This window comes from Puntigrus tetrazona, chromosome 1 (genome assembly GCF_018831695.1).
Source record: "Puntigrus tetrazona isolate hp1 chromosome 1, ASM1883169v1, whole genome shotgun sequence".
In the NCBI taxonomy this organism is placed as follows: domain Eukaryota; kingdom Metazoa; phylum Chordata; class Actinopteri; order Cypriniformes; family Cyprinidae; genus Puntigrus; species Puntigrus tetrazona.
The window spans coordinates 24,205,505-24,266,452 of record NC_056699.1 but is presented as its reverse complement, the minus strand read 5'-3'; the positions used below and the strand labels follow the sequence as shown (position 1 = coordinate 24,266,452).

The 60,948-nt window shown below is 38.3% G+C and overlaps 6 protein-coding genes across 6 annotated transcripts; 3 read left to right on the top strand and 3 right to left on the bottom strand.

The window, feature by feature from the left end:
* Positions 1-617: 617 nt before the first annotated feature.
* Positions 618-15,100, bottom strand: pdcd11 (programmed cell death 11). Its single transcript, XM_043252535.1, has 36 exons — positions 14,959-15,100; positions 14,623-14,753; positions 14,388-14,522; positions 13,806-13,973; positions 13,555-13,716; positions 12,875-12,983; positions 12,285-12,460; positions 11,985-12,092; positions 11,505-11,714; positions 11,295-11,419; positions 11,150-11,210; positions 10,916-11,062; positions 10,191-10,442; positions 9,925-10,050; positions 9,635-9,826; positions 9,095-9,265; positions 8,796-9,000; positions 8,573-8,713; positions 8,027-8,142; positions 7,479-7,942; positions 6,964-7,026; positions 6,758-6,842; positions 6,586-6,675; positions 5,720-5,825; positions 5,356-5,533; positions 5,178-5,234; positions 4,493-4,615; positions 4,278-4,400; positions 3,992-4,174; positions 3,774-3,891; positions 3,542-3,655; positions 2,983-3,080; positions 2,740-2,857; positions 2,500-2,666; positions 2,214-2,354; positions 618-849 (listed from the first exon to the last, which is right to left on the bottom strand). The coding sequence occupies exons 4-34, from the start codon at positions 13,950-13,952 to the stop codon at positions 2,559-2,561; spliced, it is 4,476 nt and encodes a 1,491-aa protein (XP_043108470.1). The 5' UTR covers positions 13,953-13,973; positions 14,388-14,522; positions 14,623-14,753; positions 14,959-15,100; the 3' UTR covers positions 618-849; positions 2,214-2,354; positions 2,500-2,558.
* Positions 15,101-15,213: 113 nt separating this feature from the next.
* On the top strand, positions 15,214-16,148 carry atp5md (ATP synthase membrane subunit k). The gene is made up of 4 exons (XM_043239814.1): positions 15,214-15,279; positions 15,661-15,758; positions 15,864-15,959; positions 16,042-16,148. The coding sequence occupies exons 2-3, from the start codon at positions 15,672-15,674 to the stop codon at positions 15,951-15,953; spliced, it is 177 nt and encodes a 58-aa protein (XP_043095749.1). The 5' UTR covers positions 15,214-15,279; positions 15,661-15,671; the 3' UTR covers positions 15,954-15,959; positions 16,042-16,148.
* A 6-nt stretch (positions 16,149-16,154) lies between these two features.
* Positions 16,155-23,759, bottom strand: taf5 (TAF5 RNA polymerase II, TATA box binding protein (TBP)-associated factor). Its single transcript, XM_043239787.1, has 11 exons — positions 23,339-23,759; positions 22,292-22,517; positions 21,859-22,174; positions 20,715-20,878; positions 20,201-20,336; positions 20,010-20,130; positions 19,760-19,889; positions 19,415-19,579; positions 18,533-18,710; positions 17,477-17,654; positions 16,155-16,810 (listed from the first exon to the last, which is right to left on the bottom strand). Exons 1-11 carry the CDS (start codon positions 23,724-23,726, stop codon positions 16,593-16,595), a joined length of 2,220 nt encoding a protein of 739 aa, XP_043095722.1. The 5' UTR covers positions 23,727-23,759; the 3' UTR covers positions 16,155-16,592.
* A 689-nt stretch (positions 23,760-24,448) lies between these two features.
* Positions 24,449-44,330, top strand: gsk3bb (glycogen synthase kinase 3 beta, genome duplicate b). Its single transcript, XM_043239800.1, has 11 exons — positions 24,449-25,650; positions 30,183-30,376; positions 30,492-30,575; positions 36,307-36,417; positions 36,732-36,862; positions 38,260-38,366; positions 39,090-39,187; positions 40,105-40,200; positions 40,315-40,501; positions 41,340-41,435; positions 41,511-44,330. The coding sequence occupies exons 1-11, from the start codon at positions 25,563-25,565 to the stop codon at positions 41,576-41,578; spliced, it is 1,260 nt and encodes a 419-aa protein (XP_043095735.1). The 5' UTR covers positions 24,449-25,562; the 3' UTR covers positions 41,579-44,330.
* A 676-nt stretch (positions 44,331-45,006) lies between these two features.
* Positions 45,007-47,859, top strand: si:dkeyp-80c12.8 (uncharacterized protein LOC107963954 homolog). Its single transcript, XM_043232803.1, has 3 exons — positions 45,007-46,468; positions 46,731-46,856; positions 46,925-47,859. Exons 1-3 carry the CDS (start codon positions 46,423-46,425, stop codon positions 47,026-47,028), a joined length of 276 nt encoding a protein of 91 aa, XP_043088738.1. The 5' UTR covers positions 45,007-46,422; the 3' UTR covers positions 47,029-47,859.
* Positions 47,860-48,446: 587 nt separating this feature from the next.
* msx1b (muscle segment homeobox 1b) lies at positions 48,447-50,642 on the bottom strand. The gene is made up of 2 exons (XM_043246758.1): positions 50,240-50,642; positions 48,447-49,342 (listed from the first exon to the last, which is right to left on the bottom strand). The coding sequence occupies exons 1-2, from the start codon at positions 50,592-50,594 to the stop codon at positions 48,939-48,941; spliced, it is 759 nt and encodes a 252-aa protein (XP_043102693.1). The 5' UTR covers positions 50,595-50,642; the 3' UTR covers positions 48,447-48,938.
* Between the last annotated feature and the right edge of the window lie 10,306 nt (positions 50,643-60,948).

Here is a 60,948-nt window from a genome sequence, read left to right as displayed (position 1 = left end):
CACTAAAAATACAAATATCTTATAACGATATTAATATTTTTACTCTCACCTTTAGGCAATTTAATGCCTTGCTGAATAATAATTTAAAAACAGAAAACGTGACGACTAACCTTTGAACAAATTTAGTCAGTCTGCCCACCCTTAAGACAAAATATACATCCCTGCATGCCTTCTAACATCCACACATAAATCACACGACTGCACATGATGCTTACTTTAATCTTGTCTGACTTGGCATAAATGTCGGCTAGCTGCTGATACACAGGAAGAGGTTCACAGTACTGGATGGCCCGTTCAAAGACTTTCTGCAAGCTTTCTTGTGTCCCGTACATGTTCTCCAGATTTAGCATGGCCACCCACACGTTCATCTTCTCCTGCTCCTCTCTAAAAAAACAAACAAACCGGTTAACTTATGACAAAAGCGAGATCTTATTCAGACTCAGTGTGAAACTGACACACACACACACACACACCAATAACCCACTGATCAACAGCGTGTCATTTATTAGCAACTAGTTTCAAACAATGACTATTTTCAAACATGTCTCCTGCAGCAGCATGCGAGTCGCACTGGATTTAATCTCAACAGCGTTTTCACCTGAAGGAGATGGTTTTGAGGGCTTTCTAGCCGACGGCGCGCGCCTGCTCGATCTGCGTGGCCTGCAGGTGGAAAGCCATGTACTGCAGCCAGATGAGGGAGCTGTTTGGGGATGACAGGAGCAGGCGCTCAAACGCCACGGTGCTGTCTGGACGCGTGGAGGTGTCCATGAGCTCCGCCTCCAGCTTGCTGAGCTGCTGCTCCGCGTTCTGCTCCTCCTGCTTCAGCTCTTTACGGGTCTTTTTCACCGCCTGGAGAGAAAGTGGAGCCGTTTACTGTGCACTTGCAGACTATGAATCATAAAAAGTGCATTTGTTTTTGAGCATGTTTTAGAAGAAAATGCGGTAACACCTTTATTTTAAAAAGGTGCACATATTAAAGAGTAATTACCTAGCAAGTGCTTAGTAGTAGCCATTGTACTTACATAAAACAAAATGTACTTACCATGCAAGTAAGTTATGGAACAGTTTGTAATTACACAGATGTAATAGGCTGGTACTGTTACACATTTGTAACCGAAAATTTGTTACACGTTTACTTGCCGTTTACCCAAAAGATTGCCGCATACGTGCTTAAATACATATAATGTCTAATTAAACTAAAACTACAGAATATTACACAGGCATAAACTACTTAAATTGTATCAAGATTGTACTTAAGTGTAAGTAGCTGTGTAGCAGACTCTGTCTGTTACATGTGTGTAACAGTAGCTGCTTGTTACATTTACATAATTACAATCTTTTCCATAACTTAGTTACATAATAGGTACATTTTATTTCATGTAAGAACAATGGCTACGACCAAGTACCTAATTAGGTAATTACTCTATATTAAGACACCTTAAAATAAAGTGTTACCGGAAATGCTATTTTAGTCAGATGTAACTTTGCAATTATTTAACTCCTTCCATGCCAGCATTTTTTTTTTTTTTTTTTTAAAGTTGCCAGCCACTGCCAGCATTTTTCAAAATAAAGAACTGAGCCTTTGCTTTTAAACAACAAACAACTATTATATTATATATTTGTGTGTTCATGTTGTATCACCACTTGAATCCAGATAGGTGTCATCAGAACTACAACATTTAGTCAAAAATATGAGAACATTTTAAATCAAACGTAGTGCATTTTTAAGCAAACTACATTCAGATATCATATTCCTTCACCTGTAAATAAATTGTAATTGTGTCTGTTTGTTCTGTTTATCGATTGCAAACACGTATACATTCACTGACTAAACTACTTCATCCCATTCAGATTTAAAATGCATGATCTATATATGGTGTGTGTGTATATAAATGGTTAAATATAATTTTTTTAAATTTAATCATCACAGGTATTACTGTGAATATTTTTCTTCAATTCCAAATTGAACCATTCAAATTACATTTCTCTAGATCTATTTGATGAACAAAAACTCATTCATATTTTGCATGATCTGAAGGCAAGTCAATTTTTAACAAATGTAAATTTTTGACATTGAAGTCCCTATAAATTCTACATCAAATTGTTTCAGTAAGTGCAGGTTTCATTGAAATTTCTGGAAATACTGGAAAAATATTTGTTCGACAGGAGTAACGCCGGGAGTAACGCAGTTTTTGATGCATGCGAGATCTCACCTTGTTCACTTCCTGCTCATCCTCACTGGAATCATGGGTGTCGTCTACAGCGGCTACAGGTGTTAACGAGCACAGTGTGGATTCCCATGGGAAGCCAAAAGAAACCTGCAGCCGTTCTGGTTCCACTGCCTTCTGCTTACCCTAAACAACCAGATGACAACTGTTACGCATCAGAGAAGCAGCTGCACACCCATGTTAAACTAGAATATTTGGGGAAAAAAAAAAAAAAAAAAAAAAAAAAAAAAAAAAAAAAATCAAGCTGATCTGGAGATAGAAGATGCATCACCTTTACTTGTTCTTGATTTTTACACAACTGCTTTTTGTCCTCCTCTCTGAAGAACACTTCTACACCACTGTCATTATCCTCCGTTTTAGTTTTCTTTTTAATGTTTCCTTCTTTTCTGTGTTTTTTTTCTTTTTAATCGTCTGTCCATCTGTCTCATTCTCTTGTTGCTGGAGAGATTGAACACACGGTCAAATCAATTGTCTTCGAAACTCAATCAAACCAAAACACACACACACTTACCTGGCTCCCAGGATTAACCTGCTTCATGTCGGGGGCTTCCTCGTCATGTTCTTGCTTTTTCTGTTTAACTTTTTTCTTTTTAATCGTCTGTCCATCTGTCTCATCGTCTTGTTGCTGGAGAGATTGAACACATGATCAAATCAACCGCCTTCGGAGCTATCAGTTAAACACAAAAAAAAATCACACACACACACACACACACACACACACACACACACACACACACACACACACACACACTGGCTATCGGAATTCTTGGGGGCTTCCTCGTCATGTTCTTGCTTTTTCTGTGGGACCTTTTTCTTTTTAATTGTCTGTCCATTTGTCTCATTGTCTTGTTGCTAGAAAGATTGAACGCATGATCGAATAGTCTTCGAAACTCAGTAAAAAAAAAAAAAAAAAAAAAAAAAAAAACCAAAACACACACACACCTGGCTCCCAGAATTAACCTGCTTCATGTCGGGGGCTTCCTCGTCATGTTGCTTTTTCTGTGGGACCTTTTTCTTTTTAATTGTCTGTACATTTGACTCGTCTTGTTGCTGGAGAGATTGAACACATGATCAAACCAATCGTCTTCAGAACTATCAGTTGAACACAAAAATCACACACACACACACCTGGCTATCGGAATTCTTGGGGGCTTCCTCGTCATGTTCTTGCTTTTCTGTGGGACCTTTTTCTTTTTAATTGTCTGTCCATTTGTCTCATCGTCTTGTTGCTAGAAATATTGAACATGATCATCTTCGAAACTATCAGTAAAAAAAAAAAAAAAAAAAAAAAAAAAAAAAACACACACACTTACCTGGCTCCCAGGATTAACCTGCTTCATGTTGGTGGCTTCCTCGTCATGTTCTTGCTTTTTCTGTGGGACCTTTTTCTTTTTAATCGTCTGTCCATCTGTCTCATCGTCTTGTTGCTAGAAAGATTGAACACATGATCGAATCATCTTCGAAACTATCAGTAAAAAAAAAATCGGTTCATTTGAAAAAAAAAAAAAACTATCAGTAAAAAAACCAAAAAACACACACACTTACCTGGCTCCCAGGATTAACCTGCTTCATGTCAGGGGCTTCCTCATCATGTTCTTGCTTTTCCTGTGTAACTTTTTTCTTTTTAATCGTCTGTCCATCTGTCTCATCGTCTTGTTGCTGGAGAGATTGAACACATGATCAAACCAATCGTCTTCAGAACTATCAGTTAAAACACAAAAATCACACACACACACACACACACACACACACACACACACTGGCTATCGGAATTAACCTGCTTCCTCTTGGTGGCTTTCTCGTCACCTTTTTGCGCCTGCTCTTTCTTCAGCTCTCGCTCTCTTATCTGACGCAGTGGAAGCTCGAGGGATTCTGGGAGGATATCTGGTTCACCAGTGTCCTTTGTCAGCAGCGAAAGCTTCACGTGCTCGTCCTTGGTGTTCACACTGATTTTGGGAGCAACTGTTTTTAGTCGTATAGCACCACAAATAGATACATTTAAATGTATTGTTATAAGCTGGTCATTGTGCACATGTAGACATACATTACCTGAGAACCTTGGCTGTCACCAAAAAATTCACAGGAATGTTTTCGGAAAGCGGTTTTTCATTCTCCACAAAGTATTTTGTAGCTTTCCGTAAAACAACTCTTCCTGTGACAGCCCTTGATAGCCTTCACGCAAGAAAAAATATTTTAGTTCAACTTGAAAATGGTTTCTTAAAAAAAAAAAAAATAAAAAGTGAAGCACAATCAACATGTTTTACCTCACGAAGATGCCTACATTCACAAAAGATGTCACATAACCCCGGACAATCTGGCCACTCTTTACATCCAAAATTGACTGAATTTCTGGATCTGTAATATTCTTATTGTGGTCTCTGTACAATCTGCAGAAAGGAGAGAAATTTGAGTTAAAAAAATTCAAAATGTAATAAAAAACCAAAAAAATAAAGAAATAAACTACATTTATATTCATGCAATATATAGTAAATATAGTTTAAATATCATGTTTGGCCTCACTTTTTAAAAACTTTTTTTCAAATGTACCATGAAAAAAAATAGTACAAAATAAGCCCACCCCCCAAATAAATACAAATAATAATATTCAATATAAATAAAATAATGCAACATTTTGAAAAGTAGATACAATGACGATTATTTCTGAGATTAAGTGCATTAAACACTTTAAAATTTGTCAGCATTAATGTATTAACCAACATGAATGCACAATGAACATTATATTTATTACCCAATTGTAATTAACATTAGCAAAGATGAATAAATACAGTTGATCGCTGTTTGTTCACTTTTTATTTCACAGTATAACAGTTATACATATAAATAAAAGTATAAGCATTGTAAATGAAAAAAAACTATATAAATAAATACATTCATGGCAATTTACAACCCAGTTTGGTCTAATTTTGAAAATGATGATTAATTATGTACCTGGAAGGACGCAGCGAAGCATTGAAGTATACGCCTTTCATCTCAATAATGTAGCACCTGGATAAAAGACATGCGCGCACATAAACAAACTTGACATTTTAAGATTTTAAATGCTTCTACGCAAGAAAAATCCTTTCAGTCATTCTTCATAAACAATTTCAACTAGGCCATGACTCACCGGACTAGTTGGCCCAGCTTGTAGGGCTCTAGCGGGTTTGCTGTGAACTCATCAGAGAGATCCGTTACACTGACCAAACCCCTATTCCCGAATGGTAGTTGGAGAAACATTCCCATGTGAGGCACAATTTTCCAAATCTTCGCCATGGTGATCATCCCTGGCTCCAGCTTGTATGTCCCTAAAGCAACGGCACAAACAGGAAACGCTAAAGAGACTCGAGGGACGACCGCCACGTGCGTCACGATGGCAGGAGCGACATCAAGAGCTGCGGCGCTCAGGGATTAGGTGTAATGAGGACAAAATATGAACTAAGAGCGCCGCGCTTCAAAATGATTATAATTACAGATGAAACTACGACAATTACCTATGAGTGACAAAGAAAGACGAAAGGGCTTGCTGGTACCAAGACGAACAACCTTTGCAGAAATGGTCTGTCCCACTTTAAAAAGCGTGTGCGGGTGTTGAGCATGCTGTGGGAAAAACAATCGGAAAACATTATAGCTCGTTTATTCTGAAGTTAATTTGCAAAACATAAAATTAACTTTCAATTAAGTAGCGTGTTCATTAAATAGAAATTAAATACTTTTTCTAAGCAAAACACTACTGTAACACTGTATAAGTATACTTTTTAAATACTGCAGACAAATAGGGGATAAATGATCTGATTTCAAGATTTGAGTTATTTTTGCTTTAAATAAGGTCTTCGTGATATAAAATTTTTAAATCATATGAAATAATTATTTTCACCAAAGGCAATATCACAAAAGCCAATAATAGCTTAAAAAAAATAATCCCAAAACCCTCAAACTCTCTGAAGACAAGCAGCCATTAAAAGGACTGTTGTCAGCCATTAAATAAGAAACTAATTACAAGCAATTGCACAAAAATAACTACAGTAGAACAAATTTAAAAACACTGCATACTACACATACATATATATACACACATACATACATCTCTCTCTCTCTCTCTACATATATTTATTATATTTCTACTTATTAAAATCCCAAAACTGATTCAAGCAAGAGCAGTGAGAGATTTTAAACATGAATGCCAGCAGGAATATTAAAGGTCACTTTAAAAAGGAACACCCACACATGAACATGTAACCATGACAGAGATGATAGCATAAAATCTCTGCCGGTTAACAAATTTCTACCAGCTAATCATGTGTATTGGGATATCGCCCACCCCTATAAACAAAGAAAGCAACATTGTACAGGGACTTACGCTTGGTTTCTTAATCATGGACAACAGATCGACAGTTCCCATGACGTTGGGCTTCACATGAACATCTAAGCATTGTAATTCTTTGTCGAACTGAGGAGAAGGCAAAAAATTACTTCAACAGCTCATGCAGTTTAATCTTACATTTTCTTTACCTTAAACTGTAAAAAGCTACCTTTGATGCAAAGCATATAACGTCATCTCCAGGTTTGAAGTTTAATTTCTCAATTTTCACATTTCTTCCTTTAGAACCGGTTATGCTGAAGGAGTGAAGAAGAAAAAAAAAGTGCCATAAAACAATGAATAGAAAAATGTTTAGAGCAGTTGATCCCATATGCTGCTTGTTCACATTCATGAAGGGAGAACTGTAGAAATGCATACCTGGGCAGTAGAGAGAGTACAGGGATAGAAACACTAAAGTCGGGATGAGAGAATGGCAGGAACCTGTTGAAAGAGAATATTTTATTTTAAACTTATTGGAAAAATTAATTTCTATTTATGTGAATTAAAAATAATAATATATAATATATATATATATATATATATATATATATATATATATATATATATATATATATATTTTTTTTTTTTTTTAACTTATATTGCACATATGTAGGTCAGAATTTTTTTTTTTTCTCAGGAGCATGCCCCAAGCATTTCAACCTCTCTCTGTTTTAATAGTAAGGTCCCAAAATAAACAAAAAGACTCTGCATAGTCCTGATCTTGATGTGTTCAAATTGGAGCAATGAAAAAAAAAAAAAAAAAAACCTTAAAAATGTTTGCCTCTGGGGTAGCACTAATTGAAAGCTTTGTTTGTGGGGTTTATACATAGCTCCATGCAAATGCTGAGACAAAGTAGATTCTGTGATGGTCAACTTAACACGGCTATATTTACTTGCGAGTGTGAACTGAGCGTGCTCCAATCACTCTGGCTTTGACCTCGCTCCCGATCTTCAGGGTCGATGTTGGGAAGCTGCCGACTGCAGGCGACTCACTGATCTGAGATACATGGACACTTCCTGTGGTCCCGGACGGCAGCGTCACAGTCACTTCCATGGGCTTCACCTTCTTTACCTTCACTGTCATCAATTCCCTAACACCTGTGCTCGTAGATCTGCCCTTCCGCTCGTTCTCTTTCTGATACTCGGCAAGAGGAAGTCCTCCCAACGCCTCACAGCTGGGCTCCTCCACGGTCACATCCAGAGAGGAACCCACAATAAACTTCTTTGAATTTAAGACGTCATTTATGTGAAGGTGAGTGGAAATGATGGTCAGGTGACCGGTGTCGCCCAATGAGACGACAGCAAAGTCTTTGTCGGTGAACTGGATAGTGGCAGACAGTTTGGAGCCTTTTTCCAACTGAAGACAAACAGAAGGCATGAACTTTAACAGGACTGAACTAATTAGATGCTGTGGATTTTCAAGGCTCTGTGTTGGACGTACCTTTTTCTTTGTCGCTCCGGTCAGCTCTGGAAGCAGAGTCACATGGACCTCGGACTTGAAAAGGTCAACATGGAGAACCAGTGCAGTGAGCTTGCAGCCTGGACTCACATTCACACCTGAAACATTCACACAAATCAAGTCAGATGAGAACTAGAACGATGGTACATGTCTAAAGTATCATTTAAACAGGAAACGGTTCTTCCTGGAATCGAATGATCCAAGGCCTTTAGCTACAATGTCGGTATTGCACTGCTGAAATGTCTTTAAAGGTCTTCCTTCAAAGAAAATAAAGATTTCTAGGTCTGATCAGACGGCATTATATAAACACTGTATTGCATTATATTGTATTGAGGGCAGTCAGTTTAACAAGTCATCTTAATTATTTATTGACAAAATAACTACACCTGTACATCATCTTACATATCATACAGTTGACAAATCTGAAGCAGGGCAACATGACAAATGTGAGTTGTGAGTGTTATAAAAGTTAAAAAATAATTTTTATTTGTAATTTTTTTTCCCCCCGAAGAGGAAGGCAGTCCCCACCTTCTGTGTGGTACTTTGAAACCAATACACTGGCTTCGCTGAGCTTATCCGAGGTCAGCGTGACCGTGCCATCCTCTTTGCTCTCTCCCACCGTCACCTTCAGTTTATCTCCAAGTGAAAAACCTGAGAGCTCAGAATCGCCTGGAGACGGACAGACATTTTGATTAGAGACACTAGTATACACCAGAAAGCAGAAGTTAAACATCATTTGTCATTCTCATACTTCTGATATCAAAGATGGCCTTCCTCTCCTTCAGACCCTGGACCAGTCTGGCCTGGGACCCTTCCTCTAAGAGACTTAATTCTGAGACCTTCAGACTGACCAGAAACCTGTGGTTCTCATGGTCCAAATTAGTGACTTTGGCAACAACCGTCTGGCCGATGTTAAAGATGTTCGAGGTGTCCGTGATGAACTCGTCACACATGACCTACGACGAGACGAAAAAACAATGAATCTACACAAAAACAAAAAGCGCCATTCGATACTAAACCCCTTCCAAGACACAAAAACAAAACACCTACAGATTTAGGAGCGAGGCCGAAGAGTCCATAGGGGAAATGGATGAAGAGTCCATAATCCATGATGCTCTTCACCCAGCCGACCATATTCAGCCCCACCTGGAGCTCAGAGAAGATTTTGGGCATGCTGCCGTCCTCCAGAGAGGCCTTCAGCAGGGGTTTCCTAGTGAGAATCTGAACAGAGCTAGGTTAAGAAGAATTGAACAAAGGGGAAGTTTGCCACTTGATCGCATCGAATGCTATTTACACTGAACGGAGCTGGATAAAGACAATAGTGAAACAAATCGCCCCTATTATGGGTTATGAAAAGTTCATATTTTAGTTTTTACAGCATACAAGGTTAAAAAAAAAAAGATTGCTCAACTATTTATTTTACCGAACTTATGCTTTGCCTGACGCTAATCTGTCACGATTGGTTCGATTGGCACCTAAGAGCAAAGCATGAATTTGCACTTTAATTCAGATCAACAAGTGGGCGGACAATATGCTAATATTCAGTTATTTTTACCGACAACAAAGACATCAATGGCTCTGGGAGGATACAATGCCCTTCTTGGTCTTGCTGAGACACGTCACAGAGAAAGTGTCACCCTCCTCCAGCACCGTCCACATGGGAAGGCAGTTGGTCACATGGTCAGAGAGGTGCACTGTGGGTATGAAAGCTGGCACCTCCTCAGGAACAATGGACACCTCCAGACCATCCAGGACTTTGCGGTACACTTTGACTTCAACCGTCTAAAAAAGAAATAGCATAGAACATTTTTTTAAGTATATGTTTTTTTTTCTTCTTTGCATTGAAACAAGCTTTCATACTTAATTTTGAATCAATTTACCTTTCCAACCTCAAACTGAAAATCGGCAGTCTGCACCTCATTTATGTCTCCCTCATTAATGGCCCTGAAGGATAAACGTAGCAAGTTCTTTTCTTCAGTACACGTCAAGACTTTGGCCTGGACAACCTGCAGAAAACAAAAAGAATGTTAATAGTGTAAAGTGAAGATCATAACCCTTTCAATTAGGGCTGGGCAAAAAAAAAAAAAAAAAAAAAAATTATATATATGAATTTGAATTTTTTTTAAAAATACTGCTTCTCTCTGACCTGGCCAACGAAGAAGAGCTCTTCTGGATTAGTCACAAAATCTTTAGACAGCTCTTGCATAGGAACCAGACCCTTCACATCTCCATAGAAACGAACGATGCAGCCAAAGTCCTTCACAGAAACGATGTAGCCGTGGGAGATGCGGCCCACCTTGGCATCAGCGTAGGACAGGAAGAGAGGAAGCGTAGACTCGACAAGGGCCTTCTTTCTGGTCAGGCACAACTTCTTCTGCTGAGCGTCTACTGACAGCACCTAACCAAAGCCATGTTAAATGAATCAGAAAGGTTACAAATACATTGTCATTGAAAAAACACTGCATTCAAGGGGAGAGAGAGAGATGCATTATAAAACTGTTAACATATACAACATAAAAAAAAATCCTGCATTATCTATTTGTTTCAAATCAAAAAATTAAAATGTAAAAAAAAAAAAATAAATTTTTACATAAGTTTTTGCTTACATATGTACTAGTGTATATTTAATAATAATAAAAAAATTTATATATATATATATATATATATATATATATATATATATATATATATATATATATATATATATATATATATATATATATATATATATATATATATATATATATATATATGCACTACTTAAAATACAGTAACCCCATAAAAATGCAAGAACAATTATTATTATCATTACAAATCTTTCATAATCTTGGACATGACCCAAATAACAATGCATGACTTTAACATCCTCACCCTGCACTTGACCTGCCGTCCACTAGTGAACAACTTCTCTGGGTTCTTTAGGACGACATCGGCCAGGTGAATATTGGGTATAAATCCTCTGATGTGGTCCGTTATCCTCACATAAGCACCGTATTTCTGCAAATACGTAACTGTACCCTGAAATCCACAGGAAGCACATTTATTCTACTGTGTGACATTTCCTGCAAATTCATTCATATTTCGCGCTCAAGCGCCGTTGCCCACCTCAAGAATTTGCCCCACTTTGATGTCTTGATATCTGAAAAACTCTACTTCGACAGTGCTCCTATAAAAACAAATGAAAACAAAATTAAAAATTCTAAAACAATCTGGGAACCCAGAACACCCTAACAGCAGCCTAGCAACCAACCTGCGCAGTGTCCCTATGTGCATTTGCTCCACAGGACTGTAGTCTATGATTCTCAGAGTGTGCTCAGGCTGGGTAAGCAAGCGGTTTGGGTTGAATTCTTCACTGGCCTCCTTCAAGAGGTTTTTCTACATGTAAAATGCAAATAAAACTCCATTAGACTCTCAGATCGGTGTGCTTGTAGTACAGTGTCCAGACTGGCTTTGTACTTACATGCACAAAGGCTGCGGTCCCGTCAGGCATCTTCATCAAAGCTCCAGACTGATGGTGCAAAGCAGTCATCTTGCAGCCCTCCACCACCTCGCTGATCCGCTCGCTCGAGGCGATATCCAGCACAGCGCCGCTTGGTGGCAGGAGATGTCCACGCAGGGACAGGCCCACATGCCTCGTGGACGGATCCACATACAGAACCCGCGCCACGACCTAGAAGAGAGAACATGTCAACTAACTGAAACAAGACAGCATTTTATATCTAGTATTTATATTTTACAGTTTCTTCAGGTTTTATTTTATTTGAGGCTTTTATTAAAAATAAACACACTTTTATAATTTTATGTGTGTGTGTGTGTGTGTGTGTGTATATATATATATATATATATATATATATACACACACACACACACACACACACACACACACACACACATATACATACACGCACACATACTATATATTTTATATAAACACTCATACTTCATCTCCTGCACTGTAGGTAGATGCTTTGTCCTCATCAAGGTGCAGAAAATCAACCACGCCAGTAAAAGATGAAAGGTACGTCACGATAAGCCCATGAGGAGTGACCTAGCATAACAAAAGCATCAGCAGACAACATCAACATCTCAAAATGATCTAGAACATTTGAAATTTTCTTAACAAGGGAATTCAAACAGCTTACAGTGACTTGCAGTCGTTTCTGCATATTAAACTAGGATAGGAGGAATTTTTTCTAACATTGATATCATTATATTTGAGGTTCATGTAGATTTGACCGACCCTCTTGATCTTTCCCTGGATCAGAAGTCCCGGCAGGAGAGTGTCTAGAGTCCATCCTTGCTGAGCGACTGCAAAGGCCTTTCTAAGAGCCTGGGGATCCTGGGACAGACGCACCACACGTCCGTCGTTCTTGACTTCCTCTAGCAGGATCGTCACGTACTGACCCACATTCATATCTGAGATAAACAGGAAACGCACAATGGCAAAACAGCTTTTATCCTGACCAGGGGACATGGACAGTTCAGTTTTTTTTTCCCCATAAAACACATTTTGTATGAATATATACGTACTTTCACATATTATGTAAACAATCTTTTGTTTTTTTGAACGTCGTGAATTGCGATTAATTGTTCGACAGCACTAAATAAAATATTTTAAAAATGTTTCAATAATTTGATATATTAAAGCTAGATTTCGTGGTACAGGTTTTACATTAGACTAACATGAAGCTGAGCATAAGGCAATTAAATAATTTTAGGCAAACTACTTTAACTTCAACATTTTAACCTATTCACATTGGCACTGAACGTATATAAAGCATAGTAAACTAATGATATATTATGTTGCCGTATTTGTGCCAGATTTCGTACCTTTTTTTGAGGATGTGCTTTGTTTGGGCAGGAAAGCTTTAGTGCCACTGATGCCGATGTCAACCAGGAAGCCGTGATCTTCCACACTCTCCACACAACCACTCAGCGTCTAGAATGTTAAAACAGTCTTGTCTTAAGGTGCGTTTCCACTACAGCTTGCCACAGTGTCATATAGAAAAGAACATGCCTTTAAAAATAATGTTTGTAAAGTATTAGTATAACTTGTTACTATTCACCTCTGCTCTTGGAACTTTAAATCAGAATACTAGAATATGGTATTCTAGAATAAATGTCTATAAATTAAATTTTAAAATATAATAAAATTAACAACATAAACGTTGACAGGCATCATTAAAAACAAAACGATAAAAAATAATAATTTTTTAGTCATACAGGGCCAAAATTTTTGAACAGTGCATCTCAAATTTATTTATTATTAATTAACAGACTTATGATTACATGCATATGCTGTAAAACTGCATCTGAACATTAAATTACACTACTGTTATTTTAATATCAGTATCAAAAGAACACAGAATCTCTCATAAATAATTAATATATCACCCAGGTAACTTTGATAAAACTGTCTACTTGAATATAATAGAAAATGCAGAATTGTAAATAATTCTAAAATCAAATGCATCGTTTTAAATAAAACGCATAAACGTTTGCAAACTCACCATTCCAGGTTTCAAAGAACCTGAATTTAACACCTTGTTAACATCTTTAGGGTTGACGGACACTTTAAGGCTTATAAGACCCTCTTTAACCGAGTCGAGAGACAGCACAACGCATCTGATCAGCGTTCCAGGAGTAAGCAGCTGTGCGAGAGGGACGACTTCCTGTGAAGACGAGCACAAACGAAAAGCATCCTTTAACGACACCATTCACACAGAGCTTTACGTTTTCATTCCTCCTGCAGCGGCGATACCTTTAATTGGTCTTCAGACTCCAGATTGTCCATAAGGATACTGGAATAGGCGTCGCAAATGTTGCAGATTTGAAGGTAACCGACAAGACCGCTGGGAAAACCAACAACCGCCTCAAAGTCCGTTACTTGCTTCACACAACCCAGCATCAGTGTGCCAACACTCAGATTCTAGACAGAGAAACCAGAGCGATTAGATGCAGAGTCGACTTTTGTGCGTTTCTTAAAAAAAAAAAAAAAAAAATATATATATATATATATATATATATATATATATATATATATATATATATATATATATATATATATATACACTGGCCATTGTCAGACTTGATTATTACAGTAGCACAGGATTATTACAATTAAAGGAACATTCCACTTTTTTATAAATTGGGGGGAGAATAAGCCTGTTTTAAAAAAAAGGTGAAGTGTTCTTTTAATGGCAAATGAATAACCCTAAAAACTGATACTTCCTGCTGACACGCTACTTTTTTTTAAATTTTATTTTGTCTACCACGTGTCTCTGTGTGAGGGATAGAATTTTTTTTTTTTTACTCAATATTGTCCAAATTTGCACCTACATACCCGAAGGTGTAGAATTTCCACAGCAGTGGTAGCATTCAGTTTTAAATCCCCCCTCTCCACTTTCTGTTGCTTGGTCGCTTTCTGTTCATTCTGCTGTGCGACATTTTTCCTCTTTTTACCCTTCTTTTCAGGCGTCTGAAAAACATTACATACGTTATCCGTTACTCTCAGAGCAGATCACCGTTGCAGTCGCTCGCTACCATCATCATCATCATCATCATCATCATCATCTTACTTGGAAAAGATTGTCCACTTCATGTTCCTTAACACTTTTGGATTCGGTTGTTTTCTTCTCTGTCCCCCTCGGGGAAAATCTTCATCCGTAGACGCCATTCCACCCAAATGTAACGGCTCTAATGAATTCCACTAAAGGAACAAACGCATAAAACAAAGATTTTAAAATAATTATATTCTCTAGCATCTGCTCACGTGTCTACAAAACCCCACGAACACATCAGAAACACAATATAACCGAGTTATGCAACGTTTGTTTAACACATTCCTTACATTTAAACACGCGACACGTGCCAGTAAAAACTCTCTAGATGCCAAAACTAATTATTTTACTTACGCTATAAAACGTTGCGTAGATAGGTGTAAATAGTGCGTGGAGCTGAATCTCACATGTTCTTCGGAAACACGCGATCTGTGCGACCCGGACGCGAACGCTGAGAGGCGGGATTTAAGATTATACCGCGAGGAAAAGAATCAACCAATAGAATGACGGGAAATTTAGATTGGCATCTCTGCGAACCTATTGTTGTAGTGTAACATCTGATTGACGGGAGCGCAATCCAATGACTGCAGTTCATTCAGGCTATCACCGCGAGGGCGGAATTTCCTTAAATCATTCTCTTTCCGGCCACTCCATTGAAGGGCACCAGTTTACTTGGTAAGTCATATTTCACAGAATAGAAATGCTTTTTATTCAGCGGGTTTTAGAAATCGATGCTGTTTTTATCTCGTTCGCAAAGCGAATATACGCTGCTCAGTAAAGCCCACCGGTCGCATTTACCATAAAACGCTTAGATTAGCAAACAGTCTGAGGTGCTAATATACAAATTATAATATCAAGCGTATTTGAATTTCCAAACAATATTGAAATAAGCTATAACATCTCATTCTACAGCTGTATTTCGGAAATGAACAGCCTGTCATTGTTACAATGTGCAGCGTTGTCCTTTTACGCGTTTTGCGCGACCTTACGTAATTATGAAAAACGACGCGTATCTTCTGTGTATTTATTTTCATTTATGAATATGCCTATCAACAGATAGCGAAATCATGGGAGGACACGACGCAGGCACTCACCACCAGTTCACTGGCATCGCCAAGTACTTCAACTCATACACAATCACAGGCAGAAGGAATGTAAGTTCAATTATACTCAAATAATCTACCATTGTTGCAATTAAACGTACATTGCCTTTGTATTTTCCACCGCATTAAGTAAACTGGACTCTGTTTTGACCTCAGTGTGTGTTGGCAACATACGCCAGCATTGCTGCCATTATCCTCTTCTTCAAATTGAAGCCCAAGAAGCAAAAGGCAGTGAAATCAAGTTAATTTATAGTAAGTACTGGCTAAATTTGAGCTCTTTTGTAATGCCTGCGTTTCCAGAAGTTTAATTCCAACTCCTTTCCTCTGTTTTCAGGATGTTTTGTGATGAAGCTAGGGGTGCGGGAAGCTGGATGTCCTTGTTTTGACCTCATCACGTCAATTTAACGATGTAAAGAATAAAAAAAGATCACTTGTACCAAACAAACGTCGTGTAGAAAATGTTTTATTTACAATTTTAGGCACGAGTATTAAAATTTGTACAGAAATCGTTCACGAGTAACATCTCAAAGATCGATAACCAGTTTCAGAATCGGAAAGTTTTCATTTACAAAAACAAAGGAGACCATTTACAACCACATCGCGGTGAAACAGGGTGTTAAACAAGCATGGCAGTGATTCTGTGGATGAGAAAAAGAAATGAGATCCTCATGAGCACGAGGCGTAAAATCGAATCCAGGATCAGCATCCGAGTGATGCAGACAAGGTATCGGTGGCTGCTCTCAGGTAGCTCGTGTATGCTCGGTGTTTGATGGTTCATTATGTCTTCTTTGTGTTAGAATGAGCAGTGATCTTTAAATAATACGCATCTTTGACAAAAAAAACCCCAAACGCAGCTACTAAAAGTCATTGTCCTTCGCAGTCACTTCACTGGGAGTTGTACGCGCCTGCGGCCAGGAGCAGGTTGCGTCTGGTGAAGTGGAGGTGGGTGACGGGTGTGGATTTGCTGTGGTACGTCCCGAGCAGCAGCTCCTGGGAGTTTTCGGGCAGGTGAATGTGGCCCGTCGCTGCGGTGAAGTCGTCCGTCTCCACATCGTCGAAGGCCTTCATGGAGTCCCACAGCCGAACGGTGTTATCCATAGAGCCTGGGGCAAAACACATCAAATTTCAATTTACACTGAATGCCCTTTATTATTTCTGTAACTAACGACATGTAAAATAATGGTGTAAAAATCTATCTTTAGTTTAGTGAGCCTTCAGACAAAAAAAACTGTATTCTGTATTTTTGTTAATATTCGATATTTGATACAAAGGCTTTTATAATTGATATATTGCGATACAGAAGAAGATGGAGCTCATTTAATTAATGATCAAAAATAAGCGCTTTTGAAAGATGAAATTCTGAGCTGTTTCCATCCACCAATCTTTGCGCACATTTTTTGAATATCGCATTAAAAAAAAAAAAAAAAACGCCAAGATATGCATACATTTTTAAAATGTAACAAACTGGGATCAATTATTCGATAAGAAAAATGCACAAACTATGATGGAAACATACCAAATAAATTCCACCATATGGTTTATGAAACATATACAGTACAATATATATTTTATATAAAAAATAAATGCTACTTAGAAGCATGATGTATCATTTTTCTAACATTTGAACTTTTTTTTTTTTAAGAACGATGCATAGTAACCCAAGCAAAAACGTACTTATGTACTTAGAATTAGACTAAAATGCCTCTGACTTACTAAATAAAAAGAAAAAAATAAGACGACAGCGGGCATTCAGTAGATTGCGTGCTGACCTGATGCAAGTATTTCTCCATCTCTGCTGAATCTGAGGGCATAAATTGTGTCTGTGTGACCCTTCAGCTCTCCGATCATCAGCCCATGTCCAATATCCCACAGTAAAACTCTCCCGTCTGTGGATCCAGTTGCCAGGAACTTTCCATTAGGTGAGAATGCTAGAGAATGGATGGGTCCCTGGGAAAAAAACAACACCACACAAACAGGATCGGTGTTTTGAACAGCAGATGAAATAAAACATATATTGAATGAGAAACCTTAAATTACTCTCTTGGCAACTGACTGAAATACATTAAGTTTAAGATGAGTTTGACCACAATTCAAAACCAATGATTATAACTAAAAGTAAAAGGGTTACTTCGCTCTAAAATGAATTGTTATTTAAACATCCCCACGTCTTTCTAAACCCATACATCAGTGACTCAAATTCATTTTTGTGACGCCTCGAGAATATTTTTTTTTTTGCGCAAAAAAAGCGAAAATAACAACTAACTCTTCCCGAGTTGCGTGGTCCGCCATTTTAGTGAGTACTTAACGTATCTGCCCTAATCAGCTTTGTTTACGTTCGAGGGGAAAGCACGCGCATGAACGTAATCTGCGGCAGTTTGCTCCTGCGGGAAAGCACGTGCATGCATTGTAATGCTCTCTAAAAATCGCAGAAAGTGTAACTTTGGGGAGAAGAATGGCTTGTTTTCATTGCGCAAAAAAGTATTATTCTAACAACGCAAAACCGACGTCACACGGAGTGTTTCACTGTTTTTGGATTTGGGACAATTTCAGTTGTCTTGCAGTCTATAGTGCGGCAGATAGCTCACTGATTTCATCAAAAATATATTCATTTCTGTTCAGAAGACGAATGAAGGCCTTTCGGTTTGAGTAATTAATGACAGAATTTTGGGTTGAACTAACCTCTTAATAAATATTATAATACTGAGGCTACATAAATAACACTGAGAGGGAGAAAATAAAGAGAGAAAGAACGGTGATGCAATCCTAATTCCTGATTTCCTGTCAAGTGCTCATTACATTCAGCGGCCTTTGGAAGTGTTCAATACCTTGTGACCTGTGAAAATGCGGACACAGTTTCCATTCAGGACATCCCAGAGGCGTACTGTGCGGTCGGTTGAGCCTGTGGCCACATAGTTAGAGTTGGGGTGGAATCGTGTGCAGGTGACGTCAGCTAGATGCCCGGCGAATATCCTCAAGGGCTGGTAGTGATCTGTCGCCCAGAGGCTGGGAATCAAATAAAGGTATCCTATTTGATAAGGTCTTGAACACATCTGCCATATCTTGTCGTTCATAGATGGGTTCATTCATAACCAGATTTGGAAACAATCTATCCACCTTTTTCTTCATGGACCCTATGGTTGAGTCTTCCTTTTCGTTAAAGGTATATAACGAGGAGACTACTAACTAGTGTGTTCATAACTGCTTTCTTAAGCTGAAGCAGATAAGACAGGAAGCTATACCCATTGAATTTACAAATGGCCAAACCCATTTTTGCGTCATGAAAAAGGTTATGATATATATATATATATATATATATATATATATATATATATATATATATACACACACACACACACAGAGAACACACATTATGTGTCATATATATATATATATATATATATATATATATATATATATATATATATATATATATATAAAATGCACAAACATGCATGTATATAGTTCAGAAAAACATGAAATAAATGTATATATTTATAAATTACATGAATCTAAATATAGACATGTAAATACATGTATTTTCAAAATATATAATGTATTTACATTATGCATAATAAATATACACAGAGCACAGATATATTACAAAAAAAGCCCTCTTATTTTGGATTACTGTTTTAGTTTAATTAAAACGTTACGGAAATATATATGTTGATTAAATGAATAACTTCATTAATGAGAATATACGGTACCGTGCTACTCTGTCATGTCCTCCAGACACAAAGTAATAACCAAAGGGTGAGAACTGGGTGTCCCACACTGGATAGTTATGTCCTTTATACCCCACGAGACACGTAAATGTCTGCAGGCTCCACAGTCTGATTGTACTGTCCTCTGAACTGGACAACAGATAGTTTCTAAGAGACAGAGATATTAAACCACAATGTGAGATCTGCAGCAGAACGCTTCAAAAGTGCAGGAATCGTGCAAAACATGTGTGTTCCATAGCAAAGCAATTGATCGGTTGTTCTCATGCTTGCACACCTTCACTGCTGTCTTGTTTTACTTAGAGATACTTTATAGGACACATCTGATACCTGTCTGGACTGAAGCTGACGCCGTACACTGGCCCACTGTGACCGCAGAGGATCTTGGACTCACTGGCAGTCTTCTCATCCATGATCCTCTCCAGAACGTCATCAGACTCTTTATCAATCAGATTCAGTTCTACAGAAACGGACGGCGTAATTGAAATCACAAAATGTGTCCAGAGGTGGAAACTTTTTGGTTATTTTTAAAGCTTTAAATAAAGGTGTGATTTCAAATAGCGATTTTGGAGACCCACACCTGCTGCAGATTTGACCTTGCGTAACTTTTTAGGCGTGACGCTCCATACACGGACCGTGGAGTCGGCAAAGCCTCCCGCTAACAGACTGGAGTCATCTGTGAAGTCTACTGCGGTCAAACCCTGAACAGCAACACACAATCAGCATCTGTGACGTCGAGCAACACTAAACATAACCAAAAACACTACCAACCTGGTACGCATTGAGGAATGAATAGAAGCAAATGGAAGGCAGGTTCTCTGGGCCGAGTCGGATTCTTTTGGTGCTCTCCTTCATGTACATGATCTTGTCCAGTTTGTCCGAGTCCTTCAGCTCTGGCAGAGGTATCCTGTCAGACAGAGAACAGCACAAAAAAAAAAAAAAAGAATATATCCAGTTTCAAATAATGTAACCATCATCTAAGTTCTAATATATATATATATATATATATATATATATATATATATATATATATATATATATATATATATATATATATAAATATATCACAACACATTTATTATTATCAATCCTGAAAACAGTTTTATAATCATTTCTTGAAAACTGAAAATGTTTGTAACAATGAAAATGTTTTCACTCTCACTTCTGATCAATTTCCTTTATGAATAAAAACTTTCACAAATAAAAAATGTAAAAAACCTCACCCCAAATTTATGAAACGGTTTGTATATTAAGTAAATGGTAGCTGAATACTGAGCTGTCATACCTGTTCTGTTGAGGAGCATTGGGGTCTTGTTTCTTACTCTTGGAGCCCATACTGTCCTTTTTTGTTTTCTTCTTCTTGGGCTTCCCTTCCTCATTCTCTGCTTCGTCATCTTCATCATCTAATGGAACCTCAATCTCTGGCTCCTTCAGCAGACCGTGGAATACCTGGTGCAATTACAAACAATAGACATATAACAATAGAAAAATAGAGATGATTTCAATTTTAAGAGATTGCAATTATTCTTTCAATGCCTTTCCTCACAATTTTCTCAAAGAACACACTGAAGGAGAGGAAGAGTGAGGTGAAAAAGACAAGACGATGACAGAAGAGTTTCAATACAAAAGCACCTGTTAAAATATTTCTACACCCATTTAAACTTTGTGCAAGTCATTTGTTATTTTATATTAGGCATATATTAGCAGTGTGTTTTTTTTAAATGATTTTATGTTTTGTTAATAAAAGTTTGATCCTCTACGTTGTATTTTGTTGTTGTTGTAATTGAATTCAAGCAATTGATGTTGATTAATGTAAAACTGAACTGTAAAATGCGCACGGTTCTTTTTTTAAACTTTTAAAAGCAAAGAAAAGTGAGGGAAAGGGGAAAACTCAAACAAACTAAAAGCAAACAACTGCTTGTTAGCTAAATTGCGACCCTTACAGGCTATTTAAAGAAAACGAGAAGACCGAATGACCCACCAACAAATTTCCTCACCATCACAAACCTAGTATAAAGTTATTATCTCTCAAAAGAAAGAGTTGACTCTGCAAAATGAGATTTGCAAAATGTATAACAAGCCATTTCATGTTGAGGTCCCTTGTTGGTCTTTTTGCTTTGGTCTGAATGACAATGCAAATTCATCCTTTGCCACTAGGTGCCACTTTTGTAGCGTTAAAAGCTCAGAAACGCAGCTTATATGAAATCGACCAATCACAAGGGGGGCTTTGGAAAAAGAATCGTTGAACGAATCACTGAACAAATAAGGTAAAAATAAATGCTTACTGCATGAAAATGTGTTTTTGACCTGGCATGCATGTCAACCTGTTGTAGGGGACTCCAAAAACCAACATTAACCAGAATATGAATAAATCCCACCAATCTCTAACTTCCGAGCTGTATATCTTGCGTATGTTGACTACATCTAACCTTGACTTTATTGACTTCTCGTCTGGTCTCTCCCGCAAAACTGCCGGACATGCTGTCGATCTGGCTCTTGCTGCGCGGCATGCCGTCGAAGATGTCGATGTACAGGTGCTCCTGGATGATGTTCCAGATCTGGTTATTATGCCGTTCCTGCAGGTGTCTCTTGAGCAGCTGGTACGAGTCTCGGGAGATGCGCAGCACGAAGCGGCTGGTGCGGAAGTCCAGCAGCGCCTCGTTCCCCTTCAGGTGTTCTTTCTTACTGAGGCCGCAGAGAACGCGCAGGTCATCCCGATAGTAACACTCCTGATCCCCGCTGAACCTATCAGCAGCACACAGGAAACAAACCGGTTACGACGCTGCAGAAGAGTCCGGCAGTTACATTTACGGGCATTATCATCAAACGAGACCGATCAAGCAAACGAGATCTGACGCTTACTTCTCGAAGAAAGCCTTCGCTTCATTCTCGTGGTTGTTGTAGACCAGCTCCAGGTACATGTGAACGAACAGAGGGTAGAAGAGCTGGGACAGCTCCGCTCGGTGACAGTCCAGCACGGACTCGATGAAGTTCTTCAGGTCGCTGTAGTACACCTGATACAGAGAGGGATCCCCCTGCTGGCTGTACGCAGACAGCACCACACTGACGTCCGGCTGGTCTTCTGCGCCTGTGGCAGAAAGTATAAACATCTCAAAATGAGGATATACTAAATATATGCCCCGGTGTCATTTTTAGCATTGAAATTTTACCATACCTTATCAGTAAATAAATAAGTTTGCGCATTCAGAATTTTAGATTTTGATTTAAATTAATAATATTAGTAATTGTGCACTTCGGCAGTTTTTGTTTACTGGTTTTTAATTGATTCTGTTTTTACAGACACTAAATTTGGGATGAGTACGATTTTTAATCGATTATATAGAAGTCTCTCATGCTCAGGAAGGCTGCGTTTATTTCTAATGAATTATAATGTGAAATATCGTAGTTTAAAAATATATTTTAAGATGTAATTTATTACTGTGGTGTTTTCGCCGGTCTTCAGTGTCGCGCGATCCTTTAAAAATCATTCTAAAAGGATGATTTATCATCGTTGTTGGAAACAGCTGTGGTGCTTCACTTCATTTCAAGACAAGTTGTGGAAAATGTTTTGTACAGTTTTATAATAATTCTGATTACACTGACGTATGTTTTTATAGCAATTACAGAAACGCAAGTTACATTCCAGCAATGTTTATTTTTCTTTATAAAAACTAATGTTACCATAACAGAGTGCACGTGGAACGATATTAAAATATGTTGAAGGCTCATTTTTCAAATCCACGAAGTATAAACAAGTCCATGTGGAGGGCTATTATTAGGCTAAATGTTTGCAGAAACCACAACCACGCATGACATAAGAATGGTTGATTTTGTACTGTCTGAACTATTTAAAAGGCGCAATACACCTTTGCTTCGTAAATACACTCAGAAGTTGTAGCCGATACTCACTCTTGACGGGCATGGGAGTGCTCTGGGGGGCGGCTGCTGATGCGATGGACACCCGGCTGAGCAGAGAGTTTGCGTCGCCTCCATCCCCATCACTCTTCCCTCTTCCGCTCCCATCGAGAGTCTGCGAGTCCTCCTGGTCTTCTAACTTGGCTTCCCGCCGCAGGATCTCCACCGACTCGGTCAGTTTATTCCGCTTTAGAAACTGCAGAACTGCGATCAAAGTTTGCTGGTCCTCCTGTTTCGGTGCTCCGCCGGCGGTGAGGGGCGATGAGGACAGAGTCCCGCTCGCCGCGTTCCCCGAGAGGTTTGACGTCCCATCGCTGAGAATTTCTGGTTTTGTCTCTTTCTCTGCGTCCAGCTCTATCGGTCCATCTTGCACAGCCGCCATTTTTCCCTGGCGCTGGTAGCAATGGCGTCATGACGTACCCAGCGTAGTACGTCATGACGTAGCAGTCCTTTTTTTTTGGTTCAGTGGACGTGCTAGAGTACAGCATGATAAGAGAACCAAATTAGTTTAAAGGAGAAACATTATTGAAAATTCTAAATATTTTATATAAAAAAAATATATATAAAAGTGGCATTGATATATGGCTGTCATTTACCGGTATTTACCCGCTGGAGCTGAGACTTTTTTTCATATTGTTTTAAACAGTATAAAACACTGTACGTCAAAAACTTTCATTTTTTCAAAAAGAGCTGTACACAATGCACAAGTATATATTTTGCAAAAAGTTGTAAGTTGCTGTAATTAGGTTTGTCTGTTAAATCAAACTTCTTTGGCTGGGGGAATCTCCACCCATTTCCCTTCACGTACGTCTCGTCTACGCCTTCACAATTTTAAATAACTTTTCGTTGTTCACAGGAGAGCTTTACGTTCGAAAACGCGTCTTGACGTACTAGACGTACTATTTTCCAAAGCAACTGGAGGCCTTAATGCAACAGCAGCAGATGAAGGGACAGCGAGAAAGAGTACTTGTACTGCGCTATCCCTCGCTTTCCGGTAGGAGGTAGTGGTGGGGAGTCGGACTAATTTCCTTGAATCGGTTCTTTTGAACAACTCATTTCAAAGAACCAAATCAGGGATTCTCTACGTCATGACGACATTACGTCCCTACGTGGTCCCGACGTGGCTCTAAATGCTAAGCCACATGGAAACGCATATCGCTGTTTATAATGCTTTTCGATTAGGTTTTATGTAAAAGAGGGTTTAGTGTCACAGTTGAGTTCACTTTGTTGCAATTAACCTACTCAGGAAAAACATAGTTAAGAACCTAAATACTTTGACTTTCTTCAGAATTTCTGATTGATTTACATTTTGGCTCAATGAGGCGTCATAAACGTAACTACAGTAGACCTATGTTTTATCGGCCAACGTTGGCTTTTAAAACATTTACAATACTATCCGTCGAATCAAAAAACGCACGCGCCCGTTTGATTCGGGAACCAGCCGCTTTGAAAGATTCATTCAAAAGATTCGATTCGGGGTTCGGAATGAATCGTTCGCGAATCTCGCTCACATCGCCAGCAGGAGGGATCCAGAGCGGCTGTGTCACTCGGAAGGAAACATCAGGGAATCTGTGGCTCTTTTTTTTTTTTTTTTTAAATCTAACGTTAGGGCTCAAGAAAAACCCAGCGACATCCTTCCCGTCATTTGGAAGAAAGATGCCTGAATTGTTTTGCTTTTTATCGGATGTAGATTAATATTCACGGGCTGATGCGGCCATGGCAAGTCACGGTGTCAGCCTTATCGATACCCGCCCGCAGCATTTGAAGGATACGAAGTGAAAGATAAATTATAATTGAGTAACGTTAAGTTTATCTGATCTCGGCAGACTTCATCTGTGCGCATGCGAGATAACAGTTCTGCGCTCTGGATATGCTGATGTGAACTGATACAGGCTGAATGCCTGTCCGAGATAATGTGATTTTGTCTTTCCATAGAGGTTTTTTTTCTCTAACATTATCATCGGCGGGTCTAAAACCGGGGGCCGATCCGCGCCGTTCGCCTCGTAAAGTGTTCTTAAAAGGCGCGTTTGATGGTTAACGGACGGATATCTTCTTCATCTACAATCAGCTGACCGCCTCCGAATCCGTAGCATTGGACGAGATAACCCGGAGTTTTCCTCTATTTGCTTAAACAGAAGGCTGTTCGGAAGCCAGGTATTTCCTCTTGCGTTAAAGGAGCCCGTGAGGACCGCGGCCGAACAGGAACGGGATCTTGGAGATGTCAGGCCGGCCTAGGACCACCTCGTTTGCGGAGAGCTGCAAGCCAGTGCCGCAGCCTTCAGCCTTTGGCAACATGAAAGTCAGCAGTAAGTATTAACATCTACTGCTCAGTGTCTCATATCGCGATATTTCTCGACACTATAAGATAAACACTCGGCTGTGGTCAGGGTGGATATGTTTGATGTGCAGTTTGTCATACAATCTCGCTCCTAATGTAATGCTGCCTGGATCTCAAGGGATGGGTCAGGACCTGTCTCTTATTATCAGAGCTGCTCAATGGAAATACATTTGCTGCATTGTGCTCCGAGAAAGCACGCTGCCTGGGCATCACTGCACAGCTCAGTAGTTCATACCAGGGAGGTTGCAGCGCCCGGACCTTTTTTTTTTCTTCAGCAAGATAATGACTGTGTTAGCATGCACAGGAGTATCAGACAACGGTCATATTTTGTCATATAAGCATCACGTAGACACATCACCACGAGTTAATAAAATAAAAGTCTGTTGCATGAAATAAATTAAACATTTGCTGAATTAAAAGGAAGGAAATTGTAAAACGCACAGAAGATAATGTCAGAAACATGACGCTTGGTAACTAGAACCGTAACTAAAATAAAATGAAAGCAGAAGATAAAAACTAATTCCAAATGTTAATAAACTATAATAGCATTCCTACGATCGCAGACTAACGCTGACCTGAGTATCGTAACTACAGTAATCAAATATTCCAGGTTAGCCTGACAAAGACAGGCGTCGCATTATATATTATTGCATGATTTGTTCTGAATAAACTGTTTATGTGATTTAAGGAACGTGCCAGCTGACTTTTAAAGATTTAGTTTTTAAAAACAATATTGTGTGGCAATCACATTTATATGATAAACACATTAAGCAGAATGTTCCTGTATGGCCACACAAAACTGTCATTTAAAGGGACAGTTCACCAAAAAAATCGAAATAATGTGTCATTAATTACACACCGTCTGTTTGCTCCAAACCTATATGGGTTTCTTTCTTCTGTCGAACACGGAAGAAGATATTTTGAAGAACCAAACAGCTGACGCTAGTCATTTTTTCCATACAACGGAAGCCAATGGCTACCGTCAACTTCACATTGTTAAAAGTATTATGTACCCAACAGTGCAAAATCAAACATGTTGAGTAACTCGCAAATCATGTAAATCGTACAAGATGAGTTAAGCGACACAGTTTTCATTTTTGGGTGCACTATGAGAGCTTAATCTGGGCGGTTTAGATTCATCGTCCTACCAGGGAAGATGTTCCTTGACGAGCTCAGAGCTTGTTTCAGTGCCCCGAGACCCTCGAATGCGTATTGATTTATAAGCCATAAACGTCTCGAAGGCGTAGCTTACAGCTTGATATCTCTCCCGCTATCTAGCTGGATAATGTTTAGCTGCGTGAGCTGTAAAATTGCCCCTTGCCCCTCTTTGAACCCATGCCCCATGGTTTGACTGACAGGCCTCTCTCCTGAGCCTCAGCCCAGCTGGATCACTCATTTCCTGCACTAATGATGTGCATCTCACCACTGCGCTCCTCAGGAAAGGAGGATCAGAGAGACGTGTGTGACTCACCTCTGACTCTTAACTCTTTTCCGAGTGCCTATACCTACAGCTGGAGTCACAGTCAACTTAACAATAGGGGAGGACATGTGGACTGGCTCCGATCGGCGCTTAACACATCCGTGTCTCTCTAATGGTTTTCCACCATAATGGAAACTCAGTGTTTTTTATTAGATTATTTTCTGCTTGGGATTAGATTTTGGAGAGCGTAAAAGCAGACACGTGCAGCTTGTATTTTTCTTCCAAACAGTATATACGCGTAATTGCGGGGGAAAAAAAACGAATATAATGTTTATTAAATTTAGCGCACTTAATATATACAATATTGAAACGCAAACGCATCTAGTCCTGTCATCAAGTACTACTTAATTGCAATATATTGAAACGTTTGTTTCTGTTATTCATTTTTTTATTTGAACTCAGAAGTCAAACATGGAGTTTATCGAGAATCGAATCTTTATTCTGTAGAGATGCATGAAATTGATCCAGAGAGTGAGAGAAAAATAAAACGTGTAACCTTAGAAAGATCTATATTCGCAATTATGCTTATTTAACGCACTGTTTATCATAGTTAGTTTCACAAAAATATTAAGCAGCACAACTGTTATTATCATAATGCTTTTTTAACACTAAATCAGAATAATTTGTGAAGGATCATGTGACACCGAAGAGTGGAGTAATGATGCTGAGAATTCAGCTTTGCTTCACAGGAATAAATACGATTTTAAACTATATTTAAACAGAAAATATATATTTTATACTGTGTTAATAATTTACAATATTATTGTTTTGCCAGTATTTTTGATTAAATAAAATTCTGTTTTGCTTATAGAATTCTTTGAAAAAAAAATATAATAAAAAAAAAAAAAAAATATATAATATATATATATATATATATATATATATATATATATATATATATATATATATATATATATATATATATATATTCTATATGTATATAAAAAAAAAAAAAAAAAAAAAAAAATTTTTTTACTGCTTATTAAATATGAGAGGATGTGCCGGTGGTCCTGTGGGTGATCTGTTCAGTTGATGGCCAGTGACTCCCAGCATCAGTCTTACCAGCTGACTCATCTTGCTGCCATGGCAACGCCCAGGCCTAAGGCAGCATGGCTTCCTCAAAAGGGTGTGTCCTAAAGAGGGGCTACACCTGAGCATGTGACGCTCTTATTATCGTCCAGGTCTAGACACGCTTGTCAGGGAACAGCAGCAGGCCTCTCTTCATAGCCGTGGAATTACATTTCATAGCTCGTATTAAAGATAATACCACGAACCCGTCCAAGCAAATTAGGGTTTAAAGCTTTTAAGAGCCGTTATAGACCTCCTTAGGGCAGGTGTGTATGAAACGAGCCTGGGAGGGACAGACGTTTGTTCAGTGGGTCACTCGATCAGTAATTTATTTAAAAAGTCTAAAACCAACAAGTTTTAGTTTTTACTGTTACTGTTTTTTGAATAATGTAACAGACTCTTGCTCGAGCTGATTAAGTTAATTATGACGTTTATCCCAAATAGCATTCATAATATTAAAAACAAACATACAAGGGTTGATATATGTAGAAAGATGGCGTTTAAATTCTGCAGCGCTAATCATCGGACATGCATAATCAGTTTGTTTTATTTATGAGCGTTTCATTTTCATCTGTTTTTAACATAGCGGACGGCGAGGGATAATCATTTTGTATGCGAGATAATGTGATTAATCCTGAAAAGTCTCTTAGACCGGAGAAGATTAAACTAAGCTGCGTCTTATATTAAATGCCTGGGTTTATCTGAATTGCTAAATGACTAGCGAGTTCGCGAGCGGGATGGTGTCAGAGGAGCAGGATGGGAAGATGATCTGGGTAAGTAATGGGCCGTGACTCAATTAAAATTCCATGCTGCGTAAGTTTGGGAGCCGAGATCTTTATTAGCTCGTGGTGTGATTGTGTGCGCGCACACTCACGCCCTCTGACTCATCACATTTTCCCGTGCTGAACGTGCACTCTGTCTGCACTTTACTCCACGGCTCACCTGACCTGCCAAACACACACACACACACACACACACACACACACATATACACATACACACACACACACACATATATACATACATACACACACACACACACACACACATACATACACACACACATACAGCTATGCAACACATCTGTCAAGCACATAAAAGACGCTATAAAGTGTCTTAAATCCGTATGTCGGCTTCGCGTTCATTTTCACAGAGCTAGCTAATTTGACATCCGCATCAGGCGAATCAGTTTATAAATGAATCATTCTTTTGACCTAGATCCTGTTTTGATTCATAAAACAAACGGGGCTATTTCTTAATGAATCTGTTTTTAAGTTCAGCACACTTGCTTGATCCGCACGCTGCTGCACGTTTAATGTCTTTTTAGTCACTATTAGTAATAAGAAGTAATGGTTTTGAGCAGCTAATCAGCATATATCAAAATGTTTTTTGAAGAATCGTGTGACTCCGAAGCCTGGAGTAATGATGCTGAAAATTCGGTTTCCATCACAGGAATAAATTACTTTAAAATATTTTAAAACATTACTTCAAAAAATAACTGCAAAATACTATATACAGATTTTAAAAAATAGTAATCATTTTGGCTTTTGGAATGAACTAGATCACTTTTCTAAAAAGTGATCTAGCTTTAGTTTCCAAATAAAGTCTCATTGCTCATATTAATTATTCCAGTGTCTAGCTCTCAAATGAAATCATCCATAATATAAACGCACAGAAGTATTTAACCTGTTTCCTACTACTTAAACACAGACTGGGTAACACGCGGCTACTTTATTTTCTACTTTCTACATTTTGCATCCTCATATTTCCCATTTTCACGTTGCCAAGCACTTGCTCGGGGGTGTGAAAAACATGATGAGGTGTGAAGCGGACGTGTTTAACTCGAAAATGGGCTCAGGTGAACGGACGATGCACGCTAATGAGCGTAGTAACGCCTAGAGCGCGCGCGACCACGCCACATGACAAAGCCGTTGTACTTCCTCTCTCTTTAGGAGATAAAGATGGCAGTAAAGTTACTACAGTGGCAGCGACCCCCGGTCAGGGACCCGACCGGCCTCAGGAGGTCAGCTACACGGACACAAAGGTCATCGGGAACGGCTCTTTTGGGGTCGTTTATCAAGCGAAGCTGTGCGACACCGGAGAGCTGGTGGCCATAAAGAAGGTGCTCCAGGATAAAAGGTTTAAGGTGAGGATTTCTTTATTGTTGGTCGCGTGTTGATAAGTACCTTATAATTCATTATATCTAGCTAGTCGCTTATCTCGTGATTCTTCCTTTCTTTCTTTCTGTCTATAAATGTCAGAATCGCGAGTTACAGATCATGAGGAAGTTGGATCACTGTAACATTGTGCGTCTGCGCTACTTCTTCTACTCCAGCGGAGACAAAGTGAGTGCCATTTTCTTCCCTCTTTTTTATTTTCTGAGCAGCATCGTGTGCCCTGTAGACCAGAAACATGCTGCCCAGCAGTTTCCGGCAAATGCTCAGGGTCGTGGGATATGTATTCCTGTGGTGAAAGCTGAAGTGAGTAGCAGTCTGATATCTAACTTTTTAATGAGCTGTGCTTGCGAGGGACTGCAGCAGAGCCCTGCAGGTAGTTTGGCTCTTGCAAACGCCGAGTTATACTCCGGACACCACAAGTCGTACTTGAAAAAAAATCTAATATACCAGTAGAGCACGACCTTTTAGTCAAGTGTTTTTATGAGCGCCATCAAACGATTAATCCCATCCAAAATAAAAGCGTGTACTGTATTTATTCATTATGTATATCTAAATACACACACATACTGTATATATTTTGAAAATGTATATACATTGATATATTTATGTAGTTATTTTGAATGTGAAACACTTGTGTGTTTTTAAAAATGAAATAAAAATATATTAATAGAATAATATATAGCACGTATGTGTGGCAAAATTGCTTGGAAAATGGCACGATAAATAAAAACAGGGTTTCTGCTGATTTTAAAAAGTTTTAGTTCACCGTTCCACAAATTAAGGCCTTCAATCAAAGCCGAAAGTCTTCCTCGTGTTTTTGTTTCTCAGTACAAATCTCTGAGCGTCTTAAACTCAAGGTTAATTTACTTGAGATACAAATTGAACATTTGAAGTTTGTTGCACTTTTTCTTTTATGCTTAAAACAATAGCAAACATCTGTTAGGAGACGAGTGAATGAAAACTTTGAATTAGTTGTTTTTGGCTGATATTTGCTCATGTTATAATCAAAAAAAGTGTGTGTGTACGTATATATTTAATTAAAATGTGAGATATTTAAACTGAAAAAACAAAATAATTAATCATAAGTAATGAATAAATAAATATGGATGGTACTATAATTTTTATGCAACATTTTATTTTTTTTTATTTGGGGGGACTTTGTGTGAGGCTATCCATTATGAACAAATAGTTTGAAATATACTTCACCGTCCCAGAAGGGAGCTCTATCTAATGGTGCGGTGCACGTCCACGAAATGCTGTCATTCTTCTGCAAATCATTATATAAATAGATGTGCAAAAAAAAAAAAATACGCACAAGCATACAGTACATACACTAGAAGACATCTGCTATCCAAACAGGGTGGTATTTTTGTTGTGATTTACAGCCCGGGCTGCTCATGCCCTACAGCGTCGACCTGTGGATGGGATTTCTGGTAATCCTGCGATAGGCCCCGGGGCAAAACCTGTCACAGCAGTGGCCAGCGACAGCTCAGTAGGAAACTTTTGATTGATGGGAAGCTAAACCGTTAGACCAGCCCTATTTTTATTGTATGACGAGCTCTGGCTCCTGCGCAGCCGACCAAAGGAACAATGTGTGTGTGTGCGCAGAGAGTTGACGGAGTTCACGTCTATGGGAGTTCAGACTTCTCTTTTAATGTATAATCTGTAAACAGATCAGACATAGGACCGGAGTCTCGTCGGGATCCTATAACAAGAATGCTATAGCGTTACATACCCGAGAGTAGGCTTTTTACAGACGTCCAAAATCAACCTTTCCTTTCTTTTTGAGGAAGAAAACGAGGTACCACGTTGTAACCCGACGCTAACCGTGTTCATATATGCGTAGTTCATGTCAGAGGCAGTCCGCTTCAGCCAGGAGGGCCACGTTCATATATAAATATAGATTGCAGCTCATGCTTTGGTTGCGGTTTGGAAAATTATTGGTTGTGAAACTTGAGAACGTTTCTGGGCAAATAGGGTCCGTTTCATCCACATGCTCCTTTGTTTCCCTTTTTTTTTTTTGGATTGAGTGAATTCAATTAAGGTGTCAGATCGGTCAGAAAAGCAATCAAAAAATATGACTAACGCAGTGTTTAACAGTACATATATATTTTTTCTGTTCTGACTTGGGCCTAAAATTAGGATTTGTTATATTACTTAATCAAAAATATGATAAATCATATTTTTAATTGCATACGATTTATATGTGTATATCTCTATAAATACTCTTCCTTTTGCTAAGGTTTGTTATTATGCTTGAAAAAAAAGTATGTTGGCGTCGCCGAGACCGAATTTATTTGGTACAATAAAAACAGTGATATTTTGAAATATCATTACTGCTTTAAATTAAATTAACTGTTGTATTTTAATATTTTCTAATGTAATTTATTCCTGTAATTGTAACTGTGTCACGCTATCCTACAGAAATCATTCTAATATGCCGCTTAATATTTGCACGCATTCCTAAATGCATAGAATGTACAAGAGAACAAGATTTATTTGATATATAATTACATATATTACATCAATAGAATAGAATAGAGAGTTCTAGTGTTAGAAGGCCAAGGTTTTGTATAAATAAAAATAATATTTATAGAATAGAATAGAATAGAATATAGAGTGCTAGTGTTAGAGGGTCATGGTTGTTTTTTTTAATATAATAAATAAGATTATGCGTTTAACTTTTAAAATGGCAGCGTGAATGTATTTTTTTATTATTAACTGCTTGTATTTCTTACCCAAAAATAACACTTTTTGTTAGAAATATGTGGAATAAACATTAAAGCCCATTAAAACTGGCGTTTCCAAGATGATCAGAAGTCATTTTTGCAATTCGATAAATTTTATTCGCCGTTCGTCAGATCGATGTTACCATGGCGACATTTAAATCAATCTATTTCAACCACGGTGCACACAAATTCAATATGTTTGTTTTAACAGGCACGTTGTTCACATAAGACTAGTTTATCCCACCATAAACCAGTTCACTGAATGTCAGCCATCGAACCTAAAGACGCACGCATGCAGTGATGCACATATGAGAGGCCGCCGGGTGTAAGGTTACTCTTGAGTTATTCTTACACACACCGGCAGGGCTTCTCTTTTGTAAGAAAGACAGAAAGGAAGATGTAGAGAAAGAGATCATGTGTGAGGGGTGCTTTGAGAGGCATAAAAGAAAAGCAGCAGAAAGTAGGATGTTGTCAGGGGTTCAGTCGTGATGGATACTGTGGCCTGAAACATACTTTATACTGGTGTATTAATTCAGGACACGCACATTTCCTTCAAAACACTGAAGTCCTGGACACAGGGTCTTTCATTTCAACAACAAAAGATACACGCGTTTTTAAATTAATTTTGAGAGAGGATGCAAATTTATATGACCGTTTTCAATATCAGTGATAAGAAGAAATGCATCTTGAGCAGCAGATCGTACTAGAATGATTTCTGAAGGATCACGTGACACTGAAGACTGCAGTGATGTTGCTGAAAATTCACCTTTGAATGACAGGGATAAATTACGTTTTAACAAGTGCTCAATAGAAAATCTCTGTTTTAAACTGCAATAATATTTAACCATGAATTCCAGATATTCAAATAGTTGCATCTCGGCCAGATATTGTCCCGTCCTAACCGTATATCAATAGAAAGCTTATTTCTTTTCTACCCGTATGACAGCTTTTGGTCCAGGGTCACATATTCGATCAAACAAATGCAGCCTTGGTGGGTATTAGAGGCTTCTTTCAAAAATTAAATAAAAAAAAAAATACTACTGACCCAATTCTTTTGAATGGCAGTGTTTGCATCACTGAAAGAAAAGAAAGAAAAAAAAAAAAGGTCGGCCTGTTTATTTCACTCTCTGCATGATTATATGTTGTTTTTTGTTAAGGCGCTACTTTACATAATTAAGCATATCAGCGATTTGAAGGAAAGTCTAATGCTAATATCATGAGCTCCATGTTAATGTTAACCTGATGATTTGGCTCGCATGGAATACGTTTATGGCCTGTGAAGTGGTTGTCTCTGGCCGTCTCATTACAGACAGGGCTGTCCTCACCGGTTTAACCCTCCATTCCTGCACGGTGACATAGTGTCTGACCGCTGCGACTCCGTCCCGACGGCTCCCCTGGTGACACAGAAACAGGATCAGTTCAGTTATGTAACCCTGTCCAGACAGGACTCTCACCCGTTTACTCACGCTTGGCAGCGGGGTGGTTGAATCAAAGTTCATGGATATTAGCTATCGTGTCACCTTATAGTCAAGAACAAAAATGTGCGCGGCTGATGTTTCCCACAATGCAGTGCAGCTCTATTTGTTTACCCGGTGACTGCTAAAATACAAGACATTTTTTACGGATTTAAAGTCGAAAGTAGTTATGTATTTGTTTCTGAAATCCTAACATTTACACGCCAGTAGTTTAAAAATATCCAAATAATACTGAAATAAACACATGTCATATTTCTCGCTGAATTCACATACGTCTGATATATATATGGTGTACCAATATCTGATTGGTTTAGAGCCTTTTTCAGCTGTGCGATATTCTAGTGATAACAAACCTATTATAATAAAACTATTATTTTCATGCATATTTCGGCTGTACATTTTCTTGCTGCATCATGAAGTCACGTGACAACTGTGTAGCATTCTACCATGTACAAGGTTTATCCTATTATATTTCGCACTGCATCACAAACCTTTTAAAATATAGTAGGTAGCGTATAGTGCATGCTGTACATTTTGAAGTGTGCTAGCATTTGCTTCTTTTGGCAGATGTTACAATATCATGTATTTTAGCATAGCTGGAATGCTATATTGACCAATCAGTGATGTTATGGCTGTTTTAAAATGTGTTAGACTCTCGCCTTCACTCGTTACCAGTGCAAAAGCACCAGCGTAGAGCCTTGATGCCAATATTTGTCATTTAGCAGCCTCTTTTATCTAAGGATTTGTATGCGAGCGAACAGCCAATCGCAGGACAATCAGAGAGGTGATGTCACTGTTGTGAGGCAGGAGCTGGCTCAGTGCCTTTGGCAGGTTAATTTTCCAGATACATTAAGGAGTTTATGTCTCTGGGGGGCAACAGAGAGAGAGAGAAATAATGATTTGAATAATCTATGTGTGACTTGTGTGTGTTGAGTCTCAGAACTCGTTCATGAATGGAAAGTTCAGAAGAACAGAGCTGGTTGAAATACTGTACAATATAAAACCGTTCTGTCAATTCAATATGCTGTTGCAGTCTTTTTTTTTTTTTCTCCAAACAAAATAATTTCTGACCCCAAACTTTTGAGCAATAGTTTATATGAATTAAATATTTACAATTAAACTAGAAATGTCTTATTTCTTGAATGTATTATAAATAAATAAAAATAAATAAAAAAAAAAAAAAAAAAATATATATATATATATATATATATATATATATATATATATATATATATATATATATATATATATATATATATATATATTACTTAACAAATAGTAATGGTAAATGTATTGCTCATTTAATTTTTGGATAATCTGGTGAGCCATGTTGTTGCATATGAAGTAAACAACTCACATGCCTGTGACCCGTTACATTCTGTATCATGCTTATTTATTCAGAAATGATAATTCTGTAATTCACTCACCATCATGTCATCCCAAAAGAAGATGGGAACCTGAAACGTTTTGTCATGTTAGAAGGATTTTGTTCCCATTGACTTCCATTCTGTTTCTTGTCAATACAATGGAAGCGAGTGAGCGATCTTCCTTTTAAAAATCTTTTTAGTGTTCTGCAGATTTAAAAAAAAAAAGTTTGGACTGACATTAGAGACAATAAATTATGAATGCCTTCTGGGTGGACGATGCTTTAAAGACGTTTTCATCCCTTCCTTGTCCTCTTCTTCACGCCCACAGAAGGATGAGGTGTATCTGAATTTGGTGATGGATTACGTGCCTGAAAACGTGTACAGAGTGGCCAGACACTACAGCAGAGCCAAGCAGAATCTGCCCATGGTCTATGTGAAGGTAACTTCTGTTCATAAAATCTGACATTATTCACTATTCTGAAGACGATGTGATTTTTTTCAATGCAGTTATAAGTTGGTTTGTTGCTGGTCCGGCTCATGAACCGAAGCTCCTCAACTAGTAGCACGAACTTGTGTGTGGTTTAACTTGGTGAACCAAGGTGGTCTTGCTAGTTTATATTTACTGGCTGGATGTATGTTCAGGAATTTCTTGTTTTCACGAGTGTTTATTCCGTGACTTTGTTCCTTTCTGACCTTTACGATGGAATATTTTGTAGATCTCAGCTTAAAGTCGCTGTTTATGTCTGTTTTCAGCTATACATGTACCAGCTGTTCCGCAGCTTGGCGTACATCCACTCGTATGGGATCTGCCATCGAGACATCAAGCCGCAGAACCTCCTGCTCGATCCAGAGACAGCTGTACTCAAACTCTGTGACTTTGGAAGGTGAGACGGGGAAATTGGGTGCCGTCGTGCGTATAACATCTGCTGAAAAACCTAACAGCACTTGTTCATTTCAGGTTCCTGAGTAAAACTATGTTGAAACGTCGCCTGAAGTTCTGTAACTGTGCACACTATACCATTCAAACGTTTGGGGTCAGTAAAAAAAAAAAAAAATTAAGGAGAAATCAATGCTTTTATTCCCCAAGGAGTCAGTAAAGTCATATTATGGATTATGAAAGGTTCATATTTTGGTTTTGGGAGTCTCCAGCAGACATGCATCCAGGGTCAAACACCACTTTCATTTTCTTATAATGTATATTTATTTTTACCTTATTTGTTCAACGGCTCATTAGTTCAACAGTTGATTTTTCCAAACCCCCTTCAGTGATTGGCCGTCTTCATTTAAAGCAGTGTTCGTGAGCTTTTACTGCTCCAAAAGTGCCATCTAGTGGCAATTTGGCAAAGAATAATTTCGCATTTTCATTCAGACCAACGCGAAAAGACCAACAAGCGGTCTGAGAGTAAGGTAATATTTCATGTTGACAAATGACCCATTTCAGTGTTTCAGAGTCTACTCTTTCTTTTGAGAGACAATAGCTTAACACACGGTGCACTTTTAGATTTAAACCGTTTTTTATATGTAATTATATGTATTTAAAAATACGCAACACGGACACAAAGATTCTTTTAGAGAGGGTTTCTATATTTTAAATAAGGGTTCTGTATCACAGTTTTCACAAAATATGAAGCAGCACAACTGTTAATAATTACATTAATAATTATAAGAGATGTTTCTTGAACACAGATTTGTATATTAGACTGTATATTGATTTCTGAAGGATCATGTGACACTGAAGACTGAATTTTAATCCATTTTAATTGTTGAACAAATAAGAGACTTACCAACCCCAGCTTTATCAAATACTTTGATAAATAGTGAATAGAGAAAGAAAGACATGCAACAAGTTTCCATCATACACGCGGTATTAACTGAAAAGCATCCCAGGATGCACTTCATAAAGTTGGTTGAGGGAATGAGGGTAATGTGGAAGAAAGACGTTGCGTGTGTGATGTGGTAACTTTACTGGAAAACTTTTTACAGCGACTGAACAAGTCTCCTGGGTGAAAAGTGACTATTTCATGGATCAAACCCCATCATCAGACACATTTAGCTTTGAGCATTGTGATATAAATCTATGACTGACTGCTTTAAACTTTCTCTGTTGTTAACAAACATTTGGATGTAGTTAGCGTTTGGCTGTAATGATCGTGATTATTGTTCTTGTGATGATAATGTGTCCAATGATGATGGCTGTTTTGATGTAGACGCGTGTTGGTGTAATTTCTGGTTGTGTCTGTCTGTGTCTCTCATTCGGTCTGTTTCTCTCTGTCTCCTGCAGTGCTAAGCAGCTGGTGCGTGGTGAGCCTAATGTTTCCTACATCTGCTCGCGCTACTACAGAGCCCCTGAGCTCATTTTCGGGGCCACGGACTACACTTCCAGCATAGGTGATCAAATGCTCTTTTTATAATAACATTTTTAAACTCCACCAACAGCGTTGGCATACTAATGCCAACTCTGTTCGACAAAAAGATTCTCCTGTCCTGTTGTAGTTTGCAGTCGTAATATAAACAGGACATAATTCGGATATTATTGTGCAACGGATTTATTTTAGCTTGAGTGAAGCACAATGCGCCTTTGTGCAGTGGTGTCAAAAATATATGTATATTTTTGAGTTTTTGAACATCACTTATTCTCAACAAGGCTGCATTTATTTGATCAAAAATTAAGTAAAATAAGAATAAGCCATTTTAAAAAACTGTTAGCATTTAGCATGGTCATTCCTGTCATCACTCCAGTCTCTGGAGATGCATTTTTTCCTTTTTTATGTCTTTACTGATAAAAGTGTAGCATTCTTGCCACATAAAAATATTAATTTCTTTTTTTTTTATCTATTTGACTATTGTTTGGCTGACATATGTGATATGGGATTTTAAATGAATTAATTTGCATAATTTCCTGGTTAAAACTACATGCATCAACAATCCATATCGCAGCTGTTTCTATATGCTTCAGTAAACCACAAGACCTACAAAGTAATGCTAAAAGAGCTTAAAGACATCACTGAGACATGGTAATGAAATGTGATTGAATACGTTTGTGCTGCTGATCTTTGTTGTAAGAAGAGTAAGTGCTGCAATGTTCAGTGTTTACTTTTGTTTTCCTTTCAGACATTTGGTCGGCGGGCTGCGTGCTGGCCGAGCTGCTGCTTGGACAGCCCATATTTCCTGGTGACAGCGGCGTCGATCAGCTGGTTGAAATCATCAAGGTATGGAAGTACGCGGGATGCATAAAGCGTGAAGCAGAGTTTCACAAATAATTAGAAACGTTTGATTGCTTCGACTTGAAAGAAACGCTCTTATTTTGGAAATTTTACAACTCCTCGAGAGTAAGTTGAGTTTTACCGTTTTCATTCAGCTCATTTCCGGGTCCGGCGATAGCGCTTTAGCTGCAGCTTAGCATGGATAGTTGAATCCGATAAGGCCGTTAGCATCTCGCTTAAAAAAAAAACTTCTACTGAATGGTAAAAAACTGAAAATAAGCCTATTTTCAAAAATAGCGGAGTGTTCCTTTTAACTGTTAACTGTTGTAACGAACCAATGAACGATAACCACACACACACACACACACTTAGTCATTTACACTATCTGACACAGCTGCGTTTAAAATTGAACTGGAAGTTAAGTGCTGGGCGTTCGGTCAGAGGAGAACTGACCCCAACTGAGTCTGGTTTCAAGGTTTTTTTTTCTCCATTCTGTATGCATGGGGTTTTGTTTCCTTGCCGCTGTCGCCTCTGGCTTGCTTGGTTGGGGACACTTAACTTCTAGTGATTATCGTCGAATTGATTACAGAGACCGTCTCTGCATTTAATAAAAAATTGGTCACTCTTGTCATTATACATCCCTGTCATTGTACTCTTCTACCTTTGATGCAACCTGTGTTGTTAAAAGCGCTATATAAATAAAAATGATTGATTGATTGATAACCTTTATTCTGAGCAAGTACCTCAGCGGTTGCAGTGCGCTTTAAAGTTGGAAGGTTTTTGAAATGCTGTCAACCTTTTTATAGTTCATCAGCTGGAAAAAAAATAATAAACTGCATTGTTCCTCTGTATATAGTCGTTACAGTTTTGGTGTGGATTAGATATCTTAATAGCAACAGAATAAGAGAACTTGTTTCCTCCAGGTGCTGGGAACTCCTACACGAGAGCAGATCCGGGAGATGAACCCCAATTACACCGAATTCAAGTTTCCACAGATAAAGGCACACCCGTGGACTAAGGTTAGCACGAGTGCTTCCACGTGTTGCAAGCTTTTTTTGAATCACCTTGATTCTGTACTGCGATTTATTCAAATAAAGCGTTTCAGAAGCTCTGTGTTGTTGTCCGTATGTTAGGTTTTCCGGCCGCGGACCCCTCCGGAGGCGATAGCTCTGTGTTCCCGGTTGTTGGAGTACACACCTACGGCCCGATTCACTCCTCTGGAGGCCTGCGCTCACACTTTCTTTGACGAGCTCCGTGAGCCCAACCTCAAGCTCCCGAACGGAAGAGAGCGGCCTGTGCTGTTTAATTTCACTACACAGGGTATGCTGCACGCAAATCCACCGATGATCTCTTTGTTGTACTGTAACTAGACATGTGCTGTATTCTGTAATGCGATATATATCACGGTATTGTTATAGTGGGCACTTCAAAATATTAATACAAAAAAATGCATTTATAAAAAATGATTCAGAATTGGTGTTCAATACTTTAATATTTAGTCCCAATAGGCTATTTATTTAAAAATTCTTTATTATTTAATATTAATTATTCATTAGTTAATATAAACTCCCAATGAAACACAAATTAATTATAAACGTATATAATTTCAATATTTAATAAAAAAAAAAATTTAAATTAACCTGAGCTAACATATACTTAACATTAAACAAATATTAATTATGAACTCCTGTAGCAAATGTAGCTTTTGTTCATTGATAATGTTAATGCATTAACTAATTAACTAACTAAGGTTAACTAATCATATCTTACTGTCATGTGACACCTGTTGCTCTAATTCCGTTGGACTTTAATCTGTATAAAATGTTTTACATTTACACATTTTTGTACATTGTATTATTGTATTTAAATGTTCATTTATTATTGTTATAAGAAAGGTATTAATCCTGTTGTGCTCACTCATGATCAAAAATGCTGTAAAAGCAGAAATATTGCAAAATCTTATTACAAATAACTGTTTTTCTATTTGCTTCAAAAAACTAACCCTTAGAAATCTTATTCTAAATTCTCGTTCTAAATTTGCTTTCAAAAAAAACATTTTTTAAAGACCCAGGAACCTATTTTAGAACGTTAGCATGAATGTGTTTTCGCCTGCATCATTCTGTCCCGCGCTCTAACATCCATTGCATTTAATCTTCAGAGTTGTCCGGTAACCCGTCGCTGGCCTCCGTTCTCATTCCTGCACATGCTCAGAACCAGGCGGAAAACTCCTCCCAGTCTGCCTTGGCTGCAACAGGTCGGTTTTTCACTTTGGGCCTCTCGCCAAACCCAAGACCACTTCTTCTTACGTGACCTTCTCTCCCTGTTCCAGGTGCCAACAGTGGCGATCGTGGTCCAAACGCCAACGCTGCCTCTGCTGCCCCTAATCCTGCAACTTGAACCCCATCCAACCGTTAATGGGCCACTTTTACGCTGCTGCTTATTAGCCACGCCCACTCCCCCGGGGGTCAAGGGCGTGGCTACAATTACCCGAAAAGCTCATTATTTGATGGATGCACCAAACCAAACCATCCCCAGTCATTGTCTTTGTTTTTACTATTATTCTATTTTTTAATTTATTGCTCTGAAGGACGAATCGAGGGCTCAGAAACACCTCCTCAGGATCATCTGCGGTGATGTTTGACAATTCTCTTCCCCCTCGTCTCTCTTTTTCTCTCTCTCTCTATATATACACACACTTATATAAACCATCACACATACAAATAAGTTTTCACGTGTCTACTTCGACATTTTTTAAAGGGAAATCTGTATGCTGTAGCCGCTGCTTCTTTTATAATTGTCTCGGGCCCCTTCCTTGTCACCTGCGGGTGGAGACAAAGACTTAAAACGAGTATGAGCTGACACAGACAGCGCAGGTGGGATGCAAGAAAGCTGGTTTCTGATTGGTCGATACGACCGAATCCTGAACAGCGTGGACTGATTTCCAGGGCTTGTGTACATTCTGTAGACTATGTGAAATATATGCTAATGGCGTTTGCCTTTTTCCTCAGTACTGGGCAGATATGTTGTATGCTTAAGCTGTATGCTGCTGTGTACCTCTTTGTTTTTTCCACCACTTTTGAAGGAGTGACATTACCCATCCGTTTCCCGCTCGTCTTCCTCTTTCCCACTGTATAATACTTCACTGAACTCAGATGTTGCCACAGACGTAATATCAGATCATGTTCTGTGAGCAAGAGCGTGCGTGCGTGTGTGTGTGAGCGCATGCTGTACGTCTTATGTCTATAAATACTGTATGCTGATTAGTGAGCTAAACGAATTAAGCACGAAATTAAGAAAAATGATAATCAGGACCTTAAAGGGATAGTTCACCCAAAAGAGAAAATTCTGTCATTATCACTCGCCTCATATCGTTCTAAACCGGTAAGACATCAGTTCATGTTCACAACACAAATTGAGATATTTTTGATAACATACAAGAGCTCTCTGATCATCCACAAAGACAGCTGAGGTCCGATTAATGACAGGATTTTCATTTTTGGGGGAACTGTCCCTTTAAAACAGAACGCGTGAACGGGTTTTCAAATTCCAGCCTAAAGAAAGATGTCCGGTTTAGTTCCCAGACTCGCGTTATTTGTGTTAGAATTTAGCAGGAATGAGCGCTGAAAGCATTTTGAAACCCTTAACCTTCTGAACCGCTTCATCAGGGACGCAGGCTAACGAGGCAGGAGAAAATAAGACGGGAACGCTTTCTCTGCAGTGCGTTCGCTTCCTTTTATTGTTTTCGTTCCTCTTGTTCTCTTTAGCGCCCCCTAGTGTTAGTGGAAGCGCACAGCAGAGGCTGCTCTATCAAATGCCGTCGTAAATCAGTAGAGAAGAGTCACTTCAAACTGTTTATATCTCTCCCAAAAGTGCTGTTGAAAGAATATCTTTTCTGTTGCACGGTTAAAGCGACAGTTCACCCAAACAAGCATTTTTATTTTTATTATCTTTTCTATACAACGCGAGATTTAATATAGAGAGTGTGATTAAGGGCTGTCAAACGCAAAAAAGTGACTCGCGTGCTATATTTAACGCCTTTTAAGTCGTATCTTCGTATGTGAGAAAAACACAAATTAAATTATTAATTTCTAACTCCCTAACTCTCACACACACAGTGTTTTGGTCGAATTTGAAGACACTCAGCATCGCTGAAAAAAGTGTTGATGTTACAAAGTGATTTGCCATATTTTAATATAAACGATCAGAATGGGATTTTAAAGCTGGAGCTGAGAATGTGTTTGTAGCTTAAATGTTGATCTCCAAACACTTTCATGGTATGCAAACGATTGGTTCGTTTTATTTATTTATTCCCTACATGAAAGAAAAAGGACAATATGAAGGACTGGAAATCATAAAAACAGTGTTAATTTTTGGGGGGGTGAATTGTCCCTTTAACGGTTGTTTTTAATGAACTCTTTAAACTAATACAATATCTATGAAGGTGCACCATTGCTCGCGTGTGTTAAAATGCTCATTTGTTTAAATAATCTATGCTTGGCGAACTTGAGATGATTTTTTTTGTTCAGGTCAGTTCACTCTCACAGCAGGGAAAATAGACTAAACATTGTTTTTCTTTCTTTTCCTGTTTGTCATTTCAGCTTAAAGCTCCAGAAGGACTTTTTCTTAACCATCCTCTCGAATTTATCGTGCGTTCTTTTAACCGACATGTAAAAAAAAAATCTATTTACAGTGTTTACAATTAGTTTTTTTTACGATTATGTATAATACACGAGAATACGGTGTCGGGCATCTACGGTATTAAATTATTTTGCAATAATATTTTTGATTTATGTTTGGGGTTTCGTAAAACGCTTTCAGCAGCACTTAAAGGGAGCGATGTCGACCTTTACCATACGCTTCATTCAGATATGTTGGCGGTCTTGATGTAAAGTTTCTCAGTGACTCTTATCAGAGACGAATATGCGACGAAAAGGGAAATATACAAATGTGACTGTTGCCAGAGTTAAACAGCAGTCGAGCAACGGCCAACATAGCTATTAATTATGGTTTTGTTTCATTTTTCTCTTCACGTGACGGTATGTTACGCGTTCCGCTGATGTGTGTCCGGTCTCTTTTGTGTGTTCTGGTTCAGAGGAGTCACCTGATACTGTACTGCATTGAATAAAGTGTAGGTTAGCCTCACGAAAAATCTCACCGCTTCTTCTCTGGACGCCTCGGGGTTTCCCCCTCCTCTCTCGCACCTTCACCCTACCTGGATACAGTCGGCAAGAAAGCATTATCTCGTACGAGGCCGTTCCAGAAGATTGTTAAATATTTAAAAGACGTCTAAAAAGTAACATTCAGGCATTCTAAAAAAACACACCGGAAGAATGAAAGTCGCGCGGGTTTGGAACGACGTCGGCACGTCATCGTTTTGGTTTATAGCGACGGGAATGAACGTAATAAAACGGCGTTCTTATTAAGTGAGGCGAATAGTGCAAACGCCTCCGAAGCGCCTTTGTGTGACCTTGGCGCTTTATTGTGCTGATAGAAATGAATTACACCACGCTACAGTCTTGGGTCGTCGTGTCCCATCAGTGAATGGTGCCTTTGTCCTGTTTCACAAATAATGAATAGAACTGTAGCTGCTGCACAAATGTAACTCATTAGTAATGCTCGGGAAAAAGTAACATTGTAAAATCAAATGCACACACTTATAATATATATATATATATATATATAAGTGTGTGTGTGTGTTAAATTAGGAATTATATATATGTGTGTGTCAAATGTAGAATGTATAATACGTTCATTATATATATATTTTTTTTTCGTGAGCTGAACTTAAAGATCTAAGACTTTTTCCCATGGACACAAAAGGCCCATTTCTCTTGAATATTGGTCACAAATCTGTCCGAGTCTGTGTTAGTGAGCACTTCTCCTTTGTCGAGATGATTGCACAGGTGTGCCTTCAGCCCCGTTGGCGCGTCAAGCGACAAAAACTCACTGAAGTCTGGCCGCTGAAGTCGGTTACGATGACGAACTGCAGTCCGGTCGAGACCCCGATGGGGACGGTTTCCACAAACCTTGTCCGGGTGGCTGGTCTCTGACGGCCTCGGAGGTCCTGGGGCTGCGGCTGTCGGATCTACTGTCAAATTCTCTCGGATGCCTTTGGAGACGGCTTATGGTAGAGAGAGATCAACATTCAGTTCACAGGAAACAGCTCTGGCGGGCAGTCCTTTTGCATGGGCCCTTTAAAACTCTCAGCATCTGTGGCATTGTGGCGCCTGATAAAACTGAGCGTTTGAGAGGGGCCTTTTATTGAGACCAGCCTAATGATCATTATCACACCTGTGAGGTGGATGGATCATCTCGGCAAAAGGACAAGTGCTCACTAACACAGGTTTACACAGATTTGGTAACAACATTTGAGAGAAATAGGCCTTTTGTGTACATAGGAAAAGTATTAGATCTTTGAGTTCAGCTCACGAGAAACAAAAGTGTTGCGTTTATAATTTTTTTCAGTATGTGTGTGGGTATAGATGATAGATAGATAGATAGATAGATAGATAGATAGATAGAGAGAGAGAGAGAGAGAGAGAGAGAAGCATCTAAAGCATGTAAATATTATGTCTACACTGAAAAAAAGTATAATTTTAACAGTAAAAACACTAGACATTTAATATAATTTTACATTAACATGCTGTCAGTTATTTAGTTTTTAGAAGTAAACAGAACAAATCGATGTATGATTTACAGTCAAAAACTAAACTGATACTGCTTGACACTTCACATTTGAAAGCATTTTGCTTAAATAATCATGTTTTTAAATGCTTTCGTTATCGGTTGTGTGCATTTGGACATTATGTTAGGTCTTTTGTTGTTTAATGAATGTTTATTGCGCTATTTAAGTGTTACCATGTTTGAGCTTGGAGTCTTCTTCTGACTTTTTCTTTCACATCCATTATTAAGGTCACTATCAGATACAAAATAGTTTTTAATAGCGGTGTGCACTGTAAAAATGTGATTGCAGTTTTTCTGTATTTTTTATTTATTTTTATTTTTTACAAAATTATTCTGTCAACCGCAGCTGCAGAAATAGTTTTGTAAAAACTACAGTTTTTTTTTGTTTTGTTAGATTCTCTTCTACAAGCCACGTTCACGTTCAGTTAACGATCCCATTATTTAAGTTTAGTAATGACGCACATGTCAGGACGGAAGAAACCTCCCACTGCCTGTTTAAAAGTGTCTTCTTGCAGTGTGAAAAACGTCCTTCGGCAGTCATCTTTTTGGTAAGAAACATGAAGGCGTTCTGCGCTGCTTGCATCCTGTCTCTTCTTACTCAAGGTAAGCCTGATCGTTTATTCAAGCTGTTCTCAACTTTTCTCACTTTTTTATGAAAGTGCCGCGACAGTTACGGACCCTTCACGAAAAAGTTCTTCACGGTGAATAACGTTTCTTCGTAAATACTCTTCAGGCTGAGAAAAACGACTTTATTTTTCCCTGATCTGCTTAACTGAAAGGTTCTCTGGGGAACCAAAAGTGATCCATCTCTGCAAAACCCCTATCTTTTGGTAACTTTTTCTCTGTCTTCTCTTGTCATCCGCAGGAATGGCACTGAAGTGTAACCTGTGCGTTTCCAAAGGGAACGGGGTCGCGTGCGCTCCATCGGTGCAGACGTGTCTTTCCCACATGATGGCCTGTGGAAACATCACATTTAGAGCCGTTTTGACGGGTGAGATCTGCAGCCACCTCAACTCTTAAACGCATAGTGCAGAAGACTTATGTGCGTTGTCTCCACAGCTCCACCTTCAATCCGTTCCTGCATAAGCATGTCGGCCTGCTTGAGCTACCTGCTCGCTCCAGAAGTGACGGCCGCGTGCTGCAGGACTGACCTCTGCAACTAAACCAACGAACCCGAGTCACCGAAGACGTACGCTTTAGCCCAACTCTACCTTTCCGTAATCGAACTACAACGACAACGATTTGCAAACGAAAACGTTACAAACAGCAATGGTGTGTAACTTTTAGCACGCTGCAATAAAAGCGGTCAGGCAGTGTCTGTTGTGGTCACACAAAATGTATCACTTAAAAAAATTTTTGGAGTTAATAATGAATAGTAAACGACATCTGGGGATGGAAAGTCAGCGTGTGGCTAGATTTATTTTTGGCAGGAAGCAAAAAAATAATGCTGTGAGGAGATACCATGCCGAAACGCCGCCTTTTTTGGAAATACCCGAATAAATAAAACTTTCAGTGGACATAAACTCCATTAAACAGTTTTGGAAGTTACGTGATGTGCTTTACGACCACTGTAAAGGCAGCGAGTCTAACACAGGCGGCTTAAAATGAACCGAAATGAGGTCCACCCTGCCCGAAACGCGCGCGTCAGTCGCGACTCTTTTAAATGACTCGTTTTAAACGATTCTTTTTAAATGACTCAGCATCGTGTTTCGAGGTAGCGCTCTTTTTAGGTAAGACTTTTTCTTTGTCACTCACCAAAAAAAAGGATAGCTACTGCAGCATTTCTTCTTGCATAGGTGTCACGTGTCGACTGAAAACTCGTTACAGTTCGAGGCTGAAGTGCCTCAAATAGATAGTTATGCGTTTCAAAGAGTTTCAGACGGCGCCATCTCCTGGACAACAGACAGATATAGACACGGGGCGGGAGTCGAGGCCATCCCTTTTCGCTACTGATCATCAAAACAAAGCATAAAATAACGTAATGGCATGATGAATTAAAATAGTTCATCAAAATAACTGCATAAATAGCCTACACGTTGGCGCATTCATTACATGTTAATGCAATTCACAATCTGACCAAATAGCAAGCATTTCCTGTGATTTATTAAAATTAAAAGTTAATGTTAATTAACTAACGGCACTTAGGATAGACTATCTTGCCAAAAAAATATAGATAGATAGATAGATAGATGCAAAAGAACTTCTAAAATGAGGTATAAATGTGAGAAATCTATTAGTTTGCCCTTTTTCATTTTTAAGTACAACATTTCTTTAATATGCAAATCGCACTTTGACTATTTTATATAATAATTATGCGAGAACGGTAAGGAACGTTTTGGCGGTTTATAAAGCGGAGCAGCATTTCTCTTTAATATGCCGCACGTTTATGCGGCTCCGTGCCGGTTTTACGCAGCCTGTTTCCAAAACGTGCCTTTGAAATAAGGAGAGATAAAATCGAACAAAGAAAAATATATGAACTATAAATAAAATCGAATGACAAAAATACGACAGTCGCTATGTCGGACAATAACAGGCGTCCAGGAATCAGACGATGAAAGAAAAGGGAAGCGGGTAAACTTAAGAAAGAATATTTTTTTATTTAATTTTAGACTAATAAATATTTGGTCTGTCAAGGCACTTCCAACATAAGGCCATTAAGTACTTCTTCTGACGGATAACCTCTGTGTCAGACGATCTTAAAAAGAGTTACACATCTACCTGCTCCACAAGAGCACGTCAGCATACGACACGAAGAGGAAAAAACACGACAAAATATACAGCAGCTTCGTTCCGTGATTTCATGTGGCTTTAGGGAATCGGGATAAAACGTGGCGTTACCGGGTCCGTGGCGATATTAAAAATAATTACAGCAGACCTAATAGCCACGAGTAATTAGAAACTGTTCCTCGAATTAATTAGGCTACAAAAGTACATGTAGTTCGTTAAAATTACCCAGCGCTTATTTGTTGCAATTACCGACCGCCATTAGCCTAATTTTCCCTGTGAATGCCGTGTAAACGTTCGTGTTTGCGCGAGTCGTTTCAAAGCGGAAGAAGCCGTCGGACGAACGTTCTTAAGACAAATAATACATCCCATAGGACACGGGTCCGTTAAATAGTCCTGGCATCGGGACGGGCCGCGGGAAAGAGGCCGGAGGTCCGTACAGAGACGACGGGGATCCCAGAGGGAAGGGCAGCGCGAAAGGGGCCAGAAGCGGCTTGGAGGCGCATTTGAACTTCTCCAGCTCGGCCTCCTGGAGTCTCTTGGCCTTCGCCCTCCTGTTCTGGAACCAGATCTTGACCTGAGTCTCGGTGAGGTTGAGGGAGCTGGAGAACTCGGCCCGCTCGGCGATGGAGAGGTACTGTTTCTGTCTGAACTTGCGCTCCAGGGAGAGCAGCTGGGAGGTGCTGAAGGGCGTGCGCGGCTTGCGGTTAGTCTTGTGCTTGCGTAAGGTGCACGGCGTTGGGCTCGGGAGACCTGGAGAAACCGGACAAATAATAACAGTATGTAAAAAAAAAATTATTCGTTAGAAAGTCTTTAAATGCCTTTGGTTTTCACCTCGTGCATTACTGAAAACCTTGTTTGCTTTCTTGCGAAACCATTTCAAATCTGGTTTGAAGGCCTGTCTGTTTTTTTAGATACTTTAGCATAAAAATTTTGCTGCCAAACAGAAATTTTATGCAATATCTATCTATCTATCTATCTATCTATCTATCTATCTATCTATCTATCTATCTATCTATCTATCTATCTATTAAAACGGTCGTTTCACAATAGCACGTATAGCTCTTGTTTTTAAATAAACTATTTTTACTTTTTTTATTTTTACTTTTATTGTTTAATGTTCAATAGATAAATATTTTTGTTGTCGTTGTTGTTTGCGCACTATTTTTATTATAGTAGCCCAGCAGGGATTATTTATTTATTTATTTTTAAAAAAGGTGCAATAATTAAAATAAATATGGATTATTTATTTATTTTCAAATATTATGTTCTTTCTTTCTTTTTATAACATACAACTAGTCTACAAAAATGCTGAATAATTTAATAAACAAATGTATTTATCCTTTCTTTTTCAAAAATATTATTTGCCTAAAATACACAGGTCTGTTTCCCGTTTTGTCATTTTGGTTAAGGTACCAATACACACGAACATCAAAGTACTGTTCTATGAAATAATGTATTTATTTATAATTAAATATTTATGTTGTTTTTTTGTTGTAAATGTAATTGCATGTAAATGTAGTAGGGAACAGGCTACTCTCTGCGAATAACGAAGGTAAAGGTGATCGTGCATTAAAACGTTGTTCTGTTTGCAGTGTTTTGCAAGAAAGCAAAACTCAGTTATGACTGTAAGGACGAGGAAAGACTTACGAGGAGGAGATGCGAAAGATGAAGAGTTCGACCAAGTGCTCTGTTCCTTATCGCTCAGTTCTTCGCTGTCGTCGTTTAGGCCGTCCGAAACCCCCGACAAACTGTCCACAGAAACTTTGGTTTTGTCCGCAAAGTAAGTCCTTACTAAGTCCTGTCCCAGTCCCGGTCTCGCCGGGGAGCACGCGACCTGGCAGCTGGATTTGGCCATCAGGGATTCAACGCTGAACGGGAGGTACGTCTTCTTCACTTTATGTCCTGTGTCGCCGGTCATGTCTCTCGGCTTTCGACTTTCCTCGCTGTCCGAGTCCGACTTCTCTTGAGCTGTCGTCTCAACGGGTCCCTTAGGAGGATTCATCGCGAACCACCCGCCGCAAAGTCGTCCCAACAATTTCTAACAGGCTGCGGTCCTGCGCTGCCTCCGCCGCACTTATAATAGTTCGCAAACCGCGCTCCGCCAATCAGCGCGCTCGCTCTTCCAGCTGACCTGCGGAAGCCTCGATCTGATTGGTCGGAACGTTCCCCTGGGGCCCTCGCGGACCAATCACGAGCGGCCCCTTAGAAGTCATGTGGTCAAGTTGACACCGAGACATCAAGGGGATGTTGAGAAAAATGAGTACTTAATCGCGGATGTCTTGCTGAGATGATGTATAGATGGCCTCGGGGCTCTTGACTCTTTGGAGCACAAAGTAGACCAATTTTAGCCCAATTAAACAGTGGGGAAGCGCTCGGAGTATCTGTATCCGACTGTTGAGAAGTCATTGAAAAGGCACAATGGAATTACTCCGCACCAAAACTTCGGGAATACACGGTAAACAAGAAAACCGGAATGTCTCGTTCGCAAAGTTACAGTTTGTAAATGTTGTTAAGGAATTATTGTCACGTAAATAAATACAAATAAATGTAGGTTATAGCCTGTAGCCAACAACAACAACAACACCCACCCACCACACACACACACACACACACACACACACACATATAGTCTTACATAATACTATAATAATATAAAATGACTTGAATACAGCTTTTAGACTATATATATATATATATATATATATATATATATATATATACACACACACACACACACACACACACACAACAAATGTAACAATTTTTTGATTAAAAATCGACTTTTTAGAGGCAAAATAAAATTAATAAATAATCTAAAAGTGTTTTCAAAGGTTATAAACTGTTCAAGCCCCCTTTTCTCTCTCCCTCTCTATGTAGAGTCTACATTTGAAGTGGATCAAAATAGTTATTCAAAGTTGTCCTAAGACAAAAATGCAATTTTGGTTTTAGGCTTTAGGACAACTTTGATGAAAGGTTTTGATCCACTTTAAATGTTTACTACTACACACACAGGCTACTGTATATATATATATATATATATATATATATATATATATATATATATATATATATATATATATATATATATATATATATATATATATATGAGCCTACTATACACTAAAAGCAATATTATGTTTTCTATTAAAAAAAGGTTTATTTATTTTCTTTTTTGAAAAAGCATTTCTTAAGTATATGGAAACTTTTCATGGTTGCTTTATTGAGAAAAGCTTTTGTGAAGGCAGAAATTGATTCGAAAGGGCTGTAAGTTACACAATACTTAGGCAATTTAAGGCATGTCACGGGCTTTTAAGGTTACAAAAGGCTCAGCTGAGAAGCGAGCGGAGTTTTCTTCTCTCTCATTTAGAGAGCCAGACGAGCTGCGTTTTGGAAGGCGCCAGAGACGGTGGGATCAAAAGAGAAGGTACCTCGAGGAGGAAAAGGCAACAGTTTAACTCCACTTAACCAATTGTCCTCAAAATATGTAGTCCTGAGCATAGCTTCAAGGCCAAACGGTGACGTCAAGAAAATGAACCAGTACTTTCCCAAACCCGAAAAAAAAAACTATTGAGAGAGTGAACAAACTCTCAGTGTTTTTAATAAGTTTGAGACGCAAAAAAAAAAAAAAAAAAGAGAGCACGTGGACGCATGCGCACACCTACCAGCATGCGATAAAAATGGCATTGCGTTAATGTTATTATGCATTAATTAAATAATTTGAAATTAATTAAAAAATTGTTACATTTTTATGTTGGTGATTTTATTGTTGATTCTCGAAGCGATTGGGCAGATGATCTGAGAGTCTTTAACGTCCTCTAAATAAAAGCCGAAGCTTCTTCTCTTACGGGTGACGGATCTGTCGTGGCGGGTATCAGATCAAACCCGCTGCTCTCCCCAAAGCCCCCCTGCGCTAAACTCCGCCAATCTAAACGATTAATAATTGAAAAGATCGCGGAAGATCCGTTACTACCGCGTTTTAATAGCTGTAATGACGATGGTTTATGTGAACCTGATTGAGTCGACTCGCTTTTGTAATTTAAGACTCGTTTGGAAAAAAAACACACAAAAAAAAACAGACGAGGACAAAACTGAAGCCTTAACTTAATCTAATTAGATATAGGAGAGGTGCTGCTAACCTGAATTAAATGTGCAATCTAATCTCCGGATAGATAGATAGATAGATAGATAGATAGATAGATAGATAGATAGATAGATAGATAGATAGATTATATTAGATTCAACTTTATTGTCATTACACATGTACAAGTACAAGGTAACGAAATGCAGTTTAGGTCTAACCAGGAGTGCAATAAGCAGAGATAGATAGATAGATGATAGATAGGTAGATAGATAGATAGATAGATAGATAGATAGATAGATAGATAGATGATAGATAGGTAGGTAGATAGATAGATAGATAGATAGATTAGATAGATAGATAGATGATAGATAGATAGATAGATAGATAGATAGATAGATAGATAGATAGATAGATAGATAGATAGGTATGTAGGAAGGTAGATAGATAGATAGGTAGGTAGGAAGGTATATAGATAGATAGATAGATGATAGATATAGGTAGATAGGTAGGTAGGAAGGTAGATAGGTAGATAGATAGATAGATAGGTAGGTAGGTAGGAAGGTAGATAGATAGATAGATAGATAGATAGATAGATAGATAGATAGATAGATAGATAGATAGATAGATAGATAGATAGATGCATGCAGTCTAAGCTTCAGTAAGCTTCCAGTAGTGCCCTACAAACACAACTCCACAACTACAAACAAATACATAATCATCAGAATCATCATCATTACAGCAAAAGGATGTGGTTTCTGTCGGCAGACTCTACATAGCAGGTTTGCCCTCTGAAGGCTGGGCTTTTGTAGGCTGCATAATTTATATAGCCAATAACGGCTCTTTTCACATGGAGTCACTTCCAATCATTTTCAAGCTTGGTTGAAACCACTCAGTCAGTTCATAAAACCAGAGGCCAAGTCAAATTTAGCAGCATCAGAGCAGCACACTACAGACTTTAAATGTTGGTCATTGTGTGCTTGACATTCCAGGAATTCTCTGTCTGTTTGAGTATTTATGCGTTCATGCATGCATCCCCCCTGAGTTATCACTCAGCCTTTATTACTATTGGGTTAATTGGACACTTTAATCTTTAAAAATGTGTTTTATTTAAAAAAAAATGTTTTAATATCGCAATATTAAATATTTGTTTTTAATTAAAAATAAAACACACACACTCAGTCTTAAACCATTTGAAACCATAGCGTTACAGAAAAATAACGTGGCCTATTGCATGCAAAAAAATAAAATAAATAAATAAATAAATAAATATATATATATATATATATATATATATATATATATATATATATATATATATATAATTTTAATACAAAATTATAATTACATGCTATTACAAAGTTATAATATTTAATGTAAAACATTTTTAGAATAATACAAATAATAAAAAATACAAATAATATTTTTCTTGATTTAGTTAGTATAAGCGAAACACATCCAAATCTCTGAAAAAACCTTATTTCATAGGTCCTTGTTCCTTGCTGTGTGCCGTAGATGCCTGTGTTTATGTTCTTCACCGAAGCAGCTTATAATTTCCCGTGAATAGCACACACAGGAGTTCAAGTGGCAGGTCGTGGCAGAGACAGTGAGTAATGCTTGAAAAGAGAGATAAGGAGCTCAACACTGGGGAATAGCTGACGCTGTTATGAAACGCACGACACATGAGGGGGTTTTACATTTGTCCGGCGCTGAATGCACTGGGCGTATTCTGCTCATTACAGTAATGTCTCAACAAAGGTTTAAACCACGTGCGACAGATCTATTATTTTCCGCAACAAAACTCTTTGTGTTCAGTGAGTGATGGAAGTGTCCCAGTGTAAGACAGGCGGTGTTGGACTCGCACACTTCACTTCAGGTTATTTATTATTGATAGTTAATAAATACGTGCGTTTAATTAGTCATTCTATAATTCTATTTCACTTTGATACATTTAATAAATGAATTAACTTTGTAAGCTATCTACAGAGGGAGTATTTTAAGTGATCACACTATTTAGCAGCAAGTTGGCTTTTTGTGAAAATGTAAAAGCTGGGGAAAAAAGCGATTCCAATAGTTTCTCTGTGCCGTTAATGTTATTGCTGTGCCATGAACTTCCGGACGCGGTGCTTTTTTTCAGTTGTGCTGGTTTCAAAAGTATTTCCCATTCACTTTTCTCACAGAAATGAAAAACATACAAACCAAAAAAACCCCAGAAAAACAAAACAACAACAACAACAACACATAATTAAAGCATTGTATGCAATTAAGCAACGCAACATTACATAAATTAATTTGAAGCAAAAAAGCCTGACAAAAAGACAAAGGTATAGATCACGTGCTTTAGGGAGAGAAAGAACTACAATCCCCTGAAGCATTGTGAACAACATTAATCAAATAAAAAAAAAGTTTTAATATAAAACTATGAATTTAAAACAAATCTATGTATAGAAACAATATATTTTAAATATATAACAAAGTGTGCGTATAATACGGACGCTGTGGCTGTATGATTGGTGGAATTTTCTGTATGGCATCGTGGGTAATGTAGTTTTTCAACAGGTATTCCTTTGTTATACGTGACTATTTTGAAAGTAAACTTCCGTTAACAACCTCATACCTAATTTTACCTCATTTAGCAGTATCACATATTCAAATATTTTTCTCAATAGTCGTGTGTGTGTGTTTGCGCTCCGTCGTCGGTCCCGTATCTCATGCACTTAGGTTCTGTTTTGGGTTCTGATTCTGATTTAGGAGGATGTTGCCTACGTAGGCAGATCATTAGGTTTTGGAACAGAGCCCTACAAGCGTCTATGTTTGTGAACACTACTGTGACGGTTCTATATTTACACCAATCAGCCATGAATAGTTGTGTGTGTGTGTGTGTGTGTGTGTACAAGCACGCACTGTGGCGACTCCATGGTCACTCATACTAACCAGGAATGTCTCCACACTTTCATAGGTAGTTAGTGGCCAAAGATGCACTGTTATTTCTCATGAAGACTCCCGCAGCTGCCTAAATTACGCTTTAACTGCTGGGGTCACATCTCGACCGCGGGCTATTGTATGAATTCCAGCACTCGGAAAGTCTCGGAGTGGGTATTTTTTCTCTTGGCTGTAGACCTGAGTGAAGATTGCGATACGAAACTGTGCTTATTTGCGGCGCAGCTGAACATACAAATTGACCTAAATGGCCTTAATACGCTTCACAGTTCACGCCGCCGATGGATCGATTTTGAGTTACGGTTACGTGACCGCAAAACCTGACAATAGTAGGCTCTCGCTCCGCGCATTCGTCCCCGATTGGACTTCGTTCGAGAACAAATCCAGAGTGTTTTTCCAGTCAAATAACGTGATTTGCATATGAATACAGTTTCAAGTCGTTACATGGGAGTATTCGTGAACGTCTTGTTAAAGAAGGTGTGACAGAAAAGTGGATCTTTGGGAGTTGAGAGCAAACTTAAACCTGTGGAATATGAAGAGATTCGATACGACACGTGTCTTGTGTTATTTTTTTACTCATTAAAAAAATAGCGTACCGTTTTTAAGGTTTTAGCAGAGGTAGGATGAATCGCTTTGGGGCTGAAAATGTGAAACCTTCTGAGGGTTGAGTATTTTTTAGAGGCTCGTAAAATTACTTTATATATTCTTATGATGGCATTTTATTTTCTTTTTTATAGGTCCACTGGCATCTCCTTCGGCTTGCCATCTGGTGTCATTTGATTATGTGGGAGATCAGGCATGAACAAATATGTGTGCTTGGTTCTCCCGAGATTACAATTTGAAAGTTTTACCATGAAAAAGCCAGGCACCAGGGGGCCGCCGGGTTGAAATGACTCTTTGAATAAACACTCTTTGGTCTCTCTCAATGAGAATAGAGAGGGAGCGCTGAGCTTTTAACAACGTTCACAGGACACGAGGCAGGAGGTCGGAGCCGCTGTCTCTGGGCAGATGTCTGTTTCACAGTGTCTGCGCGAAGCTGATTTCTTTTCGGCAACAGTTTGATTTCTGAATCAGGTGAGATGGAAGTTGATTCAAAGGTTGGCTTCCGTCCAGAACCGAGTTTATTTTATTGGTTACCGAGGTCAAAGATTTTGGGAAAAGTTGTTCTTAGGATTTCGACAAAAGAAAAACACAAAGTTTCCCTGTAAGTTTGTTTGAGTGAGGAACTTCTAGTCACTCCATCTACACGCCGGCTGTAGTGAGTTAAAAAAGGTGCAAAATATGAGTGTAAAGATAGATAAGAACTAAATATTTATTTAATTTAATAATTTGGACAAGTCTTTGTGGGAATTAAAATATAGATAAATGATAAATAATACAAACTGATCGAAATAAAAAATATTATAATACAGATATTAAATATTCATACATTTTAAAGTCAATATAATTTTTTTTATTACAAGTGAGGCAAAGAGTAAATTCTACAAATGATAAAACATCATTAATAAATATAAAAATAATAACATTTCAATTTAAACGGTAGCGGAATTAAAAGAGACAAATAAAGAATAATTACAAAAATTATAAATAATAATAACTCAAGTATATATATATATATATATATATATATATATATATATATATATATATATATATATATATATATATATATATACACAGTATATGTTAAAGTATAGAATTTATTTTCAATTTAGTAATTTTATTTAACAGTTGGGTGAATTACAAGATAAGATAATTTTTTTTTTTAAATAAATAATGAATACTCAACAATGCATTAATATATGTAAGTATTTTAAATAACTTATTTTAATTGAATAATAAAAAACAACAGGAAGTTTGATTAAATCAGTTGGACATTAAATAATTTTATAAATACATATTTTATAGTCTACGCACATTAATGTCTCAAAACGGCATTTCCTCCCTGTTTGACTTTTTTCTTCCACCTCTCTCGGACAGAAGGTGTGCGGGAAAAAGAGGCTAAAGTTGAGCGAAGGGAAGAGGGAACTCGGGGCTTTGTTGTTCTATTGCTTAATGAGGTAGAAAACACAATTGCACTTTTCTGAGTGTGATAATTGTCTGCAGGGCGATGTAAATGAGATGCGTGGGTAATGCCTTACAGGGATGTGCGTCTTGCTGTGTGAGGAGAATGAGGAGGAGAGGGAGGGGAGGGTCCAGAGGAAGATCACAGGGCCAGTAAGCTTACATTAATCCACCTTACAGGTAATTGACTTGTTGCATTTCAAAGGCTCTTCTGAGGTCTGTTATCAAGAGTTGGGTAATTAGCAGTAGCTATGAGGAATTGATTAAGAGATTAGACCGTTGAAGACTGCTTTCACATCTGAATCGATGAAGCGGCAGAGGGTGCTACTGTGTGGGTAAACAAAAATAATATAAGCTGTGGGTTATAGGCTGTGCTACACACACACACACACACACACACACACATATATATATACACACACACACACACACATGCACTAATGCTTTTATTTAAAGTTTATTGAATAAAATAAAATAAAGATTATTGAATTTTTACAAAAGAATACAATTTCAGTTCCCCTTTTCTTTGATGTATTACTAGCTGTTTCTTTACAGTTATTTGCTAAATTTATTATCAAAATAGTTATAACACCAAATATTTTTTGTCGTCAAGAGTTTTGAAAGACGTATCTTTTGCTCACCAAAGCTGCATTTACTAAATTCAAAAAATGCAGTAAAAACAGTAATATTTTGAAAAAAAAATCACACTTTTACAGATGAACTAGCTGTTCTCATGTATTTTAAAATGTAAACCTAATTTAATCCTGTGAAAGCAGCCATTACTCCAGTTACTCATTTCGTTTTGCTGCTTAATATTTTTGTGGATGACTTATATATATACATACTTTTTTCAGGATTCTTTCTTTAATATAAAGAAAAACATTTATTTATGTCATTTGTGATCAATTCAGTTCATTCTCGCTGAATAAAAATAGTTAATTTATATAAAAAACGAGCCTACAAAGCTTTGAAAGTGAGCCAGTAAGTCAATCCATTAAACTGAAAAACGACACACCACGACCTGTTTCATCACGTCCTCGCTTGCGTGTGTAAAAATTCCTAATTTTGCTAATTATTATTCGCGGCGAACCTACCAAGCACCTTCAGACTCCAAACAGACATAATTAGCTCATTATGCCGAAGCGGCTTGTCGGACCATTCTCACACTACAAATTTCCTTTGTCCGCGAGCGTTCCTAAAGTTTTTCCACTCAGCATCTGCCACTCATGACCCTTTTTACGCCGATATCTGCATTCTAATAGATCGTCCCCGCTGAGACATTCATCTCTGCGTCCTGTCTGTCCACACGTCCGTCCGCGCGGCTGTATATTAGCCTCCGCTCTTGTTTCGTCCCATCCGACGTTCGCTGTCGGCCCCACATATAACGGCGTAAGAAAGAGCGCTCTAATATTTCGTTGCATGGGGATTTGTCTTTCCCATTCCGCGAGCTTTTCCACAAGGCTGCTGTTACTAAGTGGCGGTGAACTGAAAGGCCTCGCATCCTCTTTTCTTCCTCTCCGTTGGGCGCTTTGGCTAACAGCTCTGGCAGCTGCTGTGATCTCTATTTGCCCACTGAGCTCTATAGTCCTCTCTCCGCAGGTGAGGTAAGACTCAAAGGGCTCTCTAATAATCTCTCTCTCTCTCGAAGTCGGCGGCGAATGACTTTGTGGGTAGCGCTTTCTCGCCGAGCGGCCTGCTGAATGCGAATGGCGCTCTTAGCCGCTGGTTCTCCCATCGGCTGGGACATTACAGACAGTTGCCGGGCTCGTTTGGCGCGACGTGTTTGGATGAGGCGTGGTATCTTCCTCAAAGCGCTTCTCTGTTTTTCCTCTCTCAATGCTCCCCGGCAAGGCAATCTATTCATACGGTTACTTAAGTGTAATTGCCTTCCTTTGAAGCCTCTGAGAAGCAAATGATTTGCTTTGCCCCGGGGGCGTCCGTGGCCAAACACCCGTCCCATCCCTGTCCCGTGCTCACGCCTCCCTCCCCGAAGGGTTGACACGGCCGGCCTGCCCAGCGAGAGGGCAGCTCCCTCACAGAGAAGAAATAATACAGCCCGGGCTGCTCAATTTCTCCTCCTTTTCATCCCGGCCTTTTAAAGTTTTATTAACAACAGCTTTTTCTCGTACGGTGGCGGGGTGCGGGGGCGACGGACAGCGGGCGGCTCCTGGAGAAGCCTCAGGTGCTCTCGCAGCTCGCTCAATGGCTCCTTATGTGCGCTGACAGGCCAGAGATGCTCTTTAGCCAAAACCCCGGCTTCAGGAATGTGTTTGATTCAGCCTTTATTTCTGAGATGCGACCGCCATTAAGAACTAGTTGCCTATACGGTATATATAAATAAATAAATTCTACTCTTAAGCTATCAGTGCTGCTTAAACGTGACGAATTGCATCCAAGATAAAAGTTTCCGTTTACATTTTATATACGTGTATACTTTTTATGTTGTGTGCATATATACATACGGTATTTGTTTTGAAAATTTATATCATGCATAAATGTATTTCATATATAAAAGAGTTCAATAAACTGGAAAAAATCTAATTAAATTTCAGCGGAAGCCTTGATGCATTTCAGGATGGTTAGAAGTTTCAAAAGAACAGCATTTATTTGAAATCTTATTTGCGACTTTTGACCAATTTAACACATCCTTGCTGAATAGAAGTATAAATCTGTTTCCCAAATGAGTGAATAAATAAATAAATGGCGAACTTTTGCACAGTTGTGTATACAGCTCGCTAAGTTTTAATACACAGGCATAGAGTACATCCGTTAAACTGGGGATAAAAAATGCTATTCTGTCATGTTCGTACTTGCGGTTATGGAAATATTACAGTTTTTTTCTATGTAATTAGGTAATTATTCCATTTATTTGGCATCCATGCTAGGCGTAAATCCACTTTTGTTTTGTTTAGTTTTTACTATTTTTGTGTTTTATGAATCTGTATTGTAAAAAGTAATATGCAAATATTCTGAAACTAAATTATTTCTATAAAAATGTATCAATTCATGCATATGTAATAATAGCTTTGGTGTTTTATTTTCTATCAGTATAATACTTTATAAATAAAATCAAACTGATAGGTGAAAATATGATCAAATAATATTTAAAACAGCTAAATCTTCTGTGATATCATTATATTTTTATAATTATATTTGCATATAAAAATATTTTTAGTTTTGATCAATATTATTCCTTTTGTACTAAAATACAACTGTAAGCATTTTTTCTCACGTAAATATCATTATGTATAATATTCTATGCAGGCTTTATTCA

Coding starts and splice junctions, on each gene's coding strand:
- taf5 (XM_043239787.1), bottom strand. CDS start 23,726: ATGGCGGCTGTGCAAGATGGACCGATAGAGCTGGACGCAGAGAAAGAG. Junction 22,518..23,338: donor CACTCCCATGCCCGTCAAGA/GTGAGTATCGGC, acceptor TTTCTGCCACAG/GCGCAGAAGACCAGCCGGAC. Junction 22,175..22,291: donor GCGAAGGCTTTCTTCGAGAA/GTAAGCGTCAGA, acceptor TGCTGCTGATAG/GTTCAGCGGGGATCAGGAGT.
- atp5md (XM_043239814.1), top strand. CDS start 15,672: ATGGGAGGACACGACGCAGGCACTCACCACCAGTTCACTGGCATCGCC. Junction 15,759..15,863: donor CAATCACAGGCAGAAGGAAT/GTAAGTTCAATT, acceptor TTTTGACCTCAG/TGTGTGTTGGCAACATACGC.
- msx1b (XM_043246758.1), bottom strand. CDS start 50,594: ATGAATCCTCCTAAGGGACCCGTTGAGACGACAGCTCAAGAGAAGTCG. Junction 49,343..50,239: donor ATCTTTCGCATCTCCTCCTC/GTAAGTCTTTCC, acceptor CGGTTTCTCCAG/GTCTCCCGAGCCCAACGCCG.
- si:dkeyp-80c12.8 (XM_043232803.1), top strand. CDS start 46,423: ATGAAGGCGTTCTGCGCTGCTTGCATCCTGTCTCTTCTTACTCAAG. Junction 46,469..46,730: donor CCTGTCTCTTCTTACTCAAG/GTAAGCCTGATC, acceptor TGTCATCCGCAG/GAATGGCACTGAAGTGTAAC. Junction 46,857..46,924: donor ATTTAGAGCCGTTTTGACGG/GTGAGATCTGCA, acceptor TTGTCTCCACAG/CTCCACCTTCAATCCGTTCC.
- pdcd11 (XM_043252535.1), bottom strand. CDS start 13,952: ATGCTGGGTTGTGTGAAGCAAGTAACGGACTTTGAGGCGGTTGTTGGT. Junction 7,943..8,026: donor CCGGAGCGACAAAGAAAAAG/GTACGTCCAACA, acceptor GTTTGTCTTCAG/TTGGAAAAAGGCTCCAAACT. Junction 2,667..2,739: donor AGGTTAATCCTGGGAGCCAG/GTAAGTGTGTGT, acceptor CAATCTCTCCAG/CAACAAGAGAATGAGACAGA.
- gsk3bb (XM_043239800.1), top strand. CDS start 25,563: ATGTCAGGCCGGCCTAGGACCACCTCGTTTGCGGAGAGCTGCAAGCCA. Junction 25,651..30,182: donor TGGCAACATGAAAGTCAGCA/GTAAGTATTAAC, acceptor CTCTCTCTTTAG/GAGATAAAGATGGCAGTAAA. Junction 30,576..36,306: donor TCTACTCCAGCGGAGACAAA/GTGAGTGCCATT, acceptor TCACGCCCACAG/AAGGATGAGGTGTATCTGAA.